This window comes from Budorcas taxicolor, chromosome 15 (genome assembly GCF_023091745.1).
Source record: "Budorcas taxicolor isolate Tak-1 chromosome 15, Takin1.1, whole genome shotgun sequence".
Taxonomy (NCBI): domain Eukaryota; kingdom Metazoa; phylum Chordata; class Mammalia; order Artiodactyla; family Bovidae; genus Budorcas; species Budorcas taxicolor.
The window spans coordinates 56,095,969-56,158,440 of NC_068924.1; the positions used below are offsets into that span (position 1 = coordinate 56,095,969).

A 62,472-nucleotide genomic window follows, 5' to 3' on the forward strand; every position below is an offset into this window, starting at 1 on the left:
TTTGTCTTTCTCTGTCTGACTTATTTCACTAGGCATAATGCTCTCCAAATCCATCCATGGACACTTAGGTTGCTTCCATATCTTGGCAATTACAAATAATGCTGTTGTGAATACTGGGATGCATATATCTCTTTGATTAGTATTTTTGCTTGCTTCAGATATATACCCAAGAATGGAATTGTTGGGTATTATGGAAGTCCTATTTTAAGTTTTTTGAGAGACTTCTGTACTGCTTTCCACAGTTGCTACATCAATTTACATTCCCACCAACAGTGTATGAGGGTTCTCCTTTCTCAGCATCATCACTGACATTTGTTATTTGTGTTCTTTTGAGGATAGCTATTTGGACAGGTGTGAGGTGACATACCATTGTGATTTTAATTTGCGTTTCCCTGATGAGGACTAGTGTTGAGCATCTTTTCATGTTCCTGTTGGCTATCTGTATGTCCTCTTTGGAAAATGTTTATTCATTTCTTTTGCCCATGTTTTGATCAGTTTTTTTTTTTTTTTTAGTTGTATGGACTATTTACATATTTTGGATATTAACCCCTTATTTGTCATATCATTTGCAAATATTTTCTTCACTGATTGTGTTTTCATTTGGTGATTGTTACTGTGCAAAAGTTTGTAAGTTTAATTAGGTTGCATTTGTTTATTTTTGCTTTTATTTCCTTTGTTTCAGGATATGGATCCAAAAAATATTGCTACAGCTTATGTGAAAGAATGTCCTGCCTATGTCTTTCCCTAGGAGTTTTATATTTCTAGTCTTACACTTAGCTCTTTAATCCATTTTGAGTTTATTTTTGTATATAGTGTTAGAGAATGTTTTAATTTCATTCTTTTACATGTAACTGTCCAGTTTTTCCAGCACCTCTCATTGAAAAGACTGTGTTTTCTCCATTGTATATTGTTAACTCCTTTGTCATAGATTAATTTAACTATAAGTATGTGGGTTTATTTCCAGGCTCTCTGTTCTGTTCTGTTGATCTATTAATATGTGTCTGTTTTTGTGCCAGTACCATACTGTTTTGATTACTATAGCTTTGTAGTATAGTTTGAAATCAGGGAACTTGATTCCTACAGCTCTGCTCTTCTTTCTCAAGATTGACTCAGCTATTTAGGGCTTTATATGTTACCATACAAATTTTAAAATTATTTGTTCTGGTTCTGTGAAAAATGCCATTAGTATTTTGATAAGGATTACACTGAATCTGTAGATTTCCTTGGGTAGTATGGTTACTTTAACAATATCAATTCTTGTAATCTAAGAACATGGTATAACTTTCCATATGTTTGTGTCATCTTCAATTTCCTTCATCAGTATCTTACAGTTTTCTGAGGATAGGACTTTTACCTTCTTAGGTAGGCTTGTTCCTAGGTATTTTATTTATTTTGATGTGATGGTAAATGGGACTGTCTCCTTAATTTCTGTGAGAGATTTTTGTTAATGTGTAGAAATGAAACACATTTCTGTATATTAATTTTATATCCTATGAATTTTACTGAATTAATTGAGTCCTAACAGTTTTCTGCTGACCTCTTAGGAATTTCTAAGTATAGTATCTGCCATCTACAAAAAAGGGCAGTTTTACTCTCTTTCCAATTTGGATTCCTTTTATTTCTTTCATTTATCTGATTGCTATAACTAGGACTTCCAAAAATATGTTGAAAAAGTGGTAAGTGGCATCTTTGTCTTGTTGCTGATCTTAGGGGGAACATTTTCAGCTTTTCAATATCGAGTATGATGTTCCTCATATATGGCTTTTATTATGCTGAGGCGTATTCCCTCTATGCCCACTTTCTGGAATTTTATGTTGATTTTTTTTCAGATTTTTGCACCTATTGAAATGATCATATGGGTTGTATTCTTCAACTTGTTAATGTGGTGTATCATATTAATTTATTTGCAGACATTGAAAAATCCTTGGATCCCTGGGATAAATCCTACTCAGTCACAGTGTATGAGCTCTTAATGTATTGTTCGATTTGGTTTGCTAATATTTTGTTCAGGATCTCAGCATATACATTCATCAGTTATATTGGCCTATAATTTTCTCATTTTCTTTTGTATCAGTGGGATACAGATATCATAGAATGAGTTCAAAGTGTTTCTTCCTCTGTAGTTTTTGGAATAGTGTGAGGAGGATAGGTTTTAACTCTTTTCTAAATGTTTGGTAGAATTCACCTGTGAATCTGGTTCTGGACTTTTATTTGTTGGGAGTTTTTAAAGTACTGATTCAATTTCATTACTGGTAATTGGTTTATTCATATTTTCTATTTCTTTCTGGTACAGTCTTGGGATATTGTACCTTTTGAAGAACTTGCCCATCTCTTCTAGGTTGTCCATTCTATTGGCTTATAGTTGTTCATAATATTGTCTTCTGATCCTTTGTATTTCTGTGGTATTTGTTGTTTTTCATTTCTGATTTCATTGATTTGGGCCCTCCCCCTTTTCTTGATTCTGGCTAAATATTTATCAATTTTCTTTATCTTTTCAAAGAATTGGCTTTTAGTTTAGTTGATCTTTTCTGTGTATTTTTAACCTCTATTTCATTTATTTCTGCTCTTATCACATGATTTCTTCCCATCTACTAACTTTGGATTTTGTTTGGTCATCTTTCTTCAGCTTCTTTAGGTGTAAGATCAGGTTGTTTGAGATTTTCTTGTTTCCCGAGCTAATCTTCCCTCTTAGGACTGCTTTTGTTGTATTCCATATGTTTTGGATCATTGTGTTTTTGTTTTCATTTGTCTCTAGGCATTTTTTAAATTTCCTCTTTGATTTCTTCAGTGATCCATTAGTTGTTTAGTAGCATATTGTTTAGCCTTCATGTGTTGGTGTTTTTTGCAGTTATTTTCTTGTAGTTTATTTCTTGTCTCATAGCACTGTGGGTTAGAAATGATGCTTGATATGACTTCAGTTTTTGTAAATTTATGGAGGTCTGTTTTGTGACCTAGCTTGTGTTCTCGCCTGGAGAATGTTTCATATGCACTTGATAAGAATATGTATTCTGCTGCTCTGGGATAGAATGTTCTATTATATATCAATTAAGCTTACCTGATCTAGTGCATCATTCAAGGCCAGAGTCTCATTGATTTTCTGTCTGGATGATCATCCGTCCATTGGTATAAGTGGAGTGTTAAAGTCTCCTACTATTATTGTGTTACTGCTGATTTCCCCTTTATGTCCACTAATATTTATTTGTAACTGGAATTCTTTCATAGGAAGATTTCTCCACCCTGCACATTTATTTATTTACTTAGTAATCTGTTATGTATATGGATCCATGGATATTTACTTTATTCTCTAGATTATAATTCAATGTTATTTTCATTTACTTTGTCATTCACATTGTTCCAGTTTTGGCCATCAGCAGCTCTTTAAGGTTGACCCCTGTGTCCTTTTGATATGCTCTCATCTCTTCCTCACCCTTTTACTTTCTGATACTATATGGTGTTCCAGGCTTCTCTAGTATGTTTCTCGCCCTAGCCCTAGAATCAAACAGGCATTTCTCCAAGGAATTCTGGCTTTTTAAAATGGTTGAATGGTATTTAGAAACCAAGATGGGTGTGTTCATTGCTACTGGGTGTTAGTGCTTCTTAGCCCTCTCAAGGAACAGGGTTGGGAATTATATCTATTGTACTAACCAGTGCAAACACACCTATCTACATTTATATCTACACCTATTTGTTTGTATGGTAAACTCTAATTCTCACCTTCTCCCACTTATTTATCATTTCCTTCTCTATTTCTTTCTCTTTAAAAAATAAAACAAAACCTGGCACCTGGCTCCCATTATCTACAATTACTGGTCTAACCCTGGCAAATATGTAAAGTGTCAGAATTGCCAAACTCTATCCCCAAGAGAAGAAAATTTTACTAGTGTTTTTGTACAGTTCTTTTTGTCTTCATCCTTACAGGATCTATGCAAAACACTGTTTTCCAGTTATTTAGGCCAACTCCTTTCTTTCCTTCCACTTCAGAGAGACTCTGTCCTGTATTTGTAACATAGTTAGATTCATTTGTCACAGTCTGCATTCCATCCTGGATTCCCCTGGTATTCTGAGTTTTTGTGTTTTTATTGCATGCAGTAAAAATTTTTCTTGTGGTATATAATTCTATGAGTTTTGAAAAATGTATATAGTGATATTATCTAATACCATAGTACTATACAGACCAGGCCCATCATCCTAAAAATTCTGTTGTGCTGTGGGGGCAGCATTTTAAATTATTTATCTGGACTCATACCTCTTTAAAAATCAAATATGCAAGTGATTAAAATCATTTTTAGACTAATATTTTTTCACACTATCTTTAGTTTTTTCTACCCAAAGTTGATGTTATACTTTAAGAAATCTCCATTATTTATCAAACTCTAAAATTCTCTCTTGAAGAGATATTAAACCTCAATTGCTAATGACATATATGGATTAACCAAAGTACATTCTATAACCCAAGTCCATTTCCCAATGTGCCTCATCCATTTTCCATAGAGTCATTGCAAAAACCTTTCCATAGTGAGCCAAAGAAAATCAGAAAAATAGGTACAAAAATAACTTTATAAATTACAAATACAGTATTTTTTTTAATTCTCCGGTATTTTTTGAAGTTTTCATATTGCTGCTCTTCTTCTGGGCTGAGATTGACAAAAGTTGACTTTTAACACTGCTCCCTTTTCTCATAAAATTTTAACAACCATGTTTCTACTTCTGAAAGCTGAAATGTTTTCATTGCTTTCCTAAATTTTTTAATTTGAAAAAGGAATAACTGAGGGTAAATCATTTAAAACAGGTAGAAGTCAGAAGCCAGACAGGTAGAAATGAGGTTAAGTCATGCTTGCTGGTTAAAACTCTACAAGAGGACTTCTCAGAAGCCAAGGCACAGAGAAGTACAGTGGCTAGCTGGCCTGAATTAGTGACTTGGTTAGTCAACAGACAGGAATCCAGAAAATACTCAATTGTTTAGAATGGGCAAATTAAAAGCACCAAGGAATACTACTCAACCTATTGCTCCCAAGATGGGTAAAGTAGAATATTTCTACTAGAAATCTTAGACCAGCTAAGATATGAATAGGGGGAGGAATAACTCTTAGTCCTCAAGTATATCACCTGTCCTCACTGCCTGAGCAAGCTGTGGTAACTGACAGTGAACTATGCGTGCTTATCTGGGAATTCATGTATACACTTGAGTGGGGATGCATGTAGGGGGTGGTAGAGTGGATTAGGAGAGGTTGTATATAAAATTGTGTGTGCCTGTGGGCATTTTTCTGAGGACTCATCAGATCTGATGGATTCATCAGATTATCAAAAGTTTCGGAGTCATGTAAAAAATGTTAAGAAATACATGGGTTTAAGTTCTGGCTGGAGGGGTTGGGATCTCCATAAATGTGTCCAATCTGATTCTTCCTGGGATGCTGCTTCCCAGGAGCAGGTGTGCCACCTGAACTCACAGGAATATCCCTGGACCACTATAGTCTGAGCCTTCCTGAAGAACTGGCTCCACAGTCACTCCCTGCTTCTTAAAACACTCCTGACTCTGATTTTTATAACACTCCTTCTGCAAACCTTCTGTCTCCTGAACTGGCATCTCTTAACCACTTCATGTTTCCTGAAGGCTGAAGTTGTCTGTTAAATCGCTTTGGTAGTGTCAGATTGTTTGCAACCCTGTGAACTGTATCCCTCTAGCTCCTCTGTCCGTGGGATTCTCCAGATAAGAATATTGAAGTGGGTTGCCATTTCCTTCTCCAGGGAACTTCCCAAGTAAGGGATCAAACCCACATCTCTCATGTCTTCTGCATTTGCAGATGGGTTCTTTACCACTAGCACCAGCCACCTGGGAAGCCCAATGTTGTCTAGTAATGGGTTATCTATCCTTTTTCTTTCTACACTTTTTCCTTTGGAGCATTTATCCATCCTTCTCTCATCCACCTTTCTCCAGCATGTGCTGTAATTTTGTATTTCCATGCTGGGATATTTCCATCTGGATACACCGCACCTTCCTCAAGTTCACTTGTAAAACAACAATAAAATTCTGTGATTGAATAAAATTACCTTTCAGTCAGTTCAGTTCACTCAGTTGTGTCCAACTCTTTGTGACCCCATGGACTGCACCACACCAGACCTCCCTGTCCATCACCAGCTCCCAGAGTTTACCCAAACTCATGTCCATTGAGTCGCTGATGCCATCCAACCATCTCATCCTCTGTCATCCCCTTCTCCTCCTGCCTTCAATCTTTCCCAGCATCAGGGTCTTTTCAAATGAGTCAGCTCTTTGCATGAGGTGGCCAAAGTATTGGAGTTTCAGCTTCAAGATCAGTCCTTCCAATGAACACTCAGGACTGATCCCCTTTAGGATGGACTGGTTGGATCTCCTTGCAGTCCAAGGTTCTCTCAAGAGTCTTCTCCAAGACCACAGTTCAAAAGCTCAGCTTTCTTTATAGTCCAACTCTCACCTCCCTACATGACTACTGGAAAAACCATAGCCTTGACTAGACGGACCTTTGTTGGCAAAGTAATGTCTCTGCTTTTTAACATTCTCTAAAAGTCTCCCAATATTGATATTTTATGATTCTAGTTTCTATTAATTATAATGCCCTATTCTGAATGACTTGGGTTCAATCTGAGTAAATGACACCAAAGTATTTAAGAATTTTAAATCTAGAAAACATACAGAATGGTGAATTGAGACCCCTTCAAAAATCTAATGACAGCAAAACATCGCAAGATTGAGATAAGTACACAGTGTCCTGGATGATGAAGGAAGAGTCCCAACTCAGCCAAATTGGGGGTCAAGGGAGGCTTTGCTGCTATAACCCCACAGTTGAGATTTAACGGGGCTGCTTTCAAAACTTGAAGTCAGTTTAAGGGACAGCATTGCAGGGGAAAGTAAAAGGTGAGGCATTCTAAAAAAAAAAAAAGGTGGGGGTGATGAAATAAGCAAAGGCATAAAAGATGGGAATAACATGGTTTATACTGGGAACTTTCAGAAGTTGGGAGTATAAGGAGTAAAAGTACGAAGGTGAAAGATGAGATTAGGGAGACAGGGCAAGATGAAAAGGTAGTCCTGTAGTCTGTATTAAGGGTTAAACCTCTTGGATGGAAAACACACATCAGGATGGTGGAAGGGGTTGTTCTTGTTGTTTAGTTGCTAAGTCATGTCCGACTCTTTGCAACCCCATGAACTGCAGCATGTCAGGCTTCCCTGCCCCTCACTGTCTCCTGGAGTTTGCCCGAGTTCATGTCCATTGAGTTGGTGATGCTATCCGACCATATCTTCCTCTGTTGTCCTCTTCTCCTCCTGTCCTCAATCTTTCCCAGCATGGGGGAAAGGTTTTCCAATGGGTTGGCTCTTTGCATCAGGTGGCCAAAGTATTGGAGCTTCAGCTTTTAGCATTAGTCTTTCCAAAGGGTATTCAGGGTTGATTTCCTTTAGGATTGACTGGTTTGATTTCCTTGCTGTCCAAGGCACTCTCAAGAGACTTCTCCAGTACCACAATTTGAAACCATTTGGAGGTTTTTGATTCAAGTACTGCTGAAGATGTTTTAAGGGTTTTGACCATTACCTTACTAGCATGGGAAATGAGCACAATTGTCTGGTAGTCTGAACATTTTTGAGCACTGCCCTTCTTTAGGATGGGAATGAAAACTGACTTTTTTCAGTCTTGTGGCCACTGTTGTGTTTCCCAAATTTGCTGATGTATTGAGTGCAACACTTTAACAGCATTATCTTTTAGGATTTTAAATAGCTCAGCTGGCATTCCATCACCTCCACTAGTTTTATTGACGGCAATGCTTCCTAAGGCCCACTTGACTTCAGAAGTCAAGTGGGAAGTGGACAGGGAGAAAAAGCAGTGGTGGGGTGAAAGTATCCCCCAAATTGCCCACATGGAATGCTTTTCTAATACTCTGACACTCTTCTTCCAGGGGGAACATGTCCAGATAGGTTGCAAATCACCACATACACTGCTTACTGAAGGACATGTCTCATGCAATGAACACTATAGAGGCAGTGGTGATGGTGGGAGTCGGGGGGAGTTAAAGGCAATGCTGGAGCTATGGAGGGCCATGGGAGAGCTAGAAGCAGACCCATGACATGGTCAGATTTGCATTTCTGAGAGGTCAACAGTCACTGAGGATAAGATAAACAGGAGGAGATAAGATTACAAGCACTGTGACCAGATAGGAAACTGGTGGGTGCAATCATCCATTTGAGAAATGACTGGGAAAAGGGATGAGAGAGTCAGATTGGAAAAATATTGAAGACAGTGGTTTAAAAACTTTTCCTTATATTGGAGTCTTTGGGGGAGCTTCAGAAAAAGCTTATGATTTCATTGGTCTGGGATGCGGCCTGGACTTTGGAATTTTTAAGAGCTCCCTGGATGATTCTAATGTACAGACACAAGATAGGAATCGTTGATTCGTGGAGCAAAATCAGCAGAAATCAGTGACTGATTAGACAGAGTTGAGAATGTGGGAGAGGCATGTGAAGGATGGCTAACGCCTGGGATTCTAGCACTGGACACCTGGCAGAGCTGGGAGAATAGGACCAAGGCCTGATCCCTACCTGAGCCTCAGTTCGCAATTGAAAGTGCTTTTAGAATATTGTCAAGCATGTCACAATACAGCAATGTATGTTCCTTTTCGATTGTGTTGTGACTCTAACACTTGGGGAAAACATTAACTGCCAAGGCCGCTCTTCCCACATGCTGGTCCCTCCTGACCGAGCATGGCAGGGGTTCTAAGGCAGATAGGTAACCACAGTTGTGGACTTCTCTGCAGGGCAGTTTGGAGTGGGGGATTCATTGTCCTCACTAAACTTTTCTTAGAACTGCAGTGCAACCTAAGATCCTTCCTTCCCTCTTTCCGCCACAGTGGTCAGACCTACATCATGGTGTGATAGCTGTCCTGGCCAACTCTGAATCCTTCCCTGTTTTCTCTCATAGGCTATTACTCAAATAAGCCTTTGCCTAATTATGTCTTGGTGTCTATTTCTCAGAATCCAAACTAGCATAAGATTATAACTTTATTAAATTTTAATTTTTCTCTTTGAATCTTATGAAATACGGGAAACAACTCTCCCTCATTCCAGTCAAAGACAACCTAAACAAGTTTCCAAGGAGCACACTGGTGGCACTTCAAATTTAATTAGGCAAACCAACCTAGCCAGAAAAAAGCCAAGACATACCAAGACTTTCCCTCATCAGAGTCACATGGAAGAGTTCTGCAAAGTTGTAACAAAGAAACCAATTACATTAAAGTCTCCACATCTTGATATGACTGACATCCCATAAAACATACACATATCTGAAAGTACTTCTGCAACTTTCAAAGACCAAATGTTTCACAAAGCATTTGCAAAAAATGGCACCACAATGCAGAAAACATCACAGGGAGAATTCCATGAAGTCTCAGTTACCCAACTTGTTGGAAAATGTGTAGCCTCATATACTGCCAGGAAGTATAATGTTACTTCTACCCATAAGTACATATAAGTAAATGATATATGAAGCATCTTCCATGTGTCAAACATTGTACAAGGTACTTTACATAGTATACTAATCTTAGCAACCAACGTATGGAGAAAAGATTATTAAGTCTTTTTTTTTAAGAAGAAGAAAAAACTGAAGCTTTGAGAGGTGGAGATCCATCTAGTTCCCATGGCCTAGGTAGCAGAGCATATATTCAAACTCAGGTGAATCTCTATTGCTCCCTGCAGTCAGGCTGCCTTCTGGCAGAAGCTGGACACAGCCAACTTCAGGAAGCCATAGGAAGGCTTCCTGAAAGCAGTTGTTTCCAGGTCACATTCCAAGAGGGAAGGGACGTTGCCCTCATCATCGTTACCGGGGAATAAGCAGTGACATATGACCACACTCTAAAAATACAAAAATGAACCACACAGAATAGAAGCCTGAAGCAGAAAAGAGCCTTCAAGATCATCTAATGTTAAGCAGGCAAAGAATCTGAGAATCTCCTCTAGGTTATGAGACAGACATCTTTTAGATTTACCTATGAGCACTTTGCATCTCAGCCTGCACCCAGAGGGGAAAGCCCTTGGCTGATGGAGGGGGAGGTACAAGCCTGCAGGCGCTGGATGGCTGTTTTGGTAAATTTATTCAAACTAAGCAAACATTCTGCTCCCATGCTGCCCTGCATGGTGGCCACCAAAGAGAAACAAAGATGGCTCCAATCTCCTTCTGGCCCTTGGGTGGTTCTCAGGACTCTGGAGTTGGTGGCAGGGGACAAGCTCCTCCTTTTTCCCAGGTTCCTGTGCTACTTCTATCAGCTTAGAGCATAGGAGTGAGAAGAGGAAGGGAGGTGGCTCTGTGGTTTCAGGGAAAGAAAAGGGCAGTGTTCCTTGCTGACTTTTTTTCTCCTGCCCATGAGCTTTCTCCCTGCTGACAGATAATTGAGTATTTTCCCTTCTCCAGAGCTCCTACCTCCCCCTCCAATTTTAAGAGGAAATTCAAGATACCACCGCCCTTTCTGAAAAATTTTCTTTCTCAGGCAGGCTGCCATTATCAACAGTAGTAGGTAAATATTCACTATAAAGCTACTTTGTATTTTTTTTTTCTCAAGCCAACATATGAATTTAATTTAGAATATTAATGGGCATGGTAAACACTTGAATATATATTTTCTTTTTTGGATCAAAAAAAATTTAGTTTAAAACATAAAATATAATTTATGAGCATATACTACTCAAAGCTTTGTTATGCACCTGGGCCATGGGTAGCAGGAGAAGAAAGTCTGAAAGTCCAGTCTTTGAATTGCTAATGAGATCACCAGCGATTTATTTTTTAAATAAACAGCCCCATCGATGCTGAGGCCACAGAGGGTGCATTTTTATCATCAAACTTTAAGGTTTACTTTCCCATGGAAGTATAAAGATTTTCTTTAGAAATGACTAAGATTTTAGAAATTTCCCTTGTAACCTTGTAGCTGTGTGTTCATGTATATGAGCCATCTGAAAGCCCCTTTGATGTTTAAAAGCTCTCATATCACCTGTCCTTGGTCTTGGAAAGAAAGGTTATACATGGAATCACATTGTTCTAAGCCCATTTCTTACTCTCTAGCACCAACATGATTAAATGCTGAGCCTTGTTTATTCGGGTTATTTATTTGAGACTGCAGTCAAACTGAGTCTCAGCTTAATCACTTCCTCCTGGTAGTTTTTCCTGATCCCAATAAAGGTTAGCTTCCTCCTGAGGTAGCCTCAGCTTGTGCTTTAGGATAAGGACTGGTTAACTGGTCATCTTCGCTAGACTGTAAGCTCTGACGGATTCAAGTTTAGGCCTTGAATAAGGTGTTGACTGCTGTATCCCAGAATCCAGCAGTGCTAGAAATGCAATAAACACTAGTGGAATAAGCAAACAGAGGGCTTCCCACATTCCGTCCAAACCCTTAGGCAGCATTTCAAAATAATTTTATATTTATTTTTTGCCGTGCTGGGTCTCTGTTGCCATGTGGGCCTTTCTTTAGTTGTGGCAAGTGGGGGCCACTCTTTGCAGTTTGTGGTTTCTCATTGCAGTGGTGTCTCTGGTCGTGGATCAGGGGCTCCATGGCGTTTGGGCTGCAGTAGTTTTGCACATGGGTTTAATAGTTGCGGTTCCTGGGCTCTAGAGCACAGGCCCAATAGTTATGGTGTTTAGCTGTTCCAGGGCATGTGGGATCCTCCCGGATCAGGGTTTGAACCTGTCTCCTGCATTGGCAGGTGGATTCTTTGCTGCTGAGCCACCAGGGAGCCCCACCACATTTGATATTATAGGACCATGAACTCTGCCTTAAAACTTCCCTGTCTCACAGTGAGAACCCCTCCTTGTACCCTCTTCCCACCTTCCCCATGGCTTCTCTTCCTCTTTATATCCAAATCCCTATACTTTCAAAATTGAAGTACAGTTGATGCATAATGTTATAGGTGTACAATATGGTGATTCACAATTTTTAAAGTTTATATTCCATCTATAGTTGTTATGAAATGTATAGTATATCCTGCATACTGTACAATATATCCGTGTAGTTTATTTTATACCTAATAGATTATTCCTTTCTCTTCTCCTCACTTCCCTCTCGTGACTGGTAACTGGACACTAATTTGCTCTCTGAATCTCCTTTTTTTTGTTATAGTTCCTAGTTTGCTGTATATTTTAACTTCTACACATAAGTGATATCATACAATGTTTGCCTTTCTCTGTCTAATTTTACAGCATACTGCCCCCCAATTTCATTCATGTTGCTACAGGTGACAAAATTTCATTCATTTTTTATGGTTAATAAAAAACACATTTTTATGTGTGTGTATATACCGTATTTTTATCCAATCATTGCTTGATGGACACTTAGGTTGCTTCCATATCTTGGCAACTGAAAATAATTCTGCCATGAACACTGGGGTGCATGTTTATTTTTTAACTAGTGTTTTTTCAAAAATGTATACAAAGGAGTGGAATTGCTGGGTATATTTAGAAATTAATTGTATTTGGAGGGCCCTCCACAGTTTTCTATAGTGGCTGCATCAATTTACATTCCCCAAAACAGTGTCCTAGGGTTCCCTTTTGTCCATATCCTCACCAGTATTTGTTATTTGTTTTCTTTTTGATAAAAGCCATTCTGATGTGACGTGATATTTTACTGTGGTTTTGATCTACACTTTCCTGCAATGTTGACCCTATTCATGTGGATGAATATTTTTGAACCAGTCATGGAACAACTGATTGGCTCAAAATTGGGAAAAGAATACATCAAGGATGTATATTGTCTCCCTGCTTATTTAACTTACATGCAGAGTACATCATGTGAAATGTCGGGCTGGATGAAGCACAAACTGAAACCAAAATTGCTGGGAGAAATATCAATAACCTCAGATTTGCAGATGATACCACCCTTACAACAGAAAGCAAAGAGGAACTAAAGAGCTTCTTGATGAAGGTAAAAGAGAAGAGTGAAAAAGCTGGCTTAACACAACATTCAAAAAACAAAGATCATGGCATCTGGTCCCATCACTTCATGGCAAATAGATAGGAAAACATGGAAACAGTGACACATTTTATTTTCTTGAGCTCCAAAATCACTGCAGACAGTGACTGAAGCCATGAAATTAAAAGACACTTGCTCCTTGGAAGAAAAGCTTTTACCAACCTAGACAGCATATTAAAAAGCAGAGACATTACTTTGCCAACAAAGGTCCATATTGTCAAAGCTACGATATTTTCCTAATCATGTATGGATGTGAGAGTTGGACCATAAAGAAGGTAGAGTGTCGAAGAATAGATTTTTTGAACTGTGGTGTTGGAGAAGAGGTTATTGCTATTTCTCCCGGTATTCTTGATTCCAGCTTGTGAGTCATCCAACCCAACATTCCTCAAGATGCACTCTGTACAGAAGTTAAATAAACAGGGTGACAACATACAGCCTTGATGTACTCCTTTACCAACTTGGAACCAGTCTGTTGTTCCACGTCCAGTTCTAACTGTTGCTTCTTGTTCAGATTTCTCAGGAGGCAAGTAAAGTGGTCTGATATTCCTATCTCTTAAAGAATCTTCCCATTTCTTGTGATTCACACAGTCAAAGGCTTAAGCATAGTCAATGAAGCAGATGCTTTTCTGGAATTCTCTTGCAAGCTTTTTCTATGATCCAACGATTCTGGCAATTTGATCTCTGGTTCCTCTAAATCCAGCTTGTACATCTAGAAGTTCTTTGGTTCAAGTACTGTTGAAGCCTAGCTTGAAGGATTTTGAGCATTACCTTAGCAAGAGAGTTCTATTTCTGCTTTATTGACTATGCCAAAGCCTTTGACTGTGTGGATCACAATAAACTGTGGAAAATTCTGGAAGAGATGGGAATATCAGACCACCTGACCTGCCTCTTGAGAAATCTGTATGCAGGTCAGGAAGCAACAGTTAGAACTGGACATGGAACAACAGATTGGTTTCAAATAGGAAAGGAGTACGTCAAGGCTGTATATTGTTACCCTGCTTATTTAACTTATATGCAGAGTACATCATGAGAAACGCTGGACTGGAAGAAACAAGCCGATCAAGATTGCCCGGAGAAATATCAATCACCTCAGATATGCAGATGACACCACCCTTATGGCAGAAAGTGAAGAGGAACTCAAAAGCCTCTTGATGAAAGTGAAAGTGGAGAGTGAAAAAGTTGGCTTAAAGCTCAACATTCAGAAAACAAAGATCATGGCATCCGGTCCCATCACTTCATGGGAAATAGATGGGGAAACAGTGGAAACAGTGTCAGACTTTATTTTGAGGGGCTCCAAAATCACTGCAGATGGTGACTGCAGCCATGAAATTAAAAGACACTTGCTCCTTGGAAGAAAACTTATGACCAACCTAGATAGCATATTCAAAAGCAGAGACATTACTTTGCCAACTAAGGTCCATCTAGTCAAGGCTATGGTTTTTCCAGTGGTCATGTATAGATGTGAGAGTTGGACTGTGAAGAAGGCTGAGCGCCGAAGAATTGATGCTTTTGAACTGTGGTGTTGGAGAAGACTCTTGAGAGTCCCTTGGACTGCAAGGAGATCCAACCAGGCCATTCTGAAGGAGATCAGCCCTGCGATTTCTTTGGAAAGAATGATGCTAAAGCTGAAACTCCAGTCCTTTGGCCACCTCATGCGAAGAGTTGACTCATTGGAAAAGACTCTGATGCTGGGAAGGATTGGAGGCAGGAGGAGAAGGGGATGACAGAGGATGAGATGGCTGGATGGCATCACTGACTCGATGGAAGCGAGTCTGAGTGAACTCCGGGAGTTGGTGATAGACAGGGAGGCCTGTGAATTTGGTTGAGTAGAATGATCACCTGGGAGTTGTACTACATCTAAGAGGTTATGAGAAAGATGGTCAGGTCTCTAAATTTCAGCAACATTTTGACGCAATCAACTTGACTGATTCCTCCTAAACTGTTCTCCACTTAGAAGTGAAAAAAATAAAACAAAACCAAATGAAGATGGCTGAACTGAATGAGCATTCAGGCTGAGTGCTCAATCCTTCTGGGGCTCACAGACCTCCATGAGCAAGAAATTTTTTAAAAAGTGCATTTTTCTAGATTTCTGATGATACGAATACCCTTCAAAAATCCCATTGCTGTTTCCTGGCACTGACCAATACCACTGCAGGTTAATCACCAAAAACTTGGTAGATGACTAACCTCACAGAAATATGGAATGTATTCTAAATAGGAATCACTTTTAAATGAACTTACTGAACTTTTATATTGCCACCACAAATTTTCATTTCTTGATGGCCCCCTAAAAAAAGATACACAGACTTTTAAAATTTAATAAGAAGGGCTGAGTGCTATTTTAGTAATCTTTTGATCTACTTTCCTTAACAAGTATTTATTAATAAAGATTTTTTATTTCAATTTTAGTTAAAACATGACTTAACATTTTACATTAAAAACTAAAGCAGACATTTCTAATTACAAAATTAACAACCTAATTATAATGCGTAAGTATATGTACAAAGTATAGCAAAATATATTAGTGTCCAAAGATTACTACAATCAATTAAGATTGAGAGCCAAAACAATGTTTATAAATTGTCCTTTCAAAACCCAACCTTTATTTCTCCATTACCAAACATGATTCCAGTTAGTGGTTTACAAATATTTATGAAGGGAAAAACATGCTAAAAGTCATCAACAAAGGCTGTTTTTGATTACTCTGGGATTCTAACTCATTTTAGATTCTTCTCTTATTTTGAGCATACAGTTTGGAAATGCTTGTTTCAATGACTTATTCTTATTATGTTCATAAACACAAACACATAACATGTGTGTATGAAAGAATACATGGAAAATTGTTTTATTGGTATTTAGAGGGTAGTTTTAATATAAGCTAAATATAAACACAATTGTTAGATATTGTCACTTATCTTGCAAAACAATATTCCAAGATCAACCTTGAAGCATTTATAAAAATGAAAATGAATCAAATATCTTCCTCAACTAACTCTAAGGACTCCATATACAAATGCAAAAATGTGAACTTAACAATAATACATCAAATGTTGAGCTACTACTAGCAGAGCAACAAAACAACAATTTCTGATGTTAAAATTAAATAGCTCCAGGTAAAAGCACGCAATTTCCCACATCTACTATCTCTGTATTTTGCATAGAGTTCCAAGGCAAAGATTGCTTCTAGCTTTATGCATTACCAGAGAGGATGCCCTGTGTGGCTGGCTTATCACAGGCCTTTTAGTCTTCTTTCCTGATAGATCCTTCACTTCTTTGGAAGGAGGCATAGGAATTGGTTTCCATGGAATTGGATTATAAAAGGCTGGTTCTGGATAAGAATTCCCACTGTAAAAACCTAAAATTATTTAAAAATCAGAATAAAACAAGAACAACTTTTTGAGATCAAAGAAACTATTTTAAAATTCATAGAAAAATGTTAAAATGTTAAAAGGGCAAAAATATCACTGACAAACCTGACTCATTTAAAACTTGAACCCAAATATTTTCAAACAATACTTTTCAAATACAGTAATATTGTAGTAAAAGTTAAAATATAAATGATAATTCTGAATATTCAAAGAACATTAATGTTCAAAACTAAAAACTCATACAAAATTTCTTCTAAGAAGTTAATTTTAGAAACCTTAAATTGAACAAAATCTTCACTTTCTTATTTCAGTCTGGGAAACTTCTGATTATGTACTAGTTTCCCCTAGTTGGACACTAGAGCTTGCAGGAAAAAATCGTATGTTGCATATGTAGCTAAAGTGAATCAAGATTGTGGTTCAGAACCACTGAAACTCTAAATCATTGTCACTCAAATTAAGCACATTTCATACACTCTAGTTTTGTAATTAAGAGCAGTAGGGCATTTGCAGACTACAATGTTTATTGTAACACTTATTTAAACACAAATTTGGTAAAATAATCCATTATTTGGCAATTAAGTTCTAGTCAATACATATATTCCATCTAAGTTTTAACTTTACTATCCAATCGTTTTGTTGAAACCACTACTTATTTCAAACAAGAGAGCAAAATAAAGGAGCAGACTCTGCTCGGTAGCTGTAATGGATGACCTTTGTGACATGCAGGAGAGGCCTAAATCCTGACAGAAGGAATGTGTCATTCAGACACTGGCAACCCACTTTGACCGCATACATATGTCAACACACACTTCACCACGATGGTCAAAACAAAGTCTGGAATATGTTCTGTTGTGTGAACAAAACAGAATGGGAGTATTTTTAATAATAAATCACTTAAACAAGTGAAGGCAGCTGTCAGCAAGGTATGAGCTTCCAACATGGAAGTACAAAGGAAAACACACATTGCCATTTATAATCAGACCAAGCCAAAAAAGCCAACCAGGTCTGTGTCTGGTTCGTGTGGCATCTAGTATTCCACCCTGCAAAAATAATGAGCCAAAGACACTGGGAACTCTGCCTCAGAGAGGTTAGAAAAGGGAAAGAAAATGACCCCTTAAATATATCCTGATTAAGGCTTTAAGGTCCAAGGAATGTAAAAATTTTACTTATTTCTTAATGTTAGAAATCATTACTTTGCAGTTTTGCCACTGTTGCCTTTAAAATGTATCTGATTTTAGAGAATGACAACAAATTTGTAGTATCTCCACAGGAACACAGTATGTTATAATCTTCCAGAAAATAGTAATTTGAAAGAAAAATGATTTTTACACACTTCTATTTCTGTCAAAAGGAAACATAATGTATAATATTCACTCCTGCAAGCCATATTTATGTAAGCCACATAACATAAAAACCAACCTGTGAGTTTTCCATTGGCATAACCATAGCTCTTCGCAGCTGGACGAGGTTTATTTTTTGCATATTCCAACCATTCCTTAAACTTTTTTTCTGCTATTTCCTTTTTTTCCTGTAATTCAGCCTGCCGTTGTTTTTCTTTTTCCTTAAAATGACAAGACCAAAGAATCTCCAGGGATATTCTGTAACTAAAAGTTCTATTCAGAGTCTACAGACTTGCTCCCCAGTAGCTCCCCATCCCAACGGCTTACTGATCAGAAACACTGAATCATATTGCTTCTAAACAATGATATTAAATCCAAGAAGAAAAAAGCAATTTGTTCTTTTAAAATAGATCAGTCATTTACAATAATGTAATAAAACTTTACATAAAAGTACACTGAATAATATTTAAAAGCCTAAACAACAGTAAAAAGCTTGCACCTGACTGCAGGAGTATCAATAGGCTTATTAATATTTTTCAGTCTAAAAAAATCACAAATGCATATTCATTTATGAAGCTTAATCATAATATAACAAGTAGGGATAGCTACATGTATTTATATTATGCTAAGATAATGCCAATTTTCCATTAGAAATTCTTTACACAATATAGTTGGCACAATATAAACACCAAGTCATGTAGTCTAACTGATCACCTTAGTGAAAATACCTTTTCTTTCTTCTTCTTTTCGCATTCTTCAGCGTTTTTTTTCTTTAACCATTCTTGATATTTTTCCTTTGCTTTTTCTTGTAAATGTTCTTTCTCCAGTTCCTTTGCTGCTTTTTCTTTCATTTCCTTATTAATTTTTTGTTCCCTTTCTTTTCTTTTCTTAAATAAAAATGAAGGAATTTTCATTGGAATCTGTAATCATTCTCATACAAGGAAAGTGTTATAGACAGTAATTTTCTAAAAACAGGTGGTAACATAGTGGTTGACACAATGTGGCTTATGAAAATATATAACATGCATGAACTTACCTGATCAATTTTAGTGTACCAGCTTGAGTATGTATTTCATGATGGCCTAACAAAGATCTTGTTCAACAAAGTATATTCAGAGCCTGGAACAGTGTTAAGTAAATAGTAGGTGTTCTATAAAGATTTGCTGAATAAATGAGTGAACAGAAATGACAACCTGTTAGACTGTCTTGAATCTTAGTGGGTTTTTTTTTCCTTAATATATGTATTTTATTGAAATATAGTTGACTTACATGTTTCAAGTGCACAGCAAGGCAATTCAGCTATACATAGACACATATATTAGTTCTGAAATTATTTTCCACTGTAGGTTATTACAAGATATTGACTATAGTTCCCTGTGACTATAGTTCCCTTTGTTGCTTGTTATATACCTATTTTTTTAAATTAGAAACCTAGCATTCTAGTCATACTAAGTCAAACAAGTAGAATCAAAATGTCATAAATTTTTCAGTTCAGCAAAAATTTGTAAATTTTCTAAAATATATATAGTGTACATATTATTTATATATATATGTATACAAAAGTCTTCCTACTATGCTTGAGAAAGAACATTAAAAAAGAGAGACGAGATGGAGAGATTGGAAAACATAAACTAAATGAAATGGGAGCACTGAATATGAAATAGAAAAAGTGAACAAACTAGATAAAAGTAAAAGATCATCACGTAGCCAGTTGCTTTTAAACATGACTGCTTATTAGAAACATATCTGGAGCTCTGGAGGAAAAAAAAGCAATACCTGAGCATTTGTATTTTTCAAAAAATGGATAATTCTGATTTTAAAAAGTGATTACAGGTTTTTCTATTAAATCCTAGTTTTGGTAATATAGAGTTCTATTATTTTTCTGTTGACCAATCATGATACAATGGTATTAAGTGAATAAAAGCTACATAATCACAACAGTAAAAGATATTTATCAGTTTTCACAATCAATAGCCAGACAAAAAAATAAAAGGTAATTACAACTGCAAGCCATAAGAGGAACATGATTAGCTTAACAATATAAAATAATTACATACCTCTGGGGAGTCAAGCAGATCAATGTGATAAGTGGAAATGCATACATGCACATGTTTTCATCCACCCAGCCAGTCTATGTCTTTCGGTTGGTGCATTCAATCCATTTACGTTTAAGATAATTATCAATATGTATGATCCTGTTACAATTTTCTTAATTGTTTTCGGTTTATTTGCTGTAGGTCTTTTCCTTCTCTTGTTTCCTTCCTAGAGAAGTTCCTTTAGCATCTGTTGTAAAGCTGGTTTGTTGGGGATAAATTCTCTTAATTTTTGCTTGTCTGGAAAGCTTTTGAGTTCTCCATCAAAACTGAGTAAGAGTCTTCGTAGGTAGAGTATTCTTGGTTGTAGTAGGTTCTTCCCTTTCATCACTTTAAATATATCATGCTATTCCTTTCTGGCTTATAGCATTTCTGTTGAGAAATCAGCTGATAGCCTGATGAGAGTTCCTGTGTATATTATTTGTCCTTTTTCCCTTGTTGCTTTTAACATTTTATCTTTGTCTTTTATTTTTGTCAGTTTGATTATTATGTGTCTTGGTGTGTTCCTCCTTGGGTTTATCCCGCCTGGGCCTCTCTGTGCTTCCTGGACTTGGTTGACTATTTCCTTTCCCACATTACAGAACTTTTCAGCTATTATCTCTTCAAATATTTTCTCAGGAACTTTTTCTCTCTTCTACTTCTGGGACCCTTAAAATGTGATTGTTGGTGTGTTTAAGGTTGTCCCAGAGGTCTCTTCAGTTCAGTTCAGTCGCTCAGTCGTGTCCAACTCTTTGCAACCCCATGAATCGTAGCACGCCAGGCCTCCCTGTCCATCACGAACTCCCGGAGTTCATCCAGACTCATGTCCATCAAGTCAGTGATGCCATCCAGCCATCTCATCCTCTGTCGTCCCCTTCTCCTCCTGCCCCCAATCCCTCCCAGCATCAGAGTCTTTTCCAGTGAGTCAACTCTTCGCATGAGGTGGCCAAAGGACTGGAGTTTCAGCTTTAGCATCATTCCTTCCAAAGAAATCCCAGGGCTGCTCTCCTTCAGAATGGCCTGGTTGGATCTCCTTGCAGTCCAAGGGACTCTCAAGAATCTTCTCCAACACCACAGTTCAAAAGCATCAATTCTTCGGCGCTCAGCCTTCTTCACAGTCCAACTCTCACATCCATACATGACCATCTCTTAGGTTGTCTTCATTTCTTTTCATTCTTTTTTTTTTATATTCTGTTCTGTGGCAGTGATTTCCATCATTCTGTCCTCCAGGTCATTCATCCATTCTTCTGCCTCAGTTACTCTGCTGCTGATTCCTTCCAGTGTATTATTTACCTCTATTTGTTTTTTAGTCGTTATAGGTCTTTGGTAAACATTTCTTGCATCTTCTTCATTGTTTTCCCAAGATCCTGGATCATTTTCATTATCATTATTCTGAATTCTTTTTCTAGAAGGTTGCCTATCTCCACTTCATTTAGTTGCTTTTCTGGGGTTTTACCCTGTCCTTTCACCCGGGACATAACTTTCTGCTTTTTCATAGTGATTAACTTTCTGTAATATGGTTTTTGTTTTAGCTACTGTGGGACTGTGTTTCTTCTTGCTTCTTCTGTCTGCCCTCTGATGAATGAGGCTAAGAGACGTGTGTAAGCTTCCTGGATGGGAGGGACTGGCAGTGGGAAAAACTGGGTCTTGCTCTGCTGACCAGGACCTCCCTCAGTAAAGCTTTCATCCAATTATCTGCTGATGGGTCGGGTTGCATTCCCTCCCTGTTAGTTGTTTGGCCTGAGGCGACTCAGCCCTGGGATCTACTGGCTCTATGGTAGGGTTAATGGAGAAGCCCAAGAGGGTTTACACCAAGGGGGACTTTCCTGGCCTGCTGCCGCCAGTGCACCTGTCCCTGGGGTGAGACCCTCCTGAACCAGGCCTCTACAGAAGGCCATCCAACACTGAGCAGGTAGTTCTGGTTTGTCTCCTGTGGGGTCACTGCTCCTTACCTCCGGCTCTTGGTGCATGCAAGGTTTTGTTCATGCCTTCCAAGACTGGAGTCTGTTTCTCCCAGTCCTGTGGAAATCCCATAATTAAATTCCGCTGACCTTCAAGACCATATTCCCTAGGGATTCCAGTCCCTTTGTCAGATCCTCAGGCTGGGAAACCTGACGTGGGATTCAGAACCTTCCCAACAGTAGGAGAACTTCTCTGGTATTATTCTCCAGTTTGTGGATCACCTACCAGGAAGATATGGGATTTGATTTTATTTTGATTGTGCCCTTTGGCACCCCACTCCAGTACTCTTGCCTGGAAAATCCCATGGACAGAGGAGCCTGGTAGGCTGCAGTCCATGGGGTCGCGACGAGTCAGACATGACTGAGCAACTTCACTTTTACTTTTCACTTTCATGCATTGGAGAAGGAAATGGCAACCCACTCCAGTGTTCTTGCCTGGAGAATCCCAGGGACGGGGGAGCCTGGTGGGCTGCTGTCTCTGGAGTCGCGCAGAGTTGGACACAACTGAAGCGACTTAGCAGCGGCATCACTCGCTGTGGCTTCTTCTTTGTCTTTTGACGTGGGATATCTGGTTTTGGTGGTCCCAGCATCCTCCTGTCGACGGTTGTTCAACAGCTAGTCGTAATTCTGGGGCCCTGGAGGTGAGTGCACACTCTTCTACCCTGCCGTCTGGAACCAGAAGCCTGAATCTTCGTGCTTCTTAATGGATGTTTACCCTCACTCTAAAACAGAAGCCACACAGGCATATATTTCCCAGACAATCTGCCAATATGAATACTTGGATAAGTCTTCACTATAAAAGAGTTACAGAGGACCAATTTTAGCCCATTAAATACTGTTATAAGGGCACATAGAGACTGATCTTTGGCTATGCAATTCTTGTAAGTCTAACATAGATCAAGGGTTGGCAAATTATGTCCTGTAGGCCAAATATGGTCCATTACCACCTGTATTTATAAAGTTTTATTGAAATGTGGCCACACATATTTATTTACATATTTATTGTCTATGGCTGCTACTGCACCACAACAGCAGAGTTAAATAGTTACAACAGAGACTGTATGATCCACAAAAACTAAAATTTTATTTGACCCTTTGCAGAAAAAAACCTGACATAGATTCTAACTGAATATTTTTTCCTTTTCTCACCCAAAGGATAATCTACCAACACAGTGAAATTCTAAATAACCAATAACATGGCTAGCTCTTTTTATCAAAGGTTTAGAAAATAATCTGCAAGGCATAAAGTATATGTAATATAAATGTCATATATATCACCCTTCATGGAGCAAAGAAATATGAACCAAGAAATTCTTCTCTTGAAAGCATCTTGTAGAATACCTCAATACAAGCAATTCAAATAAGATCCAAGTAACAAACATCAAGTTATATTCAACAGATGTACAGTGCTGTGCAAGAAAAAGTGAAAGTGAAAGTTACTCAGTCATGTCTGACTCTTTGTGACTCCATGAACTATACAGTCCAGGGAATTCTCCAGGCCAGAATACTGGAGTGGGTAGCCTTTCCCTTTTCCAGGGGATCTTCCCAACCCAGGAATTGAACCTAGGTCTCCCGAATTGCAGGCAGATTCTTTATCAGCTGAGCCACAAGGGAAGCCCAAGCATACTGGAGTGGGTAGCCTATCCCTTCTCCAGTGCATCTTCCTGACCCAGGAATCAAGCCAGGGTCTCCTGCATTGCAGGTGGATTCTTTACCAACTGAGCTATCAGGGAAGCCCCTGTGCAAGAAAGGCAGGGTTTAAAAATCAAAGCCCAGCAATCCCCTGGCAGTTCAGTGGTTAGGGCTTTGAGCTTTCACTGCTGAGGGTGCAGGTTTAATCCTTGGTTGGGGCACTAAGGATCCCCCAAACCTCGTGGCAAGGCCAAAAAGAGAAAAGAAAATCAAAGCCCATCATTCCCCAAGTTGTTATATTTCCTTATTGTTGGGCAGCCAATACCTGTAAAAGGAAATCCTTTCTTGCTGAGAACTCAATATCCATTAAAATAACACTGGAATTTTAACTACTTCCTATAGTCAGAAAATCCACAAGATTAAAAAGGATCTTGCAGCTCTATCTTACTCATAAGACTCCTCCACAAGCTCATCAACAAGGAGTCGTCTGTCAGAAAAAAAAAAAAGGGAGCCAACCAGTCTTTACACTATTTTCAATTTTTGACAGCTAACATTTATTCAGTGCTAACTCTGCCTGTTACTGTTCTGTACATTGTATACACATACACTATGTCAGTTAATTCTTAAAAGCACAATATAAGAAAGATACTATTAAGATCTCATTTTATAAATGAGGAAACTAAGGCACAAAGAAGTTAAGTAATATGCCCAAGGTCACACAAATGGTAAATGAAAGACCACTATAGATCTCTCATATACATGTGAGATAACACTGAAAACAATTTTTTGGGGGCCAATAAATCCAATTTAAATGAGACATTAAAATTCCTTAAAAATACATCACTTTTCAAAACTGATTCAAAAAGAAATAGAGTAACTGAAGTAACTGTTATAAGTAATTCTACTTACTAAAAATAATTCAGAATTAAAAATTTTCATATAAAGAGAACTCCAGCTTCCAATAGCGTCACTGATAGATTTTATTACACATTTAAGGAAGAAACAGTACCAATTACCACACAAACTATTTTAAAAAACAGAAAAAAGAACACAACCAAGCTCATTTTAGGAGCGCAATATTTCTCTAATATCAAAACCAAATATGAAATAAGCAAATATTAGGAATAAGGCAAAATAACTCCTTTCATCAAAACATGAAATACTTAGGGATACATTTAACAAGACATTTAAATACACCTGTACATTGAACTTAAAAAAAAAGCTGATTGAGATAAATATGACCTAAATAGAAAAGAAAAATCACACTTATAAGTTTATATTATTAAGACAATAATTTTCTCCAGAATGATCTATGTGTTCAGTGCAGTCCCAATAAGTATCAGTCACTATTCAAGCAAGCATGATTAGGGAAATTGATAAGCTAATTCTAAATTGTACGTGGAAAGGGTACAGAGCAAATAAAACAATTCTGAAATAAAGAAAAAAGATGGAAGACTTACAGTATTTGATTAGAAGAATTTTAAATTAAAAATTACTCTATAAAGCTACAGTAACCAGGCAGTGTAGTACTGGCACGGATCAAAGGAACAGAATAGAGTCTAGAAATAGACCCAAACATATTTGCTCAATTAATTTTAAATGAAAGTGCCAAGATAACTGAATAGGGAAAAAGATTATCTTTCAACAGTGTTAGAATAACTGGATATCCATACTCCAAAAAAATGAATCTTGACCCTTAATGCATGCTATCATTAAAATTAACTCAAAATACAAACAGGCAAATGCTGAAGTTATAAAACCTCTAAAAGAAAACAATGGAGAATATTTTACAACCTTGGCGTAGGCAAACATTTCTTCAACAGAAAGCAAAACCCACAAACTATAAAAGAAAAAAAAACAGAAATACAGAACCTACCCCAAATTTTAAATTTTTGCTCTTTAAAAAAATACCATTAAAAATTAAATGGAGGATATATTTACAATACATGTTACAGGACTTAAAGGAATATAAAAAGAACTCTTACAACTTACTATTAACACATACAAAATGGGCAAAAGTTTAAACACAAAACAAACTCCACAAGAGACATAGAAATGGTCAACAGTGTTATGGATTGAAATCTGCCCTGCCAAAATTCATGTATTAAAACTCTAATCCTCAGTGTACTGGTTTTTGTTTTAATTGGAGTATAAGTGATTTACAATGTTGTTCAGTTTCAGGTGTACAGCTGAGTGATTCAGCTATACATGTACCTACATTGTTTTTAAGATTCTTTTCTCATACAGGTTATCACAGAATTTGAGTATAGTTCTCTGGGTGATACAGTAGGCCCTTGTTATATACAGTAGCATGTGTATGTTAATTCTAAGCTGCTGATTTACTGACCACTTCCCTCAGGTTTTACCTTTGGTAACCATAACTTTGTTTTCAAAACCTGTAAGTCTGTTTCTGTTTAGTCTCTAGGTCCAAGCATGTTGTTTCAAACGGCATTATTTTATTCTTTTTTATGACTAATATTCCATTGTAAACATATACCGTATCTTCTTTATCCATTCATCTGTCAATCGACATTTAGGTTGCTTCCACATCTTGGCTATTGTAAACAGTGCTGCAATGGACACTGGGGTACATGTATCATTTCAAATCATGATTTTATTCAGATATATGCCCAGGAGTGGGATTGTTGTATCATATAGTAGCTCTATTACTAGTAGTTTTCTTAAAGAACCTCTCATATTTTTCTCCATAGTGGTTGTACCAATGCACAGCCCTACCAACAGTGTAGGAGGATTCTCTTTTCTCCACACCCTCTTCAGTATTTATTGTTTGTAGACCTTTTGATGATGGCCACTGTAACTGGTATGAGGTGATATCTCATTTGTAGTTCGGATTTGCATTTTTCTGATAATTAGTGATGTTAAGCCTCTTTTCCTGTGCTTTTTCACAATCTGTGTATCTTCTTGGGAGAAATGTGGCTGGCACAGGTGATTCTCAGGTCTGTGTCCCACCACTTGGGGCCATCTATATATTTTCCTTCACTCTGTATGTGTCCCTAGATCTGAAGCAGATCTCTTATAGATAGCATATATAAGGGTCTTATTTTTGTATCGATTCAGCCTGTCTTTTGGTTGGAGCATTTAATCCATTTACATTTAAGGTAATTATCAATATGTATTAATATGTTCTTATTGCCATTTTGTTAATTGTTTTAGATTAGTTTTTGTAGGTCTTTTTCCTTTCTCTTTTGTTCTCTTGTGATCTGATGACTAACTTGCTTGGATTCCTTTTTCTTTTTTGTATACCTCTTGCAAATTTTCAGTTTTTGATTCCCATGAGATTTTGACATAGCAGTCTATACATATACAAGATTGTTTTATGTTGTTGGTCTTTTAATTTTAAAATGCATTTCCAATATTCTCCATTTGTACTGTCCTCACAATTGCTGGTTATATCATATGTGTGTGTGGATGATTTCCTATCTTTACTGTAGTTTGCCTTTACTGGTGAGCTTTCCCATTCATAATTTTGTTTCTAGTTGTTGCCTTTTATTTTTCACCTAGAGAAGTTCCTTTAGCATTTGTTGTAAAGCTGGTTTGGTGGTACTGACTTCTCTTAAATTTTGCTTGTCTGTAAAACTTTTGATCTCTCCATCAAATCTGAATGACAGCCTTGCTGGGTAGAGTATTCTTGGTTGTAGATTTTTCCCTTTCATCAATTTAAATACACCATGGCATTCCCCTCTGGCCTGCAGTTTTTGCTGAAAAATCAGCTGACAACCTTATGAGGATTCCCTTGTTGCTTGTCCCTTGCTTCTTCTAACATTTTCACTTTGGCTTTAATTTATGTCAGTTTGATTAATTGGTGTTTTGGCATGTTCCTCCTTGGTATAATCTACCTGGGACTCTCTGTGCTTCCTGGATTTGAGTGGCTGTTTCCTTTCCATGTTAGGGAAGTTTTCAGCTATTATCCCTTCAAGTATTTTCCCAAGCCCTTTCTCTCTTCTCCTTCTAGGACCCTTATGATGCAAACATTCGTGCTTTTAATGTTGGCCCAGTGGCCTCTGAGACTGTCCTTCCTTTCATTCTTTTTTCCTTTGCTCTGTTCCACAGGAGTGATTTCCAGCACTCCATCTTCCAGCTCACTAACTTCATTTTCCCGCCTCAATTATTGTGCTACTGATTCCTTCTCTTGTATTTTTCATTCTAGTTATTCTATTTTTCATCTTTGTTCTTTAAATTTTCTTTGTGAAGTATCTTTTTGTATCTTCTTAATCTGTGCCTCCATTCTTTTACCGAATTCTGGGATCATCTTTACTATCATTACACTAAGTTCTTTTTCAGGAAGGTTGCCTATCTCCATCTAGATGTCTTATGGCTTTTTATCTTGGTCCTTCATCTGGAACACATTTCTCTGCTGTCTCATTTTTGTCTAACTTTCTGTGTTTGTGGTCTCCTTTCTGCTGGCTGCAGGATTTTAGCTCCTCTTACTTCTGGTACCTGCCCACTGGTGGGAAAAGTTGGGTGTGTCTCTCTGGTGAGCCAAAGCCATGTCAAACAGTGTGTTAGAGGGAGCTGTGAGCTCAGTACAGCTTTAGACAACCTGTCTGCTGATGGGTAGCAATGTGTTCCTATCCTGCTGGCTGTCTGGCCTGACGCATTCCAGCACTGGAGCCTGTAGGTTGTTGGACAAGGCCAAGTCTTGATATCAAAATGGTGACCTCTGTGAGAGCTCATGCGAATCAATACTCTCTCAGGCCACTGCCTCCAGTGGGCTTGCCCCCAGCTCACTGATCCACGGCCAACCCTCACCTCCCCCGGAGACTCTCCAAGACTCACAGGTCAACCTCTTCTGCTTTGTGTTGGATCCCAGTGTATGTGAGCCCTCCAAGAGTGGAGTCTCTGTTTCACCCAGTCCTGTGGAGCTCTTGCACTCAAGCCTGCTGGTCTTCAAAGCCAAGTCCTCTGGAGGGTTCCACCTCCTGATGCCAGATCCTCAGCCTCAGGAGCCTAAGATGGGGCTTAGAACTTTCACTCTGGCAAGAGAACCTCTGCAATATAATTATTTTGCAGTTTGTGGGACTCCCACTCGTGATGTCACTAATGCATCTCTCTTGTTGTCGCTTTAGGCTTCTATGTCTTTGAATGTAAAATATCTTTTTTGGTAGTTTCCAGTCTCCTTTGTCAATGGTTGTTCAGTAGTTTGTTGTGCTTTCGGTGTTTTCGTGAGAGTAGGTGAGCTCAAGTCCCTCTGCTCGGCCATCTTTTCTGGAATCAAGGGGCTGCTTTTAGTTTGGATATCTGCTGTCTCTCTCCTCAAGGTGAGCTGGCTGTTATCCCCTCGATATGGGGGGTGCAGGTGTAGCAGCCTTTGCACACTCCCAAGACAGCAGGGGCGGTGCCTGGCACCAGCCTGCAGATCTTAGTGGTTGCCCAAGCCTGCCTCTGGAGCCTACCATGGCAGCGATAATTGCGCCCACTCCCAGAGCTTCTGTAAGGTGGTGTCCTGCTGCCTGGGAGCACTTACAGGGGAAAGAGCTCTCATGGTGTCCCCCCTCGACCCCCCCCCCTCCCCCCGCCCCGCTCCTTGTGTGCCCCTAGTAATGGCACCTTGCCTCTCTGGCAGGTGCTGGCTGCTACTGAGCACACCCTCAGTTACCACAGTCCACCCTCTTCAGGCTGTCTCCACACAGCCAACCCTGATCTTTTCCTTGGATCTCATCTCTGAAGCCTGAGCTTCAGCCCCCAGCCCTCTCCTGTATCAACAGAGGAGCATATTAGGCTGAGGAACACAGGGCAGTGATGCTGACCTTCCGTGCAGGTTATTCTCCATTTTGCCTTCTACAAACCAGTTGCTGCGCTCTCCTCCTAGGCTTTGAATGTCCCTCTCCATCCAGGCTGATCCCCCTGCCAGTGAAGGCTCTCCCCTGGGTATGGGACTCTTTCCTTATTCATAGCTCCCTCCCTGGGGTGCAAGCCTGTCCTAACTCCTTTCCTTTCCTTTTTCCTTTGTCCTACCTGGTCACGTGGAGGTTTTCTTGTCCTTTTGGATATCTGAGGTCTTCTGCTGGCATTCACTAGATGTTCTGTGTAAATCATTCCACTTACTGATATGTTAATGTTATTGTGAGAGTAGGTGAGCTCCCCTACTACTCCTCCACAATCTTGATCCCCTGGCCTGATGCTGTATTTTGAGATAGGACTTTTAAGTCACTCAATCTGTGGTAGCCCCAGTAGACTAATAGAATAAACTTATGAAAAGTTGCTAAATATTGTTAGATCTCAGGAAAATGGAAATTAAAATAATGACATACTGCTGCTACTTAGCCAGTCATGTCTGACTCTCTGTGATCCTATGAAGGCCGCCAGGCTCCTCTGCCCATGGAATTTTCCAGGTAAGAACACAAGTGAAGTGCCATTTCTTACTGCAGGGGATCTTCCTGACCAGGGATTGAACCTGCATTTCCTGTACTTGTAGACAGATTCTTTACCACTAGTGCCTCCTGGGAAGCCCAATGACATACTACATGTAACAGAATGATTTAAAATGAGGAAGACTGAGAATCTGGCAAGGATATGGTACACTTGGAACTGTCAGATATTAGTGGCAGGAATATAAAATGGCAGAAGCACTTTATAAGAAATTGCCAATTTTTTTTTTTAAACCTAAAAACCTACCATACAACCCAGCAATTCAGTTCCTAGGCATCTACCCAGGAGAAATGAAAGCAAGTATCAGCAAAAAGACTTGTATATAAGTGGTCACAGAATTTTACTCATATCTCCAAACTGGAAACAACTTAATTATCCATCAACTAGTGAATGGATACATAATTTGTGATACTGAGCAACAAAAAGGAAGAATCTTAATACAAGAAATATTAGCAATTTTTAAAAACAAAGTAGCTTGGGACTACCCTGGTGGTACAGTGGATAAGAATCTGCCTGCCAATGCAGGGGACACAGGTTTGATCCCTAGTCCAGGAGGATTCCACTTGCAGAGAAGTAACTATGCCCATGAGCCACAACTACTGAGCCTGAGCTCTAGGGCCCGTGCCCTGCACTAAGAGAAGCCACCGCAACGAGAAGCCCATACCCTGCAGCAGATAGCAGCCCCTGCTTGCCACAACTAGAACCAGCTTGTGCACAGCAACAAAGACAGAACACAGCCAAAAATAAAAATATTTTTTTAAAAAAAGTAGCCTGATGCTAAGGAATATACATTTAGTGATTCTATCTGAAATTCTAGAAAAGGCAAATCTTATCTATAGGAACAGAAAGCAGACCGATGGCTTCCTTGGAGCTGGGGTTAGGTGGGGGGTAGGAAGCAGGGGTTAAATGCAAAGGAGCACAAGGGAGCTTTCTGGAGTGAAGAAAGAGTTCTTTCTATCTTGTCACACCTCATCAAACTTAAAATAGGTGTATTTTATTGTATGTAAAATATAGCTCAATGAAATTGATTTTACAACATCAGACAGGCTCTCTGCAGCATTTAAACTACAGAAGAGGGAATGGAATGTCTTTAGTTAGCAAAAGGATACCAGAACAGGCACTCAGACAGAGTACCAAGAGGGAATAGCCAGCCACTAAGTGGCTTCAGATTTTCTGGCGCTCCAGTTCTATACCACACAGAGTACAACAATAAATCTTTTTTTTTTTTTTTTTAAGATGGTGCCTTGAGAGAACCTTTGTTTCTTCCAACTAAAGGAAACTAACAAACCTGAATTTCTATTTTGATTCCTTCAATAGTACCTGGCACATAATAAAAGTGTTGAAGGCATGAATGAGAACTGATGACAGTTATCAATCATATGCTTGTTGGCTTGAATTAATTTTTTACATTAAAAAGCAGTTCCTTGGATAAAAAAAACTTTCAAAATAAATTTACTTTTAATTCTCAGTGAAGGCAAATGCCCTTTGACAAAATATGTGGTAACACACAATAAAAAAAAATCTAAAAAATAAATTAGTATGGCAACACAAATATCAGAGTACCAGATGAGATAAGCCCTTTATTTGAAAAAAGATTTACAATAAAAGAAACCAGTCACAATAAAAGAAACCAGCTTTGCTAATGGATACATAAATTCTTTTTGTCTGATTTTTTGATAGAACACAGTGAAAATGACTTAGAGAAAATAATGCCACAGATATAGCTAAAATGTGAATGAGGCTGGGAGGCAGCAGAGGACCACACACCATGAAATGTAAACAGAGGAGAAAAAAGCTAGATGCCAGACAGGAAGAGAAGAACCAGAAGAGCAGTCTTTACAAATAGAGGTAAATGTAACCAAGACTGAAATAAGAAATCTGAGAGTTCTTAAAGAAAAAAACAAGAGTATCCTAATTATTCCTTAGCATGCATAAGAATTCTACAAAATAAGTAAATTTAATTTTTAATTCTCAAGGTTCATTTTTAAACTCTTCTCAACCTTATGGGATCTTGCTTTTAGGAATTAGTGATTTATGTCAGGGCAAGCCACTTCCCTCCAAAAGAAAGAAATTTTTTCCTCAAATAATTGGATTAGATCTACCACCACTAATTAAAACAGGGAATGTATCATCTCTACATTCTTAGACAAACAACAACTATGTTTGCCTGGCGTGGTAAAATGAGCTTAATGGAGTCAGAAGATAAGAGAAGCTTTTAGAGGAGAGACTATACTTATACAATACACACAAAACTGTTTTATAATTATATACTTCAAAAAAGTATCACTCAAGGCTTAGTAGTGGTCACACAGGCTTATTTTGATTTTGGCATTTATTCACAAATAACTCTTTCTTATTGTATTATGGGATGTAGCAAACTTTAAAAAATAATTTACTTAAGTAAAGAACAAATATATTTATGGTTATAACACACACATGTCTAGCCAATTCCTTCTCACAATATTTGGATGAAGAAAGCTATGCAATCTTCAATTTACTGGGGAAGTATTTACTAGGTACTCTTATTAATACCAGTAGGCGTTACATTCAAAAATAGCTAGGAACCAAAAATTAGAAATAATTTTAAAGTTTTGGCTTACAATTTCAATATCTAACTGCATTCATGAAGCTGGACCTTAATAATAAAAGCAGCACCATTCCAAATATGCAAAAACTCACAACAGGAAACAAAGTGACAAGATAAATATTTTTTAAATTTCTAACTTGTGATCCAATACAAGAATGTATTAAAATTCAAAGGAAGATGATACATTTATTCATTCAATAACTTATCACCTCCAAAATGCTATGTATATTTGCGTGGTCCTCTCTCCGTTTGGCCCACCCTGCCCTTCCCCACCTGTGTGCACAAGTCTGTTCTCTCTGTATTAGGCAGCCAGTGGGAATTTGCTGTGTGACACCGGGAGCTCAACCCAGTGCTCCATGACAACCCAGAGGGGTGGGGTTGGGGAGGAAACGGGAGGGAGGCTCACGAGGGAGGTGACATACGTTTACCTGTGGCTGATTCATGTTGATGTATGGCAAAAAAAGCATTGTGTCAGAGCTTATAATAGATAAAAAGTAATACAAAAATAACTTCTTAGTTACAAAACAGAGACTCACAGACAGAGAAGGAACTTATGGTCCCCACAGGGGAAGAATGGGGGGAAGGGATGTTAGGAAGTTTGGGATGGACATGTACACATTGCTATATTTTAAATGGACAGCCAACAAGGACCTACTGTATAGGGAACAGGGAACTCTGCTCAGTGTTATGTGGCAGACTGGATGTGAGGGGAGTCTGGGGGAGAATGGATACGTAAATATGTATGGTCGAGTCCCTTTGCTGTTCACCAGAAACTACCACAACATTGTTAATCAGCTATAACCCAATAAAAAATAGAAAGTTAAAAAGAGTGGGAACCAGCTAAAAAATAACTCCTATCCTGAAGAGTCTTAAAATTACATGAGAAGTTAAGACATATGCATAATAAAAGCAGCCACAAAATATATACATAACACATGGCAGTATATGATAAAGTGATGTTAATTAAACAAGAATTCAGAGAAGAAAAGAATTTCCAGTATGTGATCAGAGAATACCTCATGTAGGAAATACTTTGAGTTGGATAACAAAAGGAGGTTGAGTGAAAATCGCTCAGTCATTTCCAACTGTTTGTGACCCCATGGACCAGGCTCCTCTGTCCACGGAATTCTCCAGGCAAGAATACTGGAGTGGGTTGCCACTTCCTTCTACAGGGGAACTTCCCAACCGGGACTGAACACAGGTCTCCTGCACTGAAGGCAGATTCTTTATCATCTGAGCCACCAAAGGTAGGGGGGAAAATGTGATGAGATCCCACATTGAGGAGATAATTATTAAAAAAGGTGAGAAATAGAACAGAAATGTTCTCAAAAGTTCTTGTGAACATATATTCCTAGGGCCTGGGAGCACAATCCAAAGCCAAATATTTCTTTGAATTCTACTGTGTATTTTAAAAATACCATAAAATTTATGTTCTATACTATTAAATATCTGTGCTTGCTTTAGCATAAAAATAATGTTTTTCTTCTCAATATTTTCCAACAAAACTAATACACCCAGAAGATGGGCCATGCTTATCCTGAATGTGCTCCCCAAAGATGCCAGTCAGAGGCTGATAGTGTGGAAGGAAGAACAGCACAGGTGAAGGAGACATGGTTCAGAGAGCAGAAGGTATTTAACCAGCCGGGCCACAACAGTTCAAACGTTATTCAGAGGAGAGTAGGGAATGACAAAAGATGTATTTGTGAACTGAGGAATGACATTTGGCTTTTTGACAAGATTTCTCTGCAAAGGACACAAAGGATGAAGTCAAATCTTGGGTGGCTTTTAAGCATCAAGATACTGATTTATCTGCTGGATAACTGAACAAAGAGGCACAAACCCCTGCCCTTATGGGGCTTACATTCCAGTATGGGAAATAAACAATGAAGTGAAATCTCAGTCATATCTGAATCTGAGACACCATGGACTGTAGCCCACAGGCTCCTCTGTCCATGGAATCTTCAGGCAAGAATACTGGAGTGGGTAGCCGTTCCCTTCTCCAGGGGATCTTCCTGACTCAGGGATCCAACCCAAGTCTCTTGCATTGCAGGCAGATTCATTACCATCTGAGCCACTAGGGAAGCAAATGAACAATAAATAAACTGAAAAATATAATGAGTCTAGACAAGAAGAAAGCACAAACAGGAGAGAGGTGATCATAAAGGAAAGGCATGGACAATTAGAAACAAGAGAATTCCAATTACATCTTGGTGACTGAGAAATTACACTAAGATCAGAAATCAAGGAGTCAGGATGATGGTTCTGTCAGAGGAGAATGGATAAAAATGGGTTGTTTTAGATTTGCAGGCCCAGAGGTGCCTACCTACTGAAGAAACGAAAATCCAAGGCTCTTGGAGGCCAGGTCTGGAGATAACAGACTTCATGACTACCTGCAACCACATCCAAATGGAAGCCACATGATGGAAAAGGGAGAGAGAGCAGAGAGCAAAGGACAAAAGATCTGATAGCTGTCCCTTGGTGGGGAGAGGGCTGGGGTGGGGTGGAAAGGGGGCAGAAACTAGGCCAGAAAAGAAAAAATCTACGAGAAAATGAGAAACACAGAGGTAATGACTAGGAGTAACAGGATGAAGACTATAAACGAGATACAGTACGTGTGTGCCCTTTTTTCTCCTTACCTGTTCATTCTTCTTCTGAACCCATTCCTTGTGCTTTTCTTCAGCAATTATCTTTCTCTTTTCACGGTCTTCCACTTCTTTCTTTTTTTCTAGCTGTTGATTTAATTCCTATAGATTTTATTCAAACAAAAGGCAACATTTAATAGAAGTATTCAACCTTGCATATTAAAAATAAAAGTCTGAGGTTAACCAAATTAAACAAGAATATAGTTTCCTTTATAGAAATATTCCATTAGTGACAATAACTTACTTAAGTAACTAGTTTATGATGAAAGGAAAGCACTGGTAAAAAGTATAAGTCATTTGTTAGAAATGCAAATAATTGCTTGGCAGCAAAACACTAGTTTCTTAGACTAAACTTCAGCTAAATTACCCTCATTGAAATCAACTTTCCCACACATAAATTTTGGCATCACTTTATGCTACTGGCAGAAGCTCAAGAGAATTGCAACTTTTTTACAGTTATAAAAAGCTTCTAGATTCTTGATGAAGATAAAGGATAGGAATTAAACAATCCCTAAATTAAACTTTTAATTCAGAGTTATGCCAAAGAAGAAATGTAAAGAAGCCATTCAATTTTTTAAAGGGAGTGAAAAAAAAAAGGATCCAGATTTTCGTTCATTGATTTTATAGCTGTTGGAGTGTAAAACAAAACCACATTCATATCCTAGATTATTTAACTGCCTTGCTGTCACTCGAATCTACACGTTTGGGCATTTCCTCAGGAGAAAGAATGTGGGAAGTATGGCCAAATAAAACTACAAGCTGAATGCCACCACTCCGTCACTCAGCAGTTAAATTACTGCATTAGTTGAGAATGCTGTTCAAACTAGACTCCTAGGACTCTACTACCATAATTACCAGTTATTTTCCTTCTCTCTCCATAGATACCAGCAATTGGATACTTTTACATGTCTTTCACTGGACCTCGCTCCCCATCCCCATGCCTCCCTTTCCCAAGGACCTACCTACCTCAGCAATGGGTGGCAGTGGGAAGGACAATTTTTCAACTCTCAGACAATTCCAGTGTGTTAAATGAAATGAAGATAAAACCTGACACCAAGAATATATCTCACGCATTTTAGAACAACTGGCCTCAGGATACCTGTCTTCCATGATCTCTCATCCCCAAATCCTTCAGCATAGGTAACAACTGTCCTCACTCATTCAGTCTTCCAACTTTTCAACTCTGTACTCCCCTACCCCCCAAGTAAAATATCCACCTTGGTTTTTAAAGGATTCTTCATTACCTCTGTGGCTGCTATCCCTTGATTATTCACTTATTTATTTTTTTAATGGAGCACCTACTCTAAAGATAGCAGGGATGAAATTCCAGAAGTCTCTGATCTAATCTGATTTTGTATACACAAAAGAATTAAGTGCTGTGTTGTGAGGTACTGTGTAGAATAAGAGCTCAGAAAAGGAAAAGGAAGATGAGAGGAGAGAGTATGGTCCAAAGTAGTAAAAGGAAAAAAAAAGCACCTTGAGAGGAACAGTGAGGAAATGGCTTGACTACAAGGGGGAGGAGTGAAGACTAGAAAATCAGAGTGTGGTATTAATACTAACTAGACAGGAAAAGGTCTTTTGAGACAGGGAGAGTAAAGAAAACACTGTGGAGTAGGAATACTTCGCAAACGGAATGATTCAGAACTCTCAATGATAAAGGCTGAAAACTGCATTTGAAGGGATCAGACCTATTCTGAGGGAGACAGACTAGGAGGTTGCCACAGTATATGAGTCAGAAGGAGATATATATGAGTCTGGACTTGGATCAGGAAATAAGGGAGGGATATACTTCTATGTGTATGACAAGCCAGATATAGATTTGACAACCACATTTTCCAAAAAAGTCTTATATTTTATCATCAAGAAAAGTAACGATTTAAATATACAACTAAAAACAGGGTTGATTACTTTTATGAACCTTTTCAGATTCTTCATATAATTAAGCTCAAAAGTAAGGGAAAAAAATCAGACTTTGTATTCTGATTTTACGGTTCACAAATTCTAATGTTGATGTAAGAATTAAAGATGAAGGAAGGGTCAAAAGTATCTAGAAAATGCTGCCATTGACCCAAACAGTGCTCTAATCTCAGAGTATCTGTGCAAGCAATTTGCCACCTCAGAATACACATCACATTCTGAGAAACAACCCTCCTTCCAAGGCTGGCCCCTCTCAGAATTTCCCACCCTAAAGGCCTCCATCTGTTTACCACCAAAGCAAGTTTCTACCAGACACTGCTGGAGCCTTCTCTCATAAGGCCCTATGTTGTCTTCTGGTACACCACTGAATTTCAACAGAATTATACATCTTCCCACAGAGTAAACACTTGATTACAGGAAACCAAAATCCAAAGAGGATCCTAAACATGGACTTTTTATTTTAATAACTTATGCCGACTAAGGTAACAATCAGAAAAACTGAGTTTCTGAGTCTCACCAACTCTATATCCTGCTCTTTTCCTTCATTAAGCACTGATGAATATAAAGGGAAAAAGCAAGATGATGGGAAAAAAACAAACAAACCTGGATTATTCACAAATTAGATAACTTTTATAGTTTAGAATAGACAGTACCAAAATGTTAAAGCAAATGTTAAAAACAAAAATTATCCAAAGGCCATAAAGAATTTCAGTCAGTCTGCTAACTATTTTTTTTATAATAAAAATTTAAATAAAATTTATATACCCTACAAAAATATACTAGTTTTTCACAATACTAATGTGAAATATTTACTATTTTTATCACTTCAACAGTTACAAATATAAAAACTATAAACATAATTTTGATGCGTTAATCTTACAGGGACATGAAAAACAAAAAAAAAATGCTGCTAAAATCAAATTTATGAAAGGTGATGAACTTTTTAATGATTTAACTACCTTTAAATTTTAAGATTTCAAGGAAGAATATATGAAAGCCAGTGTACACTTAAAATACTGAATCTGACCTATTTATTTCTAAAATGCACCTTGGTACTGTGGAAAAAATATTTATTAAGTTGGAAGTCAAAAGAACCAGGATCCAGTCCCAGCTTTGTCACTAACTGAAGCATTGGCAAAGCTGCTCTCTGGCCTTCATCTTTTATTAGGATCTGAGATGAACTGTTCCTTGTGGTTAAAAATCTGAGATTTTAATGATATGATTTATAAATAAATCAGAGAATACAGTAAATAAGAACAGAAAAGGAAAGCATGACTTAGAAAATTAAAACAAAAGGAAAGGCATGAAAAAAAATGTGAATACCACAATAGATCAAAATAAGTTTATACCAAAGTAAGTAATTTATCTGTATGTTATGATGTCTCTGGGATGACTGATACAGTTAAGATTCATGCTAACATACTTTAACTGCTTCAGAATTACAACTAACTTTTACAAAGTGATTTCTATATATTAGGCCACATCCTGCTGTTCACTTAGTTCCCAAAACACTATGAGGTAAATGTCACTCTCCCCTTTCACTGATAATCCAGCAGAGAGAGGCTAAAGATCCAAGATCTTAGTTTTGAATCCAGGATGTACGACTCAAGAATTTATGCTTTCAACCACTCTAATATTGTCTAACATCTGGCTTATAGATGAAGAGACGGGCTCAGAGAAGTAACTTTTCCAAGATCACAGATTTAGAAAAAAAGACTAGAATTTCAGCCTAGTTCCATGTTACTCCAAAGCTCAGAGTTTCTTATAATTTCTGTAATTTAATTACATTCATTTATGGTATGCTGACTCTAAAAATGGCTTGAAGTGACCCTCCTTTTCTTAGGATAACAAGTGACTTCTAGTGAGGCTGGAGATAAAGCTAAATAACATAAACTGGGCTCCACAATACCACTGATTCACTAGATCAGTGTTTTGCAAAACTGTGATTCTACAATTAATGCATGGGTTATGACTAGCTTTAAAAAAAATTAGAATATTTCCAAGTTCTCCACAAAGTTAAGATATTTCAGGTATATACATAAGTGTGTATATATGTATGCATTTGTGTGAAATGAAGAAAAGCAGATTTCTCAGTGTGAACAATTATTTAGAAAGGTATGAAATTAATAATTCCAGTAGTCATGTATAGATGTGAGAGTTGGACCATAAAGAAGGCTGAGTGCCAAAGGACTGATGCTTTTGAACTGTGGTGCTGGAGAAGGCTTTTGAGAGTCCCTCAGACAGCAAGGAGATCAAACTAGTCAATTCCAAAGGAAATCAAGTCTTAAATATTCACTGGAAGGACTGATGCTGAAGCTGAAACTCCAATACTTTGGCCACCTGATGCGAAGGGCCAAGTCACTGGAAAAGACCCTGATGCTGGGAGAAACTGAGGGCAAGAGAGAAGGCAGCAGCAGAGGATGAGATGGTTGGATGCCATCACTGACTCAATGGACCTGAGTTTGAGCAAACTCCGGGAGAGTGAGGACAGAAGAAGCCCGGCGTGCTGCAGTTTACGGGGACACAAAGAGTAGCAACTGAACAACAACAAACTAAGCAATGGAATCAGTAACGTTAAAACTTAAGATTGAAGGAAGAAAATTAAGCGTCTGGGGCCTTAACAACAAATGAATTCTGAAAATAAATGAAAAAGCATTAAGAAGGCTATGACTGAAGAGAGTGGGCAAGACGATGGAGTAGAAAGGCCCTGCGCTCACCTTTTCTCATGAAGTGAACTGAAGTGAAGTGAAGTCGCTCAGTCGTGTCCGACTCTCTGCCACCCGTGGACTGTAGCCCACCAAGCTCCTCCGTCCATGGGATTCTCCAGGCAAGAATACTGGAGTGGGTTGCCATTTCCTTCTCCAGGGGATCTTCCCGACCCAGGGATCAAACTCAGGTCTCCCACATTGTAGGCAAATGCTTTTACCTCGGCACCACCAGTACACCCAAAACCACAACTCTCTACAGAACAACTGCAGATGAAAAAGGATGGAACCTAAAGACACAAAGAAGGAACCATAATCAGACAGGTAGGAGGGACAGACTCATATTGCCCCTGAGGATGGGCAACCCACAAAGTAGAGAATAAGTATACTGCAGAGGCTCTCTCACAGGAATGAGAGATCTGAGCCCCATGTAAGCCTTGCAGTCCAGCACTAGGAAGACAAGTGCCGAGAGCATTTGGCTTTCAAGGTCAGTGGGCTTACTTGCAGAAGCCCCACAGAACTGGGGGAAAAGAGATTTCATTTTTAAAGGGCACATACAAAATATCATGTACAATGGAACCCAGGGCAAAAGCAGTAATCTGAAATTAGCTTGGGCCAGACCTACCTACTGGTCTTGGAGAGTCCTCTAGGCAGGCATGAGGTGGCTGTGACTCACCCTAGGGACATAGACACTGGTGACAGGCATAGCTGGGGCATTCAGCTGCATGAGCTGATGGTGGCTGCCATGTTGGCTCACTATCACCAAGACCTGGACCCACCCAACAGTTTGTAGGATGCCTTAGGCCAAACAACTAACTGAACAGAGACACAGCCTCATCCACAAACAGGCTGCTTAAAGACTTCCTGAGCTCACAGTCGCCACCAGACAAGGCCCTAAACACAGATTTCCTCACCAGGGTGCCAAGAGCTGGGTCTGGGCCCTTTGCACTAGGAAGCTCACACAAGCCTCTCGACCACCAGGAGGGCAGACACCAGAAGCAAAAAACTATAATACCACAGCTTGCACACTGAGTCCAGCAACAGCAGGTCAGACCCTACCCTGGGACCAGCTGGGCACTGGCCCTGCCCACGAGCAGGCCAACAACCTTTGGGACACCCAGGCCCCATATCCAACTGTGTCAGGAACCAGCCTCCAACAACAATCATCTAAAATGAGCTCTGGGACCCTGGGCCCTGGACCGGGCTCTAGGACACAGCTCTACCTGCCAGTGGTCCTGCACTAACCCCAGGATCTGGCCTCACCTGCCAATAGGTGGGCAAGAGCCCCAGAGTCTGCAGGATACTATCTCTAGCCAACAGTGAGCCAGCACTACCCCCAGCACTCCCTAGGGTTCTGCAACAGCTGCCTCATGACCAGCTGACACTAACGAGTAGCCAGCAACATTCACACAAGGCAGTGCCTGGCAACCAACTAGACTAGCAGCCAACCAGGCCTACCAGACCACTCACAGTCAGCCTGCCACAACAGAAGGGCCTATGCAGGTATATGGTTTAGGTAACAAGAAGAGAGGGCACTGCTGGAACATGAAAGGCCACTACTCCAAAGTCCAGAAAGGTAACAAAGCTGCCACATACACAAAAATACAAATACCAACATAGACAAAATGAGACACCACAGGAATATGTTTCAGATGAATGAAAAAGGTAAAACCCCAAAAGAAGAACTAAGTGAAGAGGAGACCGGCAATCTACCTGAGAAAAAGTTCACAGTAGGATCGTAAAGATGAGGGAAAGAATTGGGAAGAAAATGGATGCACAGAGGGAGAGAGAAGTCAGAATTCTTTTAACAAAGAGAAAATATAAAGAACAGCTGAACAGAGATGAAGAATACAATAATTGAAATAAAAAATACACTAGAAGGAATCAACAGTACTCTAAATGATATGGGAAAATGAACTGGTGAGCTGGAAGACTGAGTAGTGAAAATCACTGCCACTAAACAGACATCTGGGACAACAGCAAGCATACAATTACTCATATTATAGGGGTCACTGGAGGATAAGATAGAAAGGGCCAGAGAAAATATTTGAAGATGTAATAGCTGAAAACTTCCCTAACCTCAGAAAGAAAAATGTCACGCAAGCCCAGAAAATGGAGTTGTCCCATACAGGATAAACCTAGAGGAATACACCAAAACACATTGTAACCAAAACACCAAATAGTAAAGATAGAATATTAAAAGTAGCAAATAACATACAAAGGAACTCCTATAAGGCTATCAGCTGTGTTTTCAGCAGAAATTCTGCAGGCCAGAAGGGAGTGTCATGATATATTTAAAGTAATGAAAGGGGAAAACCTACAATCAAGAATGCTATACCCAGCAAAGCTCTCATTCAGATTAGATGGCAAAATCAAAAGCTTTTCAGTCCAGCTAAAGTTAAGAGAATTCAGCACTACCAAACCAGCATTACAACAAATGTTAAAGAAACTCCTCCAGGCAAAAAAGAAAAGGCCACTACTAGAATCAAGAAAATTACAAAATGAAAAGCCTCATTGGTAAAGACAAACATACAGTAAAGATAAGAATCCATTCACAAAGTTAGTAGTGAGGTTACAAGACAGGAGTAATAAAGTCATCTGTATCCACAATAAGCAGTTAAGGGATACAAAAAACAATTAGATGTAAAATATTACATCAATAGCCATAATCATGAGGGAAGAGTATAAATGCAGGGTTTTTTAAATGCATTTGAAATTAAGAATTCAGTAACTTAAAAAAGACTGCTATATAAAAACTTCATGGTAACTGCAAACCAAAAATGCATAATAGATATACACACAAGAAATAAGATGGGATTTCAAACAAAACACTAAAAACAGTCATCAAATCACAAGAAAAGGGGGGAAAAGACCTACAAAAATAAAAACAATTAACAAAATGGCAATAAAAACATATATATCAATAGTTACCTTAAATGTAAGTGGATAAAATGCTTCAACCAAAAGACACACAGTGGCTCAATGGATACAAAAACAAGAAGCATGCATATGATGCCTACAAAATACTCATTTCAGAATCAGAGACGCACACAGAATGAAAGTGAGGGAATGGAAAAACATATTCCATGCAAATGGACATCAAAAGAGAGCCAGAGTAGCAATACTCGTATCAGACAAAACAAGCTTTAAAATTAAAGACTCAAAGAAGGATACTACAAGAGACAAAGAAGGATACTACATCAATCCCAGAAGTAAGATATAACAATGGAAAATACATATGCACCCAAAATAGGTGCACCTTAACATATAAGGCAACTGTTAATAGCTGCAAAAGGAGAAGTCAACAGTAACACAATAATAGTGGGGACTTTGAAACTCCACCTCTATCACTGGACAGATCATCCAGACAGAAAATCAATAAGGATACACAGACCATTAAAGATATATTAGACCAGACAGCCTTAATTGATATTTATAAAACATTCCTATGAGAGCATCAGGCTACACATTCTTCTCAAGAGCACATGGCATATTCTCCAGGGTAGATCACATGCTAGTCCAAAAAGCAAACCTCAGTAAGTTTAAGAAAACTGAAATCATATCAAGCACTTTTTCTAGCCACAACACTAAGAGATTAGAAATCAATTATAAGAAAGAAACTGTAAAAAACCACAAGTATGTGAAGCCTAACAACATGTTACTAAACAACTAATGAATCACTGAATAAATAAAAGAGGAAATTGGGGGGGGGGGGGGACCTAGAGACAAACAAAAACAAACACATGATGATCCAAAACCTGACGCTTTGTGCCATAACAAAAGCAGTTGTAAGAGCAAAGTTCACAGCAATACAACTGTACCTTAGGAAACAAGATAAATCTCAGACAACCTAACCTTACAAAGCAACTGGAGAAAGAACAACAAACAAAACACAAAGGAAAGAGAGTCAACAGATCAGAACAGAAATAAATGAAATAAACATGAAGAAATCAATTTTTAAAAAGATCAATGAAACTAAAAGTTGGTTCTTTGAAAAGATAAAATTGATTTAGCCAGACTCATCAAGAAAAATGAGAGGGATTTCCCTGGTGGTCCAGCAGCAAAGACTCCACACTCCCCAAACAGGCAGACTTGCTGGGGGAACTAGATTCCACACGCTGAGTTTATATGCCACAACTAAAGAGTTTGCATACCACAACTAAAGGTCCTGTATATTGAAATAAAGACCTGGCATGCTGAACTGAACTGATGCTGAAATAGATAAATATTTTTTAAGAAGAAAAAAGGAAAAAAAGAAGGCTGAAGTCAATAAAATTAGAAAAGAAAAAGAAGTCACAACTGACAATACAGAAATACAAAGGATCACAAGAGACTACTATAAGCAACTGTATGTCAATAAAATGGACAACCTAGAAGAAACGGACAAATTCTTAGGCACAATCTTGCAAGACTAAACCAGAAGAAATAAAAAACATGAACAGATCAATCACAAGTACTGAAATTGAAACCATGATTTAAAAACTCCCAACAAACAAAAGTCTAGACAAGATGAATTCACAGGTGAATTCTTTAGTATTCAACATTTGTGGTGGTTTAGTCACTAAGTCATGTCCACCTCTTTTGTGACCACATGGACTGTAGTCCACCAGGCTCCTCTATCCATGGGATTTCTCAGGCAAGAAAATGCTGGAGTGGGTTGCCATTTCCTTCTCCAGAGGATCTTCCCAACACGGGGGTCAAATCCAAGTCTCCTGCATTGGCAGGTGGATTCTTTACCACTGAGCAAACATGTAAAAAAAAAGAGTTAAACTGATCCTCCTCAAACTATTCCAAAAAAACTGAAGGGGAAGGAACTCTCCCAAACTCATTCTATGAGGCCACCGAATAACAAACCTAGACAAAGCTACCACCAAAAAATAAATTACAGGCCAATATCATTGATGAACATAGGTGCAAAATCCTCATCAAAATATAAGCAAACCAAATCCAGCAATACATTAAAAGGATCATGCACCATGATCAAGTGAGATTATCCCAGAGATGCAAGAATTTTTCAATAACTGCAAATAGAGTGATACACTACATTAACAAATTGAAAACTAACAACCATATTATCATCTTAATGCTGCTGCTGCTGCTGCTAAGTCACTTCAGTCGTGTCCAACTCTGTGCAACCCATAGACGGCAGCCACCAGGCTCCCCCGTCCCTGGGATTCTCCAGGCAAGAACCCTGGAGTGGGTTGCCATTTCCTTCTCCAATGCATGAAAGTAAAAAGTGAAAGTGAAGTCGCTCAGTCCTGTCTGACTCTGTGCAACCCCATAGACGGCAGCCCACCAGGCTCCTCTGTCCGTGGGATTTTCCAGGCAAAGAGTACTGGAGTAGGTGCTTCTTAATAGATGCAGAAAAAGAATTTGATAAAATTCAACATTCATTTATGATAAAAAAAAAAACACCTCTAGAAAATGTGCATAGAGGGAACCTACCTCAACATACTAAAGGTCATATATGATAAATCCACAACTAACATCATACCCAACAGTGAAAAGCTGAAAGCATTTCCTCTAAGATTAGGAACAAGATAAGAATGACCACTCTCATCACTTTTATTCAACAAAGTTTTGGAAGTCCTAGCCATAGTAATCAGAGAAGAAAAAGAAATGAATCCCAACTGGAAAAGAAGTAGTAAAGCTGTCACTACAGACGACACAAGACTACACAGAGAAAACTCTAAAGGTGCTACCTGAAAACTACTTAGAGCTCAGCAAGAAATTCAGCAAAGTTGCAGGATCCAAATATAATACACAGAAATCACTTGAATTTCTATGCACTAACGATGAACTATCAGAAGGAAAAATTCAGGAAGCAGTCCCATTTACTGTACCATCAAAAAGAAACAAAATACCTAGGAGTAAATTTTCCTAAGGAGCCAAAAGACCTTTGCTCTGAAAACTGTAAGAACCTGGTGAAAAAAACTGAAGATGACACAGAGAGGGGAAGACACAGCAAAAGTATGTTGTTGGATTGGAAGAATCCAAGAATCCAAATGTTGGATTGGAAGAACTGACCAAATGTTATACCATCCAAAGCAATCCACAGATTCAATTCAATCCCTATCAAATTATCAATGATGCTGTTTACAGAACCACATCAAATAATTTTAAAATTTGTATGGAAATACAAAAGACCCCAAAGAGTCAATGAAATCTTGATAAAAAAAAAAAATGCAGCTAGAGCAATCAGGCTCCTTGACTTCAGACTATACCACAAAGTCACAGTAATAAAAGCAGTATATTACTGGAACAAAAACAGAACTACAGATCAATGGAACAGGACAGAAATCCAAGAAATAAACCCACTCACCTATGGTCAATTAATCTATGACAAAGAAAGTCTTCAATATATAATGGAGAAAAAGTCTATTCAGTAAGTGGTGGCAGGAAAACTTGACAGCTGTATGTAAAAGAATGAAATTACAACAGTCTCTAACACCATATACAAAAATAAACTCAAAATGGATTAAAGACCTAAATATAAGACTGGATACTATAAAACTCTTAGAGGAAAAGAAAGGCAGAACACTCACTGACATAAACTTCAGCAAGATTTTTTTCAATCCACCTCCTAGAATAATGAAAATAAAAAGAAAGAAAAAGCACGTAGTTAAACTTAAAAGCTTTTGCACAGCAAAGGTAATCATGAACAACAAAAAACCACACAGAATGAGAGAAAATATTTGCAAGCAAATTGACCAACAAGGGATTAATTGCCAAAATATATAAACAGCTCATCTAGCTCAATAACAAAAACTAAATAAATAAACCAATCAAAAAAATGAGTGGAAGATCTCAATAGACATTTCTCCAAAAAAGACATACAGAAGGTCAAAAAAGCACACGAAAAGATACTCAGCATCACTAATTATTAGAGAAATGCAAAATCAGAGCTACAATGAGGTATCACCTAATACCAGTCGGAATGGCCATCATCAACAGGCTGACGCATTATCAATAAATGCTGGAGAGGGTGTGGAGAAAAGGAAACCCTCCTACCCTGTTGGTGGAAATGTAAATTGTATGGAGGTTTCTTAAAAAATCACAAACAGTATGGAGGTTTCTTAAAAAATAAAAATATAAGCATGTGACCTACCAATCCCATTGCCAGGCATATATAATCAGGGAAAACCATAATTTACAAAGATACTTGCACCCCAGTGTTCACTGCAGCACTATTTACAATAGGCAAGTCACGGAAGCAACCTAAATGCCCATTGACAAATGCTGCTGCTGCTGCTGCTGCTGCTGCTGCTGGTGCTAAGTCGCTTCAGGTGTGTCTCACTCTGTGCGACCCCATAGATAGCATCCCACCAGGATCCCCCATCCCTGGGATTCTCCAGGCAAGAACACTGGAGTGGGTTGCCATTTCCTTCTCCAATGCATGAAAGTGAAAAGTGAGAGGGAAGTCACTCAGTCATGTCCGACTCTTAGCGACCCCATGGACTGCAGCCTACGAGGCTCCTCTGTCCATGGGATTTTCCAGGCAAGAGTACTGGAGCAGGGTGCCATTGCCTTCTCTGCCACTGATAAATGAATGGATAAAAAAAGAAGTAGTACATATACACAATGGGATATTACTCAGCTACATAAAAGAATGAAATAATGCCATTTGAAGCAACATGGATGAACCTAGAGATTATAATTCCAAGTGAAGCAAGTTAGACTGAGAAAGACAAATATATGATATCACTTATATGTGGAATCTAATAAAAAAGATGATACAAATGAACTTATTTACAAAACAGAAACAGACTCACAGTCTTTTGAAAACAAACTTATGGTTACCAAAAGGGAAAGAATAGGGGGAGGGATAAATTAGGAGACTGGGGTTAACAGTCTCCTAATTTATATATACACTAGAATATTAAAAATAGCTATCAACAAGCACCTACTGTATAGCACAGGGAAATTCACCCAAAACTGTGTAATAATTTATATGGGAAAGAATCAGAAAGAGAATGGATATATAGTATAACTAAACCACTTTGCTGTGCACTTGAAATTAACACAACATTGTAAACCAACTATACCCCATAAAAATAAAGATTAAATTAAAAATTAAGGATCATACATCATAATCAAGTAATACTTTTCCCAGCTATCCAAGGACTTTTTAATACCCACAAATCAATTTGATATACCCCACTAACAAATTAAATGATAAAAGCTTTACGATCATCTCAGTAGAAGAAAAAGCTTCCAATTAAATAAAAATCCTCTTATAAAACAAAAAAAAACTCTCTAGAAACTGGGCATGGAGGGAACATACCTTCAACATAATAAAGGCCATGTATGATAAACCCTTTCATCAAGAGCCTCCTGATGAAAGTGAAAGGGGAGAGTGGAAAAGTTGGCTTAAAACTCAACATTCAAAAAACGAAGATGGCGGCATCTGGGCCCATCACTTCATGGCAAATAGATGGGCAAACAATAGAAACAGTGACAGTCTTTATCTGGGGGGGCTTCAAAATCACTGCAGATGGTGATTGCACCTATGAAATTAAAAGACACTTGCTCCCTGGAAGAAAAGCTATGACCAACCTAGACAGAATATTAAAAAGCAGAGACATTACTTTGCCAACAAAGGTCCATCTAGTCAAAGCTACGGTTTTTCCAGTAGTCATGTATAGATGTGAGAGTTGGACCATAAAGAAAGCTGAATGCCAAAGAACTGATGCTTTTGAATCGTGGTGTTGGCGAAGACTCTTGAGAGTCCTTGGACTGCAAGGAGATCCAACCAGTCCATCCTAAAGGAAAATCAGTCCTGAATATTCATTGGAAGGACTGATGCTAAAGCTGAAACTCTAATACTTTGGCCACCTGATGCAAAGAACCAACTCATTGGAAAAGAACCTGATGCTGGGAAAGAATGAAGGTGAGAGAAGGGGATGCCAGAGGATGAGACGGTTGGATGGCATCACCGACTCAATGGACATGAGTTTGAGCAAGCTCTGGGAGTTGGTGATGGACAGGGAAGCCTGGTGTGCTGCAGTCCATGGGGTCACACAGAGTCAGATACAACTGAGCGACGGAACTGAACTGAGTGACAAACCCACAGTTAACATCATACAAAGTGGTGAAGATCAGGAAGAAAACAAGGATGTCCATTCTCACCACTTTCATTCAACACAGTTTGGAAGTCCTCGACATAGTAATCAGACAAGAAAATGAGAGAGAAAAAAGGGGAAAGGAAAGATTTGAATTGGAAAGGAAGACATAAACTGTCACTGCAAATGACAAGATACCATACATAGAAAACCCTCAAGATGCTATTATACCAGAAAACTACTAAAGCTCAATGAATTCAGTAAACTTGTGGACACAAAATTATTATACAAAAATCTGTCGCATGTCTATCCACAAACAAGGAATTAACAGAGAAAGTGGAACTAAGGAAACAATCTCACTTTCCATCTCATCAGAAAGAATAAAATACCTAGGAATAAGCCTACCTAAGGAGGCAAAAGACCTGTATTCTGAAAAGCATAAGACACTGATGAAAGATACTAAAATGACACAAACATATTGAAAGATATACTGTGTTCTTCAATTGCAAGAATCAATATTGTTAAAATCACCATATTACCTTAGGGAATCTAGAGATTCAGTGCAATCCCTATCAAATTACCAATGGCATTTTTCAAAGAACAACAACAAAATTAAATTTATATGAAAACACAAAAGGCCCTGAATAGCCAAAACAATCTTGAGAAAAAAGAACAGAGCTCAAGGAATATGCTCCCTGATTTCTGACTATACTACAAAGCCACAGTAATCAGAAACAGTATTGCACTGGAACAAAAACAGTCTGAGATCAGGAGAACAGAATAGAGCTGAGGAATAAACCAAGATACCTAGGGTCAATTAATTGATGACAAAAGAGGGAAGACTATACAATGAAGAAGACATTTCTTCAAGAAGTGGTACTGGGAAAACTGGATACTATCTGTAGATAAATAAAACTAGACCATTCTCTGACATTATATACAAAAATTAACTCAAAATGGATTAAAGACCTAAATGTAAAGAAAGATACTATAAAAACTCTTAAAGGAAAACGTAGGTAGAATACTCTTTGATATAAATTGCAGCAATATATTTTTAGATCCATCTTTTACAGTAATGGAAATACTAACCAAAATGTAGTAATAAGCAAAAGCAATTGTTTAAACTTAAAACCTTTTGTACATCAAAGGAAATCATAAACAAAATGAAAAGACAACCCACAGAATGAGAGAAAATATTTGCACCTGATACAACCAATGAGGAATTCATTTCAAAAAAATATAAAAAGCTCATACAGCTTAATATAAACAAAAAGAAACAGCCAAATCAAAAAATGGGCAGAAAATCTAAACAGACATTCTCCAAAGATATAAAGAAGGCCAGCAGGTACATGAAAAGATGTTCAACATCATTAATTATAGAAAAATGAAAATCAAAACTACAATAAGGTATAACCTCACACTGATCAGAAGGGCCATCATTAAAAAGTCTACAAATAAACGCTAGAGAAGATGTGGAGAGAAAGGAACCCTTCTACACTGTTGGGGAGAATAGAATTGGTGTTCCCACTATGGAGAACAATATGGAGTTCCTTAATTAAAAATTGAGTTGCCAGCAATTCTGCTCCTGAGTATATATCCAGAAAACATGAAAACTCAAATTTGAAAAGATAACGCATCCCAGTGTTCACAGCAGCACTATTTACAACAGCCAAGACGTGGAAGCAACCTAAATTGTTTATCAACAGATGAGTGGAAAAAGAAGATGTGGTGTTTCTGTGTGTATACACACACCAAAGGGATATCACTCAGCCATAAAAATAAATAAAATAATGCCATTTGTACCAACATGAATGGACCTAGAGATTATCACACTAAGTGAATACAGACAGACTGAGAAAGACAAATATCATATGATACCACTTATATGCAGAATCTTGAAAAATGATACAAATGAATGTATCGGTTTGGTTAAAAGGTTTATTCAGGTTTTCCATAAAATGTTATGGAAAAATCCAAATGAAATTTTTTGGCCAGCACAATATTTACAAAACAGAAATACACAGAAAACAAATCTATAGATACCAAAGGGAAGGAAAGATGTGAAGTTTAATATTAATAGGTACATACTACTATATATAAAATACATAAAAAGCAAGGATTTACCATATAACAGAGGCAATTATATGCAATATCTTATAATAACCTAAAGGCAAAATGGTTGTCTGAGGAAGCCTTACAAATAGCTGAGAAAAGAAGAGAAGCTAAACGCAACGGAGAAAGGGAAAGATACACACATTTGAATGCAGAGTTCCAAAGAAAAGCAAGGAGAGATAAATAAGAAAGCCTTCCTCAGTGATCAATGCAAAGAAATAGAGGAAAACAACAGAATGGGAAAGACTGGAGAACTCTTCAAGAAAACTAGAGACACCAAGGGAACATATCCTGCAAAGATGGGCACAATGAAGGACAGAAATGGTATGGACCTAACAGAAGCAGAAGATATTAAGAGGTGGCGGCAAGAATACACAGGAGAACTATACATAAAAGACCTTCATAACCACAATGGTATCACTCACCTAGAACCAGACATTCTGGAATGCAAAGTCAAGTGGGCCTTAGGAAGCATCACTATGAAAAAAGCTAGTGTAGATGATGGAATTTCAGTTGAGCTATTTCAAATCCTAACAGATGATGCTGTGAAAGTGCTGCACTCAATATGCCAGCAAATTTGGAAAACTCAGCAGTGGCCACAGGACTGGAAAAGGTCAGTTTCCATTCCAATCCCAAAGAAAGGCAGTGCCAAAGAATGTTCAAACTACCGCACAATTGCACTCATCTCACACGCTAGTAAAGTAATGCTCAAAATTCTCCAAGACAGGCTTCAACTGTTTGTGAACAGTGAACTTCCAGATGTTCAAACTGGATTTAGAAAAGGCAGAGGAACCAGAGATCAAATTGCCAACATGTGTTGGATCACTGAAAAAGCAAGAGAGTTGCAGAAAAACATCTATTTCTGCTTTACTGACTACACCAGTCTTTGACTGTGCAGAATACAACAAACTGTGGAAAATTCTGAAAGAGATGGGAATACCAGACCACCTGACCTGCCTCTTGAGAAATCTGTATGCAGGTCAAAAAGCACAGGTAGAACGTGCACCAACAGACTGGTTCCAAGTCGGGAAAGGAGTACGTCAAGGCTGTATATTGTCACCCTGTTTATTTAACTTATACGCAGAGTACATCATGAGAAATGCTGGGCTGGATGAAGCACAAGCTGGAATCAACAATGCTGGGAGAAATGTCAATAACCTCAGATATGCAGATGACACCACCCTTATGGCAGAAAGGGAAGAGGAACTCAAAAGCCTCTTGATGAAAGTGAAAGAGGAGAGTGAAAAAGTTGGCTTAAAGCTCAACATTCAGAAAACTAAGATCATGGCATCCGGTCCCATCACTTCATGGCAAATAGATGGGGAAGCAATGGAAACAGTGACAAACTTTAGTTTCTTGGACTCCAAAATCACTGCAGATGGTGACTGCAGCCATGAAATTAAAAGATGCTTGCTCCCTGGAAGAAAAGCTATGAACGACCTAGACAGCATATTAAAAAGCAGAGACATTATTTTGCCAACAAAGGTCCATCTAGTCAAAGCTATGGTTTTTCCAGTAGTCATGTATGGATGTGAGAGTTGGACTGTAAAGAAAGCTGAGAGCTGAAGAATTGATGCTTTTGAACTGTGGTGTTGGAGAAGACTCTTGAGAGTCCCTCGGACTGTAGGAGATCAAACCAGTCCATCCTAAAGGAAATCAATCCTGAAGATTCATTGGAAGGGCTGATGTTGAAGCTGAAACTCCAATACTCTGGCTATCTGATGCAAAGAACTAACTCATTGGAAAAGACCCTGATGCTGGGAAAGAATGAAGGTGCGGCGAGAAGGGGATGCCAGAGGATGAGATGGTTGGATGGCATTACTGACTCAATGGACATGAGTTTGAGTAATCTCCGGGAGCTGGTGATAGACAGGGAAGCCTGGTGTGCTGCAGTCCATGGGGTCACACAGAGTTGGACCTGACTGAGCAACTGAACCGAAGTGAAAACAGAAAAGAATCTAAAAATGTGTGTGTGTGTGTCTGTGTGTGTGTGTGTGTGTGAGTTGATGATGGACAGGGAAGCCCGGTGAGCTGCAGTACATGGGGTCACACACAGTCGGACACGCCTGAGCAACTGAACTGAAGTGAAAACAGAAAAAAACTTAAAAATGCGTGTGTGTGTGTCACTCCAGTATTCTTGCCTGAAAAATCCCGTGTGTGTGTGTGTGTGACTCCAGTATTCTTGCCTGAAAAATCCTGTGGACAGAGGAGCCTGGCATGTTACAGCTCATGGGGTCACAAAGAGTCAAATACCACTGAGCAACCGAGCACACACGCAGGCATATATGTATAAACTGAATCAGCTTGTTATATATCTGAAACTAACACAACATTGTAAATGAACTATATTTCATGGAAAAAAGACTGTGACTAGCAATGATATCAGTAACAATACCAATAAAATCACTAGCTATCCTCACACTTTGTCTCATTTAATCCTCTAAAACACTGTGACCGGGTAGTATTATTTTATCCTTACTGTAGAGATGAGGAAATTGAAGTGTAAAGGTTTCAATAAGTCTATCTGACATGAAACCGTAAGGTTTTTCTCAAGTCCTAGCCCTTCTCAGTAGAAACAAGTACTACAGTGTACTTTTCCAGGAATAAATTTGTTTTTAGAATACAAAGTATACTTCAATAGGGAAAAAGCTGAATGTATTGGTTTCTACAATTATCTGAATCATGTCAAGAACCTGGGTAGAAAGCCATCACAGAAAAAACAACTAGTTTCAAAACTGAAATGGAAAATTTACTCCGAAAAGATCATGGAAGGCAAAGCTTTAATTCCCAGGATTTTTACAGCAATAGGGATACTAATAGATTAGTTGTCGTTTTTATCACTGTGCTTTTATTTTGCGATCCCATGGGCTGTAGCCCACCAGGTTCTTTTGTCCATGGGATTTCCCAGGCAATAATACTGGAGTGAGTATTGCCATTTCCTTCTCTAGGGGATCTTTCCAACCTAGGAATCGAACCCATGTCTCCCGCATTGGCAGGTGGATGAGCCACCAGGGAGCCCCTAAGAGATGAGAATAAACTTAAACACACAACAATAGTGAACTGGCTAATTATCTTCTATTATATATATGATACATTTTAAATATATTTTAATAATCAGCCATTTTTAAATGATATAAAATATTTAATGATATAGAAACATATTAATAATGTAATAGGCAAAAAAAAAAAAACAGGTTACAAAAGAGTGATCATATTTATTAAAAACAAGATATATCCCTCACCACACCCATCTACCTGGTTTCCGTGTTTGGATGGAGAGAATTCAGATAACCTAGATACTGAAGGATTTAAAACTACCCAAATCTATTTGGCTGCTAGATTCTAAATAGCAAACAGTAAGAGTTGAAAGAATGACGGATTCATGTGAAAATGTATTTTTTTGAGTTTGGAGAGGGAGAATTCAGAGAGAATTAAAAATACAAAAATGCCCAGAAGTGAGGCAGGGAGGTAAAGAGAAACCAGGAAAACCTGAAAGCCCCTCAGACTCCCTTCTCCCAGCATAAACTCACTCTGGGGCACAAGCTCTGAATCGTATAGGCTAGACTTTCTGCCTCTACTTCAGTTTTTATTTCTCTCCTCTCTTAAAAATTTTACCAAATATATGAGGTTGACTGTACCTTAGTTAAACATACATATGGTGACACTCTGTGTGAATATATATTTGCACATATGTTTTTAAAAAATTTACAGAGAAGAAAATCTGGAAGGCTACACGCCATACTGTAACAATAGTTTTCAGGGGGCCAGTTTGGAGATTTTAATTTTCCTAATTATGCTTAGCTGTATTTTCCAAATGTTCTTATAATCTGAAACACATATCATTTCTCTAGTAAGCTATAAATACAGATATAGCAAACTGATACCAAAATATGCGAAAACTTTGTTGTAAGGGATAATAACATCCTGATAATAACATTCTGATTTTGACAGCAGCTCAACTTTGTGAGCTTCTGGATTAAGTAGAAAAGACTGTCTAGTTTTACCTCTAGAGCCTTCTGTTGCAGACGGTCACGTTCTACTTTTTCTTTGCCAACAAACCACACTTCCCACGGTGTCAGGCTGCTTTCTGGTGAGCGCACCTGCTTCTGTTCTTCTTGGTTATCTTCGGATCCAACCGTGCTATTACAAAAGAGAGGATACTACAGACCTCGCACTCAAAACTCTTTGACCTAGCAGTCAAAATGATTTAGCTGCACAATAAAAGTAGGATTCCATGATACACTGACAATACTGTGATTTTTCTATGTAAATATACACTTAAGAAACTAAGAACAAGAGTCCATTGTTTAAATTAGTTTATCCTTTAGACAGCCTCTGAATTCTCTAATCTAAAATCATACCCCGTCCATTTACCTCAATTACAATAACTTTTTTCATTCTTGCTTGGACAACTAATTACAACACATGATCCTAACCAAATCCTGGTGCAGACTTTTCCCTTTTCTTCCTTTAAGTAGTTCACAAAGGAAAGAATACATATCTACACAGTGAGGATGGTAATGCCAATGTGGTAACAATTATGGTTTTGATGTGAAGGGTGGACAGAGTTCTTTATACCCTCGATTTTTCTGTAAGTTTGAAGTTGTTTTGAAATAAAAAGGTACATAAAGTATATGGCCTTGTGTTCTTTAATGGTTTGGTGGACTCCATTTTGCCAGTTCTCAGACAAAGTGGCCACGATTTTCCCAGAGTTGTCAGTCTGTCTCTTCCGGGTACATGGAAAAGTAACCATTCAGTCAAGCTCAACAGAAAAGGGAAAGGGAAGCACTCGTGAGTGCATATATACATAAAGAACACAGGCCTTGGCCAGGTACAAGACCCCCATAGTAAAAGGTGAACCATTAGTGCCCATGGAAAGAAAGGACAGGCGGCAGCTAGAGAAAGACTAGGTTATTATAGATTCAGCTCCTCTTTGTCTCTTTAACATTCCTGCTTCAGGCAACCAACTGCCTCCCCTATGGCCATGCTCAGTTTTTTCTGCCTTGTAATTTCCATTTACTTGGTGGTGGTGGTGGTGGTTTTTTCCCCTATTTTTGCATTCGTTCATCCAATTATGTAATTTGTGTTCTAGTGGGAAAGGAACACTGTTGGTATGTTGTTTACTTTCTATATATCTTTCCTTCTAAGTCTTGCAGAACACTACCTCATCCTCCCATAGCTTCACTGGTCATGAAGGTGCGGATGAGGCCCACTCCAGGCATTTCAGGCTAGATATTACTCCTGAGTTCCAAACTTTTATTTTCTACCATCAGACAGATGGCTTCACTTAAATATCAAACTCAATCAATCCAAAACAAATCTAGTCACCTACCACTCACTCACTACCCTCCTCCCATAATCCCACCTCAGAGGAGAGTACCCACACTCACCCAGTTAGCCAAGCCAGAAACAAAAGATCTTTGACTCCTGCTCCCCAACCACATTTGGTGCCGCTCACTCCCACACCTACACAGTTCAGTTCAGTTCAGTCGCTCAGTTGTGTCCTACTCTTTACGACCCCATGGACTGCAGTACGCCAGGCTTCCCTGTCTGTCACCAACACCCGGAGCTTGCTCAAACTCATGTCCATCGAGTCAGTGATGCCATCCAACCATCTCATCCTCTGGCGTCCCCTTCTCCTGCCTTCAATCTTTCCCAGCATCAGGGTCTTTTCCAGTGAGTCAGTTCTTCCCATCAGGTGGCCAAAGTATTGGAGTTTCAGCTTCAGCATCAGTCCTACCAATGAATATTCAGGACTGATTTCCTTTAGGATGGACTGGTTGGATCTCCTTGCAGTCCAAGGGACTCCTTTAAGAGTCTTTTCCAACACCACAGTTCAAAAGCATCAAATCTTCGGCACTCAGCTTTCTTTATAGTCCAACTCTCACATCCATACATGACTACTGGAAAAACCATAGCATTGACTAGACAGACCTTTGTTGGTACTATCTCCGCTTTTTAATATACTGTTTAGGTTGGTCATAGCTTTTCTTCCAAGGAGCAAACGTCTTTTGATTTCATGGCTGCAGTCACCATCTGCAGTGATTTTGGAGCCCCCCCAAATAAAGTCTGACACTGTTTCCACTGTTTCCCCATCTATTTCCCATGAAGTGATGGGACCAGATGCCATGATCTTAGTTTTCTGAATGTTGAGTTTTAAGCCAGCTTTTTCACTCTCCTCTTTCACTTTCAAGAGGCTCTTTAGTTCTTCACTTTCTGCCATAAGGGTGGTGTCATCTGAGTATCTGAGGTTCTTGCTATTTCTCCCGGCAATCTTGATTCCAGCTTGTGCTTCTTCCAGCCCAGCGTTTCTCATGATGTACTCTGCATATAAGTTAAATAAGCAGGGTGACAATATACAGCCTTGCCATACTCCTTTCCCTATTTGGAACCAGTCTGTTGTTCCATGTCCAGTTCTAACTGTTGCTTCTTGACCTGCATACAGATTTCTCAGAAGGCCCAATCAGGGCCCCAACCAAAGGTAAGAGGTAGAGAGGTGGAATAAGGAAAAGTTCTAAACACTTTTCTTTCCTGAAAAGAGGTACTGATTTTCTGAAGTATTTGAGAACAATCACTGCAACTATCTGTTCTCTAGGAAGTGGGAAATAAGCACACCTTCAGCAGACGTTTATTGAACACATCACAGGCATCTGACACCTGCCATCCACAGGCCTGACAACTCTTGCATTTTTTCCAGACCAGGTCCTACCAATTGCTTTGAATCAGAGGGGATGAACTGCGATAAGGAAGGCAGCTAGAGCCTCGAGGTGTTACCAGCTCATTTGGGCTTTGGCTATGTTTGACATAAATACAACTAGCTCCTCCCATGGTAAGCTCCATTTGGTCAGGACTTTGGCTCTTGGAAGCTAAAGCAAGGTCTTAGCAGCAGAGCTGTGGATGGCCTCTGGATAGCCATCATTCCCGGGGCTGCTCAACTGTCTACATAGCGCAGTCCTGCTGATTAAGCTCAGGATTTTCCAAAAGCTTAAAATTTATTTTAAAAATCACTGGGACCAGGACTTCCCTGATGGTCCAGGGGCTAAAACTGTACTCCCAATGTAGGGGACCCAGGTTCAATCCCTGATCAGGGAACTAGATCCCACATGCTGCAACTAAAATCAAAGATCCTTTGGGCCACAACAAAGACCCAGGGCAGCCAAATAAATAATAAATATCCTCCTAAACACCACTGGGACCAACTCAGTCCTGAAGAATCTGTACAAAGGCCCACATGAAAATGGACTCCTTTGAAACAGTTTCTTGTTGCTACAAACTGTGTGGACAAGTGGCTTGCTTGCTTACTGTTACTGATATCCATTCCTACCAATGTACTTACTATTACTTCTCCTTCTTAAGAGACTCACTGTTATAACTGTGTATGTGAGTCACTTCATATGGCTTCATATTCAATTTACTCACCCCAGGTATGCATGCCCTATAGCTACAGGGGCTAAATGGTTGCCTACACATAAAGCATGGGTTCTCTGGTCTGTATTTCTTAGATCTCCTGTATAGAAAGTGAAGAGGAACTAAAAAGCCTCTTGATGAAAGTGGAAGAGGAGAGTGGAAAAAGTTGGCTTAAAGCTCAACATTCACAAAACTAAGATCATGGCATCTGGTCGCATCGCTTCATGGGAAATAGATAGGGAAACGGTGGAAACAGTGTCAGTCTTTATTTTGGGGGGGTCCAAAATCACTGCAGACGGTGACTGCAGCCATGAAATTAAAAGACACTTACTCCTTGGGAGGAAAGTTATGACCAACCTAGATAGCATATTGAAAAGCAGAGACATTACTTTGCCAACAGAGGTCCATCCAGTCAAAGCTATGGTTTTTCCAGTGGTCATGTATGGATGTGAGAGTTGGACTGTGAAGAAGGCTGAGTGTCGAAGAATTGATGCTTTTGAACTGCGGTGTTGGAGAAGACTCTTAAGAGTCCTTTGGTCTGCAAGGAGATCCAACCAGTTCATCCTACAGGAGATCAGTCCTGGGTGTTCATTGGTAGGACTGATGCTGAAGCTGAAACTCCAATACTTTGGCCACCTGATGGGAAGACCTGACTCACTGGAAAAGACCCTGATGCTGGGAGGCATTGGAGGCAGGAGGAGAAGGGGACGACAGAGGATGAGATGGCTGGATGGCATCACTGACTCGACGGACATGAGTTTCGGTAAACTCCGGGAGTTGGTGATGGACAGGGAGGCCTGGCGTGCTGCGATTCATGGGGTCACAAAGAGTCAGACACGACTGAGCGACTGAACTGAACTGATACTGCCTTGTGCAGCCTGACAATCAGAACCTTGTAAATGCTTTCTGAAGTTGACATAATGAGTCTAACTCCAAATGCACCTGCATCATCAAGCCTCTCTATGAAAAATATATTCCTGCAGGGATAGGCCCTTTGCTCATATTTCTATATACCCAACAATAGGCATGTAGCATAGGCAAGAGAAAACATGATCAGTATACCTTGGTACTAGGCCCAGCTCCTCTAATGACTAGGTGGAAGCCTTTGAATTAGACTTTTTATCTGTCTTCTGAGCCACAGTTTTGTTATCTGTAAAATGAATGGCTTGACGTAGGCTTTAATTCCAAGAGAGTAGAGACCATGCCTGTCTTATTTATAGGCCCTTATCTGGTGTCTCACACACTAAAGAATCTGCCCCCAATTAGGAAGACCTGGGTTCGTTTCCTGGGTTGGGAAGCTCTCCTGGATGAGGGCATGGCAACCCACTCCAGGATTCTTGCCTTGAGATTCCCATGGGTAGAGGAGCCTGGTGGGCTACAGTCCATAGGGTCACAAAGAGTGGGAGACGACTGAGCGACTCAGCACATATGGCACAAACTAAATGTTTGCTGAAAGAACAATTGTAAAAATAAATTAAGATGACTTTAATAACCCCTTTGATTCTAGCATTCAATGGCTTCTACTTTTAGTAACTGCTAAGAGCAGACCTGACATTGTCTCTGAATGCTAAAGTCACTGCTAACCTCAAAGCTTCAGCTTTTAATCTATGACATAAAAGGTATACTACTTACTACAACCTACTTCACTGACAACCAGATTTTTTTCATAATCGCCACAGGTATTACTAAGATGCAGTAAACCACATTTGGGTGTTAAAGATTTGAACAAAAGTTCTAGTGTCCCCACTCTGACTTTTGAGTGTTCATAAAATGTCTGAAACTGTACCAATTTTGTGTGTTTAGTGCTCGCTTCTTGTGTCAGGAAAAGGGGTTAAGAACGATGGAAAAATCTGTAGTCATGAGTAAGAACCGGCCCAAGACTCTGGGCCAAAAGGGGCAGCACCTGCGGCTGCAAGTGCCCGCGCTACCTTTTGAGAGGGAAGACAAGAAGGTATCTGGTCGCCAGACGAAGGTACTTAGTGGGGTCTAAGGAATCTTGAGGGGGCTGTATCTCGGATTTACCTGGTGCACCCCTGTAACTCCACTCCTCTCAGGCTCTCCGCCTTGGCCTCTGAGTCATAAGCATCTTCGTCCACATCCTCCTCCTCCTCCCCGTCACCATCGTCGTTGTCAAACGGGAAGCTCTGGTGGCCGAGGGGAGACAACAGCGACAGGGTGGAACTGCTGCAGCTCAGCGGTGTCGACAGCGAGCATACCTCCACCGCCTTGAGGCCCGGCCCCCGGGGGCCTGCCGTGAGAACAGAAAAGCCCGAGGAGGGCCGCGACCCGGACCTGCAGTCGGCCATGAAACGGGGTTCGAGAAGGGGAGAAGCAGTCCCCCACCGCCCTGCGGCCCACATCTGGCCCGCCAAGTTCAAACCGGCGGAACCGCGGCGGGGACGTGCTTTCCCAGCAGGCCTTGCGCGCGCCGGCGCGGCCAATCCGGGCGGGCGCGGACTTCGCGTTGCCATGGCGACGCGTGGAGGCCTCCAGGGCTTTGCCAGGACCTGCCGAGCGTGGCTTCCTGCTCCCGGCAGTCTTTTGGGTGTCCGCCCTCTTTCCCAGCCTGGATCTGCGCTGGTGCTTGTGAATTAACCTCGCGCTCGGCTCTCGCTCGCAGACAAGGTCCCCGCTCCCGGCTCACAGCCAGGAGGGCCCGTCCGTTGTTTGCTGTGGTTCGTTTGGTACAGAAAATGTGCTGTTACTGAGTAAGGCAGATTCTTTAAAGCGGAAAGAGGCAGGAGCCAAAACTACCCCCATATCATTACAAGGTCAGGGTTACAAGGATCAGTCACGATTTCTCTCACCACGTGGCCACACACGGCTGTATTTTAGGAAAAGGTCGGGGGCGGGGGGCGAACTTGGTATCCAAGTTTACAAGTGTATCTAAAGATACACTTCTGGTACGATTTTTCATTGTTTTTGGTAGTACCTCGTCTGCCTAGCATCACCTCGTCTTCCTGGCATCTTACAGGAACTTGCTTATTCAGGTGAATATATATAAACATATATATGTAGAAGCCCTTACTTAAACAGGGCCTCTCTGAAGCATCTAGTGTACTGGGGTCTGTACTAATCACTGGAGATATAAAAAATAAAAGCCCTGTAATCCTCACCCTTTCCTAGTGAAGAGTCATACCATTAAAATATCATGTGATATGTATACTATGAGGAATGAAAAAAATTTGTGGGACTTAGAAAGGAGCACTCTCCTCTCAGGGATTGACGGTGGGGATGAAGGTAGTAAGGGAGAGGTAATAGACACTAAAGCTAGTTGCTTTATTCATGCTAATAAACGGGCTTTGTCCAGCTCATAATGCATATTGTTAGTAGAAATATCACACAATGAAAACAGACAGTGGCTAAAGCAGCACACAAGATTTGTCATTGACCAAGGAGTGATACAAAATCTTCGATGACATTTAGATCTGCAAAACTTGACACCAAAGAATTATATACAGTAGAAATAATAGTAACCAAGGGCGATTTATAGTTAATAAAATACGACATGGTTCAGTTCAGTTCAGTCACTCAGTCGTGTCCGACTCTTTGCGACCCCATGAATCGCAGCACGCCAGGCCTCCCTGTCCATCACCAACTCCCAGAGTTCAGTCAGACTCACATCGATCGAGTCGGTGATGCCATCCAGCCATCTCATCCTCTGTCGTCCCCTTCTCCTCCTGCCCCCAATCCCTCCCAGCATCAGAGTCTTTTCCAATGAGTCAACTCTTCGCATGAGGTGTCCAAAGTATTGGAGTTTCAGCTTTAGCATCATTCCTTCTGAAGAAATCCCAGGGCTGATCTCCTTCAGAATGGATTTGGTTGGATCTCCTTGCAGTCCAAGGGACTCTCAAGAGTCTTCTCTAACACCACACTTCAAAAGCATCAATTCTTCGGTGCTCAGCCTTCTTCACAGTCCAACTCTCACATCCATACATGACCATAGGAAAAACCATAGCCTTGACTAGACGGACCTTAGTCAGCAAAGTAATGTCTCTGCTTTTGAATATGCTATCTAGGTTGGTCATAACTTTCCTTCCAAGGAGTAAGCGTCTTTTAATTTCATGGCTGCAATCACCATCTGCAGTGATTTTGGAGCCCAGAAAAATAAAGTCTGACATGGTTAAAACTCTTTAAATGGAATGTAAACTTTGTTAAAATTTTCAGTAAAAATGATGAAAATGGAAGAAAACTGGAGCAATTTAAATGTGATGAATTTGATGGAGGAATAAAAATGGCTTGAGTTTTCATTCTCTTACCTAATTATTCAATAGTGTCATGTCTGGTTAAAAGCTTTTAGGTGAGGAT

The 62,472-nt window shown here is 39.2% G+C and overlaps 1 protein-coding gene across 1 annotated transcript; it reads right to left on the minus strand.

The window, feature by feature from the left end:
• Positions 1–16,109: 16,109 nt before the first annotated feature.
• Positions 16,110–60,470, minus strand: CCDC34 (coiled-coil domain containing 34). The gene is made up of 6 exons (XM_052652175.1): positions 60,187–60,470; positions 54,762–54,897; positions 34,956–35,063; positions 18,406–18,564; positions 17,757–17,898; positions 16,110–16,324 (listed from the first exon to the last, which is right to left on the minus strand). Exons 1-6 carry the CDS (start codon positions 60,468–60,470, stop codon positions 16,110–16,112), a joined length of 1,044 nt encoding a protein of 347 aa, XP_052508135.1.
• Between the last annotated feature and the right edge of the window lie 2,002 nt (positions 60,471–62,472).

What these genes read in the sequence shown, in the direction of transcription:
- CCDC34 (XM_052652175.1), bottom strand. Translation starts at nt 60,470, where the DNA reads ATGGCCGACTGCAGGTCCGGGTCGCGGCCCTCCTCGGGCTTTTCTGTT. An exon ending in TGCAACAGAAGGCTCTAGAG is followed by an intron (nt 35,064 to 54,761) that starts GTAAAACTAGAC and finishes TAAAATCTATAG; the next exon opens with GAATTAAATCAACAGCTAGA. An exon ending in AAAAGAAGAAGAAAGAAAAG is followed by an intron (nt 17,899 to 18,405) that starts GTATTTTCACTA and finishes TGTCATTTTAAG; the next exon opens with GAAAAAGAAAAACAACGGCA.